The sequence below is a fragment of the Peromyscus eremicus genome, chromosome 11 (genome assembly GCF_949786415.1).
Source record: "Peromyscus eremicus chromosome 11, PerEre_H2_v1, whole genome shotgun sequence".
NCBI classification, from domain to species: domain Eukaryota; kingdom Metazoa; phylum Chordata; class Mammalia; order Rodentia; family Cricetidae; genus Peromyscus; species Peromyscus eremicus.
Genome location: NC_081427.1, coordinates 30387779 through 30459867, shown reverse-complemented (window position 1 = coordinate 30459867; position 72089 = coordinate 30387779). Strand labels below are relative to the sequence as shown.

The 72089-nt window shown below is 42.8% G+C and overlaps 1 protein-coding gene across 1 annotated transcript; it reads left to right on the top strand.

Moving 5' to 3' along the window:
* The first annotated feature begins 15558 nt into the window (after positions 1-15558).
* LOC131922017 (large ribosomal subunit protein eL38-like) lies at positions 15559-32605 on the top strand. The gene is made up of 2 exons (XM_059276749.1): positions 15559-15806; positions 32554-32605. Exons 1-2 carry the CDS (start codon positions 15559-15561, stop codon positions 32603-32605), a joined length of 300 nt encoding a protein of 99 aa, XP_059132732.1.
* Positions 32606-72089: the final 39484 nt, after the last annotated feature.

The window sequence follows — 72089 nt, the reverse complement described above, 5'->3', positions numbered from 1 at the left end:
GTCTTCATGTTCACCGTCTGCTTTACATAGTATTGTACTGTTTCACACGATAAATACATTTACTCACACCCTGTATCCTTTACACCACGGTTGCAAAGTGTGTTACATTGATAAACAAGATAAAACAACATGCCAAGTTTTTAAAGAAAATGAAGGAGGTAGACAAGATGGCTCAGTGGGTAGAGATGCTTGCTGTCAAGCCTTACCACCTGTGTTAGGTCTCTGCAGCCCGCAGAGACTCTCAGATAGCCTGCTGTTGCCCTGAGTTACGGGGATCCTGCAGCTATGGGTCTGAAGAGACAGCCCTTTCACGTGCTCTAGCAGCTCCCAAATGGGGAAGATGTTGGGTGAGCCAACTCAAAGCCCTGGATCTGGACCTGGGTGGTAGATGAGTTGGTCAGCCTGCCAGCTTTCCTGCACCCAGGCCACCAGAGCTGGCTCTCCCTCTGGCCAGGCAAGCAGAGGTTGGGCGTGTGGGGATCAGCTCTCTGGTCTCCCATGCTTGTGACTCTAGGGCCAACTCTCCTGCACTGAATGGTCAGTTTAACAGAGCTGTCCAGCTGTGACTGGAGTGCCTCTCCCTACACTGTAATTTGATTTATTAAGCATCTTTTAGTAGGAAGGTCTAGCTCTTTCCTCTTCTAGGTTAGATTTCCTCTAAGTCAGTTTTTTGACTTAGTCAGTTTCCTATTACTGGAACAAAAATCTGAGGTAGTCAACTTATAAAGAGAAATAATTTAGATGTTTTAGTCTAGTATCAGTGGGCTTAATTGATGACAGGCCTGTGTCAAAGCCACAGGTCCTGGTGGGAATGTGACTAAGCAAACCTCTCCCCTCTGGGAAGAGATTGAGGGGAGAGAGTCCCATGATCTCTTTCAAGGTCATGTTCCCAGTAAACTAAAGGCTTCCTATGAAGCACTAACTATTACAGAGCCCAGTACCCCCAATACTGTAGAAATCAAACCTTTAATGCATGGATTTCAAGGGGACACTTACTATCCAAACTATAGTAGGAAACAATAGCCTAGCTTTCTCTTTCTTTTTCAGACATTGGAATATATTTACCTTGTACTTAAATATGAAAGTAGATCAGAGCAAACCAAGCCAAAATCTGCTGAGATCACGTAAGGTTAAATCTATATGGCTAAACAACCCAATGAAATGGAGATTAGTAAACATTAAAAGCCCTGTATTATAAGGGAAGTACTTTAAACAAAAGAGGGGAGAATGAAGCATGTTCCCACTTTCTCCATTGAACTCTGTGTGAGTGCTGAACAGTGCTCCGGGAGTAATGAGCTACACCTGATCTTTGTGATTCTGTTTATGATTAGGTTCATTAGTCTGCGATGTAAACTTGCTGAAGTTGTTCCCCTCTCTACTGCATCTCATCAGCCTCTTTCATCCGATGTGAACACAATAGCAACTCTTGTCCACTGCAGAGTATTGCTATGTGGTGATGCTTTTAACTTTGATGTTACCTTGGGTAATTTGCATACTCTCAGGGGAAGTGTGTGGAAACGTACTGGGGAGAAGTGCTAGAATTTAGTGTGGTCCAGGCGAAAAAGGCACACCCAAGAAAGAGGAATGTCATGCCATCCATTTTCTTCGCTTTTGCAAAACAAAGTGATCCTAATGTTGGTTATATAAAAAGACAGCAGGAAGCTAGAGGTGGGGGCATGGAGGATGGACCTTTCCCTTGTAATCAACTTTGCCCATCCTTGAGATTTAAGATACCAAATGAAAAAGTGGAGACATTAGGGCTTTCTTGAGGTTCATTAAGGGAAAGCTACTTTTTGATCAAAAGAAAAAAAAATCTGAATTGGGTAGAGAAAGGACATTCTGAACTCTCAAGATTACTTAGTTTTATCCCCTCTCTTAAGAGTTAATCCAACTGAGGCCATCAATCACTTGACTATGAGACTACCCTTAAGGAAAGCTCATTCACCTAAAGACATGCGAAGGAGATGAAAGGAATACTTATCCCCTTAGTTTGATAATCTACTTTCACCCCTTTGGCTCCCCCTTCAATACAACTGCTTATGAATCTTCATTAAGGTTGCCTGCTCTGCGTTCTTATTCAAAGGGGGCAGGCAGGTCTTCCTTTTCCCCCTTTCTCCCTCTTCGTGGTCATGAGACAAAATCCTGAGCATTCTTGCCCTGACACTCAAGACTCTCACTCTTTCTCCAAAGCCCACCCACCTCCCTCCTCCAGCTGCTTGGTGACCTCCATTGCTGAACCTGCCTGTTATTCTTGGATCCTAGTTTAAAACAGCATTACTTTTTCTCTTCTTTCTCTTTTTTTTTTCTTATGCACTGAACATTTTTTGTTTTGTTTTTACCTCCCAACCAAAGTTTCCCCTCTGTTCCCTCCTCCCAGTTCCTCAACCCCCACATTCCAATTCACCCCTCCTCCACTGCTTCTTTTCAGATACAGGTAGGCCTCCCATGGATTGTAGGAGCCAGAGGGGTCAAGGATACCACAAGAAAAACCGCAGAGCCCACTAATCTCAGCTCACAGGGGCTCATAGAGACTGAACCGACAATAAGGGGGGCTGTATAGGACTGACCTAGGCCCTTTGCATATATATTACAGTTGTGTAACATGGTCTTCTTGTAGAACTCCTAACAGTCGGAGGAGGGCCTGTCTCTGACTCTGATGCCTGCTTTTGGGACCCATTCCTCCTACTAGATTGCCTCATCTAGCCCTAATAGAAGACGAGGAGCCTAGTCTCACTGCAACTTGATATACTTTAGCTGGCTGATATCCATGGGAGTTTTTCTCTTCTTATTCACACCCCTTCCAGCAGTTGCAGAGATCTATAGATTGCTTGTCCTGTGGTTTCTCTCTCAAATACCAATAAAATGGTCCTCAAGCTTCCTTCTGAGTCTGTTTTTAAACTCTTTGACTTACAAGATTATGAATCCACAAACTGGAACACTAATTCCCTGTTAACAGTAAGAACATGTCTTCCTAGAAATTACTGGACCATGAGCCTAAAGATCAAGACCTAAGTGTTTCCAAAAAGCATGATTTTCTTCTGAATACTTTCCTTGTTCTCAGAAACAAAACTGAAGAGTTGTTTAGTTGACTGGAGATTTAGGCTTACAGGAATTCATGCTTACCAAATCACAGCTTTTACATGCACACAGGTGCTTATCAGAATAACATTGTTTATAATAATAACTCAAAACAGAGTGTCTGAGCTTCGGGGAGAGCATAGCATCCCAGCACAGACAGTGCTATGGTCCCTAAGCCTGGAGGCAGATGGTACATCTCAGCTCAGCAGAAGTTGGTGTTAAATGGGCTCTTAAGAGCCAGAGAAGACCTGGAGAATTCTCTTCAACTCTTAGCTAGAAGGGCAGCCATTCCAGGCCCAGAGAAAGAGCCAAATTCTGGGAAATAGAATTTACTGGAGAGGCAAACCCAGGCCTGGCTGAACAGCCCAGGTTTTTGGAGAGAATGAATGCACTTTCATCACAAACAATGTTTTGGTTTTTTTACTGTTTTTTTTTAAGTCAACAATTATATTTTAAAGATTTGAACAGTTTTTTATTTATATGTACATATGTGTCTGTGTCCACGTGGGTGCTAGTACCTGTGGGCGCCAGAAGAGGACACTGGGTCCCCTGGAGCTGGAGTAACAGTCATTTGTGAGGCCGCAAAAGTGGGGACCAGAAGTCAGTTCTTCTACAACAGCAACAACCCTCTGAACTTCAGAACCATCTCTCCAGCCCCCAGAGATAGTAACTTTTCATTTGAGGGATTTCCTGGGTAATTCTGTCACTGCCCATGGACACCACCTCAGTCTCTCCAAAGAGGAAGTTCAAGATTTCTCTGCAAGATAGGCCATTTGAAGAGAACTGATGCTTAATCCATTGAGCTACGCTACCCATTGAGCAACACTATCAGCCTACACTTGTCTTGTTTGAGCTTCTTTATCTCTGCTTAGATTAAGGACTTATGGAGGGCAACTTTGAAGTGCAGAGGTGTCCAGGGTGGGTGGACTACCTCCTCAGGTGACTGGAGCTGCAGGTCATTGCCCACCCACACCTGTGAAATGAGGCTGCAGCCTTTGAAGCACGCCTGAGTTTCCCCACTCTAGCAAGTGAAGTCTTGGGTCCTTACTGGCAGAGAAATTGCTGGGCACCAGGTTCACCTGGGCCAAGCTGGTGGTGGAGAGTGTCAGTTCTAGGGTACCAAGAGCACTCGGCTTCTGGATGGATGGAGAGGAAAGCCTGCAGCATATACAGTAACCACCTCAATCTTCCCACCCCAGGGGCACCATCATCTAGCTTGTGCTCTCTAGGAAAGGACCCCCAGCGCACAGCGGCTCCAGGGAGACCCAAGCCATTCATTCCTCACCAAGGGCTACGTAGAAACTGCTGCCGATGTCCCGAATGATGCTCCATTTAATAAATATCAGGATGAGATGGTGATTGTGAAGAATAATAATACTTTTTCATGTGTGAACACTAACTCGTTCCATTTGCTGCACGGGTCCCTGCGATGGCTAATATCGTTTGTTAATTCGCTTAGATCTGGAGTCAACTAGAGACGTGCTCCAGCGCAGGTCTCTGAGGGCATTTCTAGGAAGGAGACCAAACCTCTCCCAGGGGTTACCTTCCTGAGGGTGGCTCAGATACAAAAAGGTCTGAGAGAAGGGAAGTGTTGCTTGATTGCCCTGCTGTGGCATCTGGTGGCTGAATGCTTCTACTCTGACGCTGCCGCCGCCAGCCTGCCGCCATCAGAATCTAGCTTCTTCCGCTTCCTTCACTCCATTTCGGTGTGAATGTGAACTTAATTCCTAGCCGTGGAGTCTGTTCAAACAAGCCAACTAAAAATAACTAGCCAAGGGGCGAGCCCTCTTGTCTTCTTGGCACATTTCAGTGGCAACATTAAAGTGAACTGCCGGCAGCATAAGAGATGAACACCCACAGCCACTAAGACGACCGAGGTCACTGGCAAGGAGTGACTGCCACCCTATGGTCATCAGTTTCATTAGCAGACGCGCATGAGGCGCTGCACTGTTTCCCCCCTGCAGCGGAAAGGGAGTAATGTTGTCGGTGTTAAAAAGGTCTGTGCAGTGTCAGCATTATTCTATGAATCCCAGGTCCCCCAGGCTGGGGTTGTTTATTAACCTCCAGTGACATTTTATTTTGATGTAGTTCAGTTCTCAACTCCTTTGCTGCGTTTTTAATTTTACTATGAGTGAATATATATATTCTCTTCATTTGTAAAAAAAAGAAAGAGATATATTTTTGTTTGCTTTTGTTTGTTTGTTTTTTGTTTTGTTTTTCGAGACAGGGTTTCTCCATGTAGTTTTGGTGCCTGGCCTGGATCTGGCTCTGTAGCCTAGGCTGGCCTCGAACTTACAGAGATCTGCCTGGCTCTGCCTCCTGAGTGCTGGGATCAAAGGTGTGTGCCACCACCGCCCAGCCTGTTGTTGGTTTTTAATGTGGGTTCTAGAGAGTGAGCTTAGGTCATCACTGAGTTCCCCCAGAGACTCTTCTACCTCCCCAGCACCCTCCATCTTTTAAAATCCGAGTAAGGGAGTCAGTTCTGAAATTGTTAATGAACTTCTCGTGTCAACATACAGGGAGGCGGCATCTGACCCTTGGTCAAACTGCCGCACCATTTTGAGTGTGCGTGCCTCAGCCTTTCTTAACACTGTTTTCCTAACACGAGACTCTTTACTGATGCTGCAAATAACTTAAGTTATTTCATTTTCCTTTCAGAAATTTCCTGGGACTTTGTGTGTTACATGAAAATGCCTCACATCATTTCTTTTTCTCATCTTAAAAAATAATTTTCTCAGCAGTTCCAGGAGCTTTTGAGGGCACCTGTCTCTTTCAGGTCTGCAGATCCCAGCTTCCAGGAGCCTGATGGAAGACAGTGTGAGCTGAGGTGGTTAGCATCAGGGTTGGGCCCACTGGTAGGGACAAGCTGGGCTGTAGGTTGTGTGTGAAAACGCACTAGGGTTTCATTTCCCGTCTGGTCCACATGGCTCTGTCTTCAGTCAACCCTGTGTAGATGGTGTAGACACTTCACTCCATACAGCTATTGTTTCATTACTGTTTATCTAAAAATCCCCTCCAGCGGCGTAGTGTGAGCTAAGTTAAAACGTAACAGTCCAACTCCTTGACGAAAGCAGATGATTATCCCACGGACTGTGTCACTCGGTTGACCCAGTGATCTTCACATGTGCTCCGAACTGTACAAAGGATTAACTGCCAGGCTTGCTCTAACTGTGCTTGTCCTGTTTCTACAGCTTGAATGCCAGTTATGATGCGGGAAGATGGCAGAGGTGGGTCCGTTGTCTCCGCTGTACTCCTCTTTGGCATTTTCACAGTTGGCATTTCTATGGTATTGTGGTGGTTCATTTGAAGCTCCTTTTAAAATGTAACCTGGCACGAACATTAATTAGCCCACTTCATATTCGGATGTTTTCCTGTAGAATCCTAAGCATCCAGCTTACGTTTAATATTTTCAAGTGAAGGCAATCACGACCATTCCATCAGAGGGTCAAAGGTATTGTGAGCTCTACACTCACGCTTTGAGACTATTTACAATCTGTTGGGACACCTCCCTGTCCTGTGCTGTCTAGAAATGATGGTCTTAAAATGTCTGATGTGTCCACAGGCTACAATCTCGTTGGTTCATGAAAGTAGCAATAGCACCCCCGTCCCCTGCTATTCTTAGCTACTGCTCCATATCTGTGAAATGGAGTCCATTTGGGAGAATTTTTAAGAATTCGATATACTTAAACACACAATTTAGTTACTTTTTTTGAACTTTGTGTGTGTTCTTGGGATCCATTCTGTTTTAATTACTGAAGTGTAGGGTTTTTTTGTTTTTGTTTTTGTTTTTGTTTTTGTTTTTGTTTTTAAGCCTGATGTCAGCCACACCAGCAGGTCCTGAATGCCATCTGAAGAGATGGCACTAAATTCTGCAGGAAATGTGACAAGCTTGCTGTGTCACAGAACATGCGACTGCTTTTAGAAAAAAAAAAAGGACAGCATGTATAATAGAATGTTGCTAAGTGAGTGAAGTAAGTTAGTTTTCTTTGGAGAGGATCGTGGATGACTAAAGAGCAAGGGGCAGTTTCAATTCTACCATTTTATCTACTGAATTTTGATTCACGTGAAAATAATTTTAAAATTATAATTCAGGCATGGTGTAGAGATGTAACTTGGTGTTAGCATGCACAAAGCCCTGTATTTGAATTCCCATTATCGCGTAAACCATATGTGTGCCACATGTTTGCAATCCCAGCCCTCAATACTCAGGAATTGAGGCAGGAGGATCTGATGCTCAAGGTCATTTTCCACTATGTAATGACTTTGAGGCCAACCTGAGATATTATACATGAGACTCTGCTTACAAAAATTATTACTCTGGTCCTAGATTCTTAGTTGGCTGAAGTGAGACAACTGTTAGTTTGAGGCCAGCATGGACTATAAAGTGAGATCCTGTCCCTAAAACCAATTAAATGAAGCAAAAGCAAATTTGATGATTGTCATAGGACAGGGCTGGCTTACAGTGCTAAATGCTGCATGTGTAGACTAAGTTTACCGACAAGTGGGTTCCATGTAACACAGGGAGATCTTGGGTGTCAGAGAGGCTAAGGTCACATCTGAGCTGTGCAGTAGCAGTCAGAAGATTCTGGCCCCAGGTCCTGGACACAGTTCTAGAAATAATATTCACAGAGAATGCTGTATGACAAGGGACCCACTGCCTGAAGTTTCAGAGGCCACTCAGTAGACATGCTTTCTTGTCTCTCTCCACTTCTATAACTGTTTTGTTTTTTTTAAAGAACATCTCTGTATGCCGGGCGGTGGTGGCGCACGCCTTTAATCCCAGCACTTGGGAGGCAGAGCCAGGCGGATCTCTGTGAGTTCGAGGCCAGCCTGGGCTAACAAGTGAGTTCCAGGAAAGGCACAAAGCTACACAGAGAAACCCTGTCTCAAAAAACAAAAAACAAAACAAACAAACAAAAAAAAGAACATCTCTGTAGAAAATGATAAAAGTTTATGAAAATGAAAGAAGAAAATAGTAATTTTTCACTCAAAATAGTGAAAAAAAACCCAATTACTTCTTATTTATCCTAGCACCATAAGTGGAAATAGACAATGCAGTACTATTCATTTATGACAAGGAAGAGTTGGGAATGGCTTACAGGGCTTCCATGAAGTAGATTCACATTACTGGGCTGGGTTAGCAGCACACAGACAATGTTACTTTCTCAGGTTGACGTCTGATGTCCTCTGGCAGGTGGCGGCTGAAGGAGCTAGTTGCTTTTATATTTATAGACACACCATCTAGAACAGGTGGCCTTCAGGGTCAGGAGCAGGAGGTGAGAAGATTAGAGGCTGGCAAGAGTCATCTGAAGGCTTCAGTCAGTCATTGTCACTCGTATCTCATTGACTGGAGCACAGACAGCTCCAACTGAGATGCAAGGGAGTCTGGGAAATGGAAACCTTCTGTGTACTCCAAAAGAACAAAAGTAAACAGAGTGAGTGAACACACTATCTAGGCAAAGACGGAGCTTTGCTAGAATTAGTGATACATTTTTAGTAGTACAATATAATTTATTCATAAAACTATGTTTTTGAAGTGTAGTTAATGACAGGAAAATGTCAACGAAAATTGAAAAGAGCAAGAAGTAGACTCCTGTCATTCTAATTTTGGGAAAGAATAGTATCTTGCCTGCATATGCATGCTTATTAATAAGAAATATGATAGAATATAAAGCATATAATTTATGCTTCTTTAGACAGTAAGGTTATATGCTAATTTACGTATTTTATGCTTGCAAAGAAATTGCTAAATTTTCATGAATAATCACATTTCTTTGAAGAAAACCAAGATTTTCTTTACTTACATTTATTATGATGTGTGTGTGTGTGTGTGTGTGTGTGTGTGTGTGTGTGTGGTGTGTGCATGTGTGTGATGTGTCATTTTGTATAGAGGCAATAGGACAAGTTGTAGATGTTCCACTGTGTGGGGTCATGAGATCGAACTGATGTTGCTATGCTTTATGTCACCTGTCCTTATCACTGAACCATCTTGCTGACCTCCAATTTTCGTTTGTTTATTTTGCTCTCCTTTTTTTTTTTCTTCTTTTCATCCACCACACACAGGAAAAATTGGCTAATGCAAAACAAACTCGATATTTTTGTGGACTTTTTGTTTCATTTTGCTTTGTCTTGTTTGGTTTTTCTAAGTGAGGAATAAATCCCCAGTGATCCTGGAAGCCGAGCTGAGCTGACTTCAAACTCCTCTAAGTAGGAGGTAGGCATTTAGCTAGATTGAGGAACTTTTCGGCATGCTGGAAGTGTTCCATCAGCAGAGGGCAGCACTCAGCTTCAGCGCTCCTCTTTCAGAATGTATCTGAATTAACTTGTACACTAACTGTGCTAAGAATCACAGATTAGACGCATTCCTCCAGAAATTGAAGCCAAAGCCTACGCAGGTCACCGTCAGGGGCAAGAGTCTGGATTGTGTACATTTTTTTCTGAACAAAGCAAGCAAGCAATCAGGTCTGGCCTTTAGGAGGCTTTAATTGAAAGCAGACAAGAACCAACCTCCACACTGGGAGCATACAGCGTAGGAGCACTGTTTTAGCAAGTAGACAGCCACGTTCTGATTGCAAGAGAACCAAGGACCAGGCAAAGGGGGTTGGATAGTCCAGTATGGAAGTGCTTTCCAGAAACCACGTTTATTTGCAAATTGAGACTGCTGATTAAAAAAACATTAAGTCAAAATTTCTATACCGGGCAAAGAATTGTGACAGATTCTCAGCAGGCAAACTATAGTCACCTGGTTAAAATTAAGAAAATTTGCTAAAATTGTCTTCATAATCCACCGTATTGGAACAATTTATAAAGATGACCATGTCTGATGTCGAAGAGATCCCGTGTTGGCAGTTAATTCTGCAAAGCAACAAGTAGGAATATGAATTAGTCAGTCTTTAATCAACTTATGCTTTTAGTGTGTACTTATTTTAATGGGGAAATTGTGCACTTCCGAAGCTCCTTTGCTCCCAAGGCAACTCATTCAGCAAAAATACTGTGGGCAGGCAAGAGAAGCCCCTGTTGCCCCCCCCCCCACCCCCCAGCCCCCCTGCACTTGACCCTGCACTTGACTTGACAGCCAGGCCGGGAACATCCAAAGCAATGAAGGAAACTCATCTCACCTTAGGGAGAGCAGGGGATGGAAGAGGAGAGAAGAGCCCCCTAGGGGCTTCTTTTTAGAAAGCAGGCTACTGAAGGAATTTGCTTTAAACCTGATTATAGAGAACAATGGTGCTTGGCCACCTGTCCCAAGCCCCTATTCCCAGGGACAGCCTCTGGCTTGACTTTGCCCCATAAAAAGCATTCCTGGGGGAGTATTGTTCCATTTCATTTTGATTAATTGTGACAGAACTACATACTAATTGATATTTCCTGATGAGTAAAGACAACAGTTCAGAATCATCAAGGAATAGGGAGCTGGGCAGTGGGACTGTGCCCTGCAGAGGAGAAAGCAGACTCAACACCTAACACAACATGGAGAAATGGAACTCCACAGCTCAGATGAAGAGTAGGGTCAGTGGATGGAAAACTACTGAGGAAATAGCATGGGGTCCTGCTAGACTGTCCTCACAGTGTTCTTGCTGATGACAAACCTGGGTGAGCACTGTTACCTGGCATGGAAGAGACAGGCACGCGATCAGATAGCCAGGCAGATCAGCTGCTAAGAGTGGGCTGTTGTGCTACAGTAACTCAGCAAGCTTCTTTGGTCAAACTGGGTTTTTGCAAAGAAGTACATACATGTGCCAGGGAGAAGGGTCACAGATTTGATTAAAGTTTGTCTAAGAGTCTCTATCACAGTGCATGGATACAGGTAGTCAAGGACCCAGGCACACTCCTCACAGACGGCGTGTTATGTGGAGCCTCTCCCCCATGAAAAATAGAAGGCACACCCAAAATTAACTTTTAAAATGACCTCAAGTTGTAAAAGATTGAGCAAGCATGGAGAGTCACACAGATAAGAGAGAACTGAGGTCCCCGAAGCAGCTTCTACATCTGTGAAGTGCTTATTGTGTGCTGGTGATGACTATTCCATATGCCAGTGGCAAATGCTGGGCCACTCAGTTCCAAGGTACTTTCATCAATGTTAGCAACTAGTGAGTGCCAGGCTCAGCGTGAAGACAGAGGCTTCATGGTCCAGAAATCCCGTTTTTCTATGTGTGCAGCTGTAGAGACACACTACATACTTACCTTGGTAGAGTGCACACAACCACAGGGCAACTTGGTGACTCTGAATTCTTGCAGCTTCTCAAGCACCTATTGAGGAGGATAGTATAGCAGAGGTCTAACCCTTGCTCCTCTGGCCGAGGCCTGAGCCTAGGCTGTTCTGGAAATAAGGTCTTGGTGTAAAAGACACAAAGGTACTTATGATGGTTAATTTCCAGTGTCAATTGGAGATCTGAAAGATGAGTCTCTGAGCATGCCTGTGAGGAATCATCTTGATGGAGTTAGTGGATGTTAGAGGACCCACTCGCTGTGAGTGGCACCAATCTCTGGGATGGAATTCGGGACTGCATCGAAAGAGAGCTGAGCATAAACACTCATCATTTTCTGCTTTTTAACTGTGGATGCAATGTAACTAGTGGCCTCAAGCTCCTGCTGCAGGACTTTCCCTCTGTGATTTCCCTCCATTGTTTAAGTTGGATATTTTATCACAACAGTAAGAAAACTAGCAATTATGATACTTCAAGTGCTGGTGGCCTTGTGTGTGTGGCGCATCACACCCTAATAGTGCTGTGAGGTAGGCACACCTCCATTTACTGTGAAACGAATGACAAAGACTACCCCGAGATCCAAGGACAGTCCCAAGTCTGTGTTCACATGGTTATATTTTGTCCTAAATTTGTGATACTATGGTAATTAAGATATAACATTATAATAATATGAATATTTCCACTTAAGCTTATTGTTATAGCAATGTACAGGGACAAGTGCAATTATTATTGCTACCTAGGGATGGAGACACAGCATGATTGGGAACAGTAGAACTTGGACCTGTTATAAACTCTCTGAAACTAATGGCAGATCATGGAGAATAGGTATGGTGGTTTGAAAGAAAATGGTACCCAAAGGGAGTGGCACTATAATGAGGTGTGACCTTGTTGGAGGAAGTGTGTCACTGTGGAGGTCTCCTGTGCTCAGGCTACACCTAATGAGATAGTTCATTTCCTGTTGCCTGCGGAGGATCAAGGTGTAGCTCTTTCTCCATGCTCAGCTCCTTCCCAGCACCATGTCTGTCTGCACATCACCATGTCCCGCCATGATGATAATGGACTAAACCTCCCAAATTGTAAGCCACCCAATTAAATGTTTTCCATCATAAGAGTTGCTGTGGTCATAGTGTCTCTTCACAGCAATAGAAACCCTGACTAAGACAATAGGCATATTTTTTTCTAAGGGGACAAAGATCTCAGGAACACTCCAAGGCACTGTGTAGTCTTGGTCCAGTGTCTCCAAATGTCAAGGGACACCAATAATAAATGTTTTTAGATGTGTTTCTAGTCAGAGGAGACTGATAACAGGCAGAGGACAAATTGTGGAGGCCATACTAGGGCACCATGGTTACAGTGAAGTCCCCCTGAGATGTGTGGAGCAGTCAAGGGCAGCAAGGTGTCTTGTGTCCATTGTGTTATTTAAGGTTTCATCTGTTGGGGAGAGAAAGCTTTTCCACTATATCCTCAGGTTCAGTGTATGGAGGACTACGAGTTAAACTAACAGAAGGGTGGACCAACAGGAGAAAAAACATACAGTTTTTAGATTGATATTTACAGACAAAGGAGTTGTTAGAAAAGAAGCAAAACTCAAAGACCTGGCTAGACCCGGGCATTGTTATACCACTTCACAAGGTCAGGTCATGAAGAAAAGACCAGGAAGTTCATGGTGGAAGCGGCTGGAAGATGAGGGCTATTTTTATAAGGTTTGTTTGTGTAGATTCCTGTCGGTTTCAACTCTCCATATCTGGCGGTAGAGAAAGGGGGCCCTTCACGAAAGGAACTTTATGCATCTATGCCTTGCCTTTAAGCAAAGAAAGGGAAGGCACAGACCTCTTCCTGCATTTGTAGATGTACTATTGGCTTCAGCTCAAAACACTTGCTTTATTAGCATGTGCAAGGTTCTATCCCCAATACCCCAAGGGAGAAAAAAAATAAACCTTATGTCAAAGTGGCATATCCTGATCCCCTTTAAGCCTATAACAAGATACTAGGGCTTACATAAAATCCAAATTAATTGAAGTATATGCATTATACATACACTGGGTTCACATAAAAACATTTTCATGTAAGTATATACTATACTTTGGCCATATTCTCCTTAATATGCCCATCCTCTCCCTTTTTTAAAATTTCCTCGTTCCTGCTAGCCCACTTCATTCCCCTCTTCAATTTGCTTTCATTTTTTTAATAGACATATACATGATTTATGTTTTATGTAAAATCTAGGATCCATAAATCATAGAAAATGTGTGATAGTTGTCTTCCTGAGTCTGACTTAATTTTCTTAATATGATAATCTCAGGTTCATCCATTTTTCTTTTATTTTAATAGTCCAGAGCAGAGAGGTGGGGCAGTTCCAACATGCTCAACATATGTTTCCCAATCTCTACAGCTGGCTTCTTTCTCCTCTAGAAGAAGGAAGGGGTAGAGTGAGAGCCTTCTGGTTCAGCCCTAACCACACAGTCCTAGCTACTTGCATGAGAAATTGCTCTATATAGATGTGTTTTGCATTTGTCCACCAGGACTTTTTATTTTTTGTTATGGAAACTTGGTAATATTGGGAAGTGGTAGAATCTATTAGGTATGTCCTGATCACACGATGCCTCCCCTAGAATGACTTAATGTATACTCAAAAGATACTTCTTGCAAGAGTAGATTGTTATAAAAAGTGCAAACTTGGCCCCCAAATCTCTCCCATGTCATTTCCTGCCATTTGATTGCCCCTTTATGATGTCATGGGCCATCCTGTGATGGAGCTAGATCACCCCCAGTAATGTCATAAGTCATCCTGTGATGGGGCTAGATAACCCCTGTGATGTCATAGGCCATCTTGTGATGGAGCTAGATAACTCCTGTGATGTCATAGGCCATCCTGTGATAGAGCTAGATTACCCCTTGTGATGTCATAGGCCATCCTGTGATAGAGCTAGATAATCCCTGTGATGTCATATAGGCCATCTTGTGATAGAGCTAGGTCACCCCCTATGATATCATAGGCCATCCTGTGATGAAGCTAGATCACCCCCTGTGATGTCATATGCTTCATTGTGATGGAGCTAGATCACCCATGTGATGTCATAAACTTCCTTGTGATGGAGCTAGATCACCCCCTGTGATGTCATAAGCTTCCTTGTGATGGAGTTAGATAACCACTGTGATGTCATAGGCCATCTTGTGATGGAGCTAGAAGTCTGTCATGAGTAGCTGGACAGGAGAAGTTTCTGGATCTTCAACTTTCAGTCTTTAAATAGCAAAGTAACTAAGTTTCTTTTTTTTTTTTATAGCCTCAGTGTTTTGTTACAGTGATGGGTGATATTGTTCCATATGCTGTGAATGTCTGTTGCTCTGATTGGTTGATAAATAAAGCCTTTGGCCAATGGTGAGGCAGAATAAGGTTAGGTGGGACATTCTAACTAGAGGGAGAGGAAAGAGAAAGAGCAAGGAGATGCTGCCAGCTGCAGCCAAAAGAAGCAAGATGTAAAGGCACCAGTAAGCCACAAGTCATTTGGCAAAGTATAGATTTATAGAAATGGGTTAATTTAAGATGTAGGAGCTAGCTAGCAAGAAGCTTGAGCCATTAGGCCATACAGTTCATAATCAATATAAGCCTCTGTGTGTTCATTTGGGTCTGAGTGGCTGCAGGATCGTGGGACCTCGGGTGCTGGGTAGGACCGGAAAAATTCATCTACATTACAGCAATAGAAAAATGAACCAATTCAGAAGTCATGTGTACTGGTTAGCTTTGTGTCAACGTGACACAAATTAGAGTCATCAGAGAGGAAGGAGCCCCAGCTGAGGAAATGCCTCCATGAGATCCAGTTGTAAGGCATTTTCTCAATTAGTGAACAACGGGGAAGGGCCCAGCCCATTGTGGGTGGTGCCATCCCTGGGCTGGTGGTCCTGGATTCTATAAGAAAGCAGGCTGAGCAAGCCATGAAGAGCAATCCAGTAAACAGCACTGTTCCACAGTCTCTGCATCAGCTGCTGCCTCCAGTCCTGTTTGAGTTCCTGTCCTGACTTCCTTCAATGCTTCATCCTCTCATTTTCATCTTTAAATATCTCTTCTGCTCATGCATCCATATGTTAGGAAGAGTAGGGTGATCCACTAAAATCTAAACTGAAGTCTGTGTGTGCTAATCTCCCTTATGACTAGAGTTGTGGTGCATTATTTTAAATCGTATTACTGTATGTTAGCCAATGACATACAAAATGTGTTTAATTAGCTCTTCGGTTCTCACCACTGTGCAGTCTCCAGCGCCGAGTGTCCGTTGCCATGCCTCGGAAAACTGAGGAAATCAAGGACTTTCCGCTCACAGCCTGGCGGAAGGATGCCAAATCTGTCAAGATCAAGAAGAACAAGGATAATGTGAAGTTCAAGGTTCGCTGCAGCAGGTACCTTTACACCCTGGTCATCACAGACAAGGAGAAGGCTGAGAAGCTGAAACAGTCCCTGCCTGCTGGTTTGGCAGTGAAGGAGCTTGAACCAGATCTCTCTGTTTTGACCATTAAAACCCCTGAAAGGTAAATATATATATATATGTTTAATTATATTCTCATACATAGATATACTGTAGTTTGGCCCTATTTATCGCCATTGTACTTTTTGGCTTCTCTTCCTTCTGTCTATTGCTCCCCTTCCTCTTCCATAAGGGTTCCCCTACCTTCATGTCTGTTTCCTTAAGCTGAATAGTATTTCTGAGTGTGTGTGCGTGTATGTGTGTGTGTGTATGTGTGTGTGTGTGTGTGTGTGTGTGTGTGTATGGTATCTGTGGTATGGTGTGGTGTGTATGTTCTCACAGAGAAAAGCCACTTCTACAGGCCCTTTCTGTAGGGGTGTTAATCCTAAACAAACCCCCCAAAGTGCCTGCCTCTGAAAGTCAAGGCTATTCTGGGATGGCAACACAAGGGATTGGGAGGGGATACATCATGACACTACCCCACTGTAGTCAGTGGCTGGCAACAGGATGAGTGTGTGTGTGTGTGTGTGTGTGTGTGTGTGTGTGTATGTGTGTGCGCGTGTGCACGTGTGCATGTACATTGTTTTCTTCAGGGCTCAGAGCTACCGAGGTAGCTCTGCCTTAGGCTATCAGTCACCTAGGCTTACTTCTAGCTGAAGACCAGGGTCAGGTCTGTCAGCGGGGCTTCCACACTCCTGAATCAAATGTTACCTTCGATCTTCCCGTAGCAGAGGAAAGAGCCAGAGAGAAGCCAAACCACAGACATCTTCTATCCTTCTCAAGTGTGCTTACCTTCTGTTGGTCAAAGTAAGCCATCTGGCCATGTCCAATCAATGCAGTGCGGAAGTATGAGCCAGGAGAAGAAGAAGGCGCTTCGTATTTTTTTAAACTAATAAAATCATGGTCTGAGAATGAAGCTCTATTGTTGGACAGCTTGCCCAGCATGCACAAGGCCCTGGGCTGGATCTTCATCACCACATAAGCCAGGTATGCTGACATATCTCTATAATACCAACACTTGGAAGGAAGAGGCAGAAACATCAGGAGTTCAAGGTCATCCTTGGTTACAGTGGATTTGGGCTATAGGAGACCTTGTCTCAAAAACTTAATATCATCAATGTTAACTTCTGCTGTAGATGTCAAGCTACGAATATTTCTCTGTCTGGGGGACACAGGAGTCTTCCTTGTGCTGATGCTGCTTTGCAGGCTGCCTGTGGAGATGACCTCTGACCTGTCTGCAGCAAGTGGTAGGGGTAACTAAGAATTATTAATTGCCAATTCACCAAATAAAGTGGGGAGGGTTATCACGGAGTGAATTGGAGCATTCTAGGAAGAGGCTGGACACCCATCTGTCTAGACAGCTGAGAAGTCCTTTCCAGATAGGTGGAAATGTGCTATTTAAAACTTCTAGTGTGCTGAAGTGCATGCAAGTGTGGTGAGGGAAGTTCCAGGCTGATAAGTGTGTTCCCATTTAACCAGAAGCATTGATGGTGCAACTATTGCTTACTACTAAGTCTTGCCATGTGAAACTTAGATTTTGTTTATCTCTGAAATGATTAGGCTTCTTAGGCTTCTTAGGCTTCTTAGGCTTCTTAGGCTTCTTCTTCTTCTTCTTCTTCTTCTTCTTCTTCTTCTTCTTCTTCTTCTTCTTCTTCTTCTTCTTCCTACCACCTTTGGAAATTGTTAACCAGTCAATTTGCATTTGGTAGTCTTAACATTATTATACTTACATTTAATGAGTTCTAATTGACAGCTAAACACTGTATATTTAGGATGTACAGTGTGGTGATAGTTGCATCTCCCTAGACATTATGAAAATTTCCTCTAAGGCCAATTAACCCATCAATTCATATGTTTATTTTTTCATTTATTTACTCTTGCAGCATATTTTGTTTCATTCTATTAGTTTTAACTAAAATCATCATGCCGAACATTGCTCTTCTAGAACGTATGCATTTTATTAAAAAGGTGAAAGATTATGATCTGAAAATTGTTCACACACACACACATACACACGCGTGTGTGCGCGCGCACACACACACACACACACACACACACACTGCCACAGTACTGGTGTAGAGGTCAGAGAACACCTTGGTGAAAAGTTTCTCTTCTACCTTTCCATGGGTCCTGAGGATGGACCTCAGGTTGTCAAGGTTACACAATAAGTGCTTCACCCACTGAGCCTTTTTGCTGGCCCAATCTCTTTTACTTTTGGATAACAAGCCCACCCCTAACCTCATGGTGACTTACATTTACATTTCTCTGATAGCTGGTGATATTGAGCATCTTTACATGCACCTTTGCCCATTTGTATGTTTTCTTTCAAAAGAAATGTCATTTTAGGTCACTGTATATAATCAGTGTATATAATCAATTTGCAGATAAGAGTGTTTTATTTTTCTCTTCTACCTGGAACGTCTTTATTTCTTTCTCTCAACTCTTGGTCCAGCTAAGATCTCTAGGATGTTTAGTTTTATTTATATATTTTTAAAACCCTATGTAGAATGTAAGTGGTGAGAGTGGACACTCATCTCCCCTCCTAATCATAGAGGAAAGGGTTCAGCTTTTCGCCATTGAATGATTTTCTATTTGGGCATGTCTTGCTTTTGCTATGCTGAGGTACATGCTTTCTATCTTGATTTGTGAGACTTCTGTTTCTATCATGAAAGGGTGTTCAGTTTTGTTGAATGCATTTTCTACATCTTTTGCAATGATCTAATTTTTATCCTCTGTTCTATTAATGTGGTATATTGCAATGATTAATTTGAGCACGAAGACTCCTATGTCCCAGAGACAATTCCCACTTGTTCATAGTATATGGTCATTTTAATGTGTTGCTGAATTCAAATTGCTTGGGTTTTTCAAGTAAGAATTTTTGTTTATTTTCATCATGGATATTGCTCTGTGGAATTCTTTTCTTGTTCTATCTTTTGGCTTTGGTGTCAGGGAAATTAAATAAGCTTGGAACATTCCCTTTTGCTTTTTTGGAAGAGCCTGAGAAGGACTGTTATAGGTTCTTTGAATACTTTTGGTAGACATCAATAGGAAGGTTGTGTGGTCCTGGGGTTTCTTTTCTTGGGAGATATTTGGCTGCTGATTCAAGCTCCCTGCTCATTACTAGTCTGTTTGGATTTTTCTTTTTCTTCAGGATTCAGTCCTGGTGGGTGTTCTATTTCTTGGTAGTAGAAACTGATGTGTTCAAAACCACCACTGCCACCCAGATCCCAATTTCTTAGTCCATGAAACAAAACATTTTCAGATTCTTGGTCCTTATTCTTTGTTAGATTTCTTTCTTTTTTTTCTTTTTTAAGAGAAAAGCTATTTTTGTAACTAAATTTTATGAGAAGGCCTAATGTGTGTGACAGGGAAATGCTCCTGTTTCTAATCTGGAGAACTATGAAGGCAGAAGGAGAAGCAAACAGGGTATCCACTGGGCAGATAGAGGTCTCAAGGAATAACAAAGGCCACTAGAGCTAAAGAGTCACAGAGCTGTGGTTGTTGACAGACAAGGAGAAATGCAATGAAAAGATCCTCTGAATTGTTCTCTAGGACAAATCTCTGCTCTCTTAAACAAGCAGATGAGGTGGGGTTCACACTGACCATAATTAAATCCTGAAAGCCAGCCCGGGGGTTCAGACAGAATGACTCTATACATCTGTGTGAGGCTGGTTCAGACAAGTCTTGCTGTTCATTGGTCAGAAAGTGTCTTCAGTCAAATCCTGTTGAGCTTCAGTTGGGTGGAGGTGTTCACATTCACACACAGCTTCAGTTGGGTAGAGGTGGTCCCATTCACACACAGCTTCAGTTGGGTAGAGGTGGTCCCACTCAGACACAGCTTCAGTTGGGTAGAGGTGGTCCCATTCACACACAGCTCCAGTTGGGTAGAGGTGGTCCCATTCAGACACAGCTTCAGTTGGGTAGAGGTGGTCCCATTCACACACAGCTCCAGTTGGGTAGAGGTGGTCCCATTCAGACACAGCTTCAGTTGGGTAGAGGTGGTCCCATTCACACACAGCTTCAGTTGGGTAGAGGTGGTCCCATTCAGACACAGCTTCAGTTGGGTAGAGGTGTTCACATTCACACACAGCTTCAGTTGGGTGGAGGTGTTCACATTCACACACAGCTTCAGTTGGGTAGAGGTGGTCACATTCACACACAGCTTCAGTTGGGTAGAGGTGTTTATATTCACACACAGCTTCAGCTGGGTAGAGGTGTTCACATTCACACACAGCTTCAGTTGGGTGGAGGTGTTCACATTCACACACAGCTTCAGTTGGGTAGAGGTGGTCACATTCACACACAGCTTCAGTTGGGTAGAGGTGGTCACATTCACACACAGCTTCAGTTGGGTAGAGGTGGTCACATTCACACACAGCTTCAGTTGGGTAGAGGTGGTCACATCCACACACAGCTTCAGTTGGGTGGAGGTGGTCCCATTCAGACACAGCTTCAGTTGGGTAGAGGTGGTCACATTCACACACAGCTTCAGTTGGGTAGAGGTGGTCACATTCACACACAGCTTCAGTTGGGTAGAGGTGGTCACATTCACACACAGCTTCAGTACTGACTCTCTTAGGCAAGCAATGTGACAGGTGGCTAGAGTCCCTATACAATGGGCATGTGGGCAGCAGGCCTCATCTTCCCAGGGAGAGCCGCTGAATGTGATGCAGGAGAGAAGGACATTTGGCTCAAACCCACTTGGAAGTACAAACAGACACAAACAACGTGCTCCCTGCCCTGGACACAGGAAGGATATGTGGGGAGCCCTGTTTCCCAGGAGAATTAAGACCCCACCACCCGACAGTGCTCTGAAGACACCTCCCATCACCCCACCTCTGGACCTGAGGTCAGGAGGAGCATTCTCATACTGCAGATTGGCAGTATAGAAGTCTGGGGAGGCGGGTTGGCTTCTGCTTTGTTCAGAAGAGACTGAGCAATCTGGTGGCAACAGAAGGCCCATTAGATTTTGCCTCCTGAGAGAGAAAGCTGGAATCCAAACAAGGGTCAACACTCAGATGATCATGGGCTACATTTTGTATTATATTTAACTTTACACATATTTTATTATGTATATTATTTTGTTTATATGAAAAATTAGAAACACTCCCTTTAATACTCTTAATAATTGTACATATTTATTGAGGGAAAGTCTGACATTATTTTCATTCTTTTGGGTAGTAAATATCCAAATAACTAAAAATTACTGAATATTTACTGTGTTAGAGGTAGTAAGCAATTTTCCTGCAAAAATTCTCTTAAAATCCCCTAAGATTTGGTCCCATAACCACTGCCTTTGCAGACATGTATTGCAAAATCTTTTGCTGTAAGATTTTTGTTGTTGTTTTTTCGAGACAGGGTTTGCCTGTGTAGACCTAGCTGTTCTGAAACTCACTCTGTAGATCAGGCTAGCCTCAAACTCAGTGATCTTCCTGCCTCTGCCTCTGCCTCCTAAGTGCTGGGATCAAAGTGTGAGCCATCACTACCTGGCTGCTGTAAGATTCTCAATGCAGCAAGTTCATGCTATGCTTCTTCTAATGTGACAATACCATGAAACACCATAACTTAGCCATCCAATTAGTAAAGACACAGAAGTTTAATATTGCATACACTATATTTCCTAAGACGTGGGGGTATAGGTGCTTTTGTGAGTTTTGGTTAGGCATGCAGATTGGTTGGACCCTCTGGGGTGGTGATTTGACAATACACACATGCTCAGTTCCTCAGCAACTATACTTTGGGGAATTCGCCATCTGTACATGGATGTAAATTCTCCTTGTTGAGTGGTGATCACTACAGCACCATTTGTTATCGCCTATGACTTGATAGAAGTTTAGATGTTTATAAGTAACGCACTGATTAAATAAATCATTGTCGAATAACCATTGCAGCCACAAAATGGGAAAGAGAATGACGGAGCCATCTACTAACGTGAGACTCTAGCTAAGACATAAAACATGAATAAAGCAAGTTATCAAATGTGCTGTATGCAGCTGGTAGGCTATAAAAGAAAAAGAGGAAAGGCTCAGTGGGTTTTTCAGCCTGCTGCTCTGGAGTCTTCTCACCATTCTTATCCACAACGGTCCATTCCAGGAGGACAAATTCTGTATACTGTATACAATAGCAATTGGCTAAGTCGTACACCAGCCTAGATGTTGCTGTGAAATTATTTAAATATATGATTCATATTTGCATCAATACACTTTGAGTAAAGAGAAATTACTCTTTATCCTGGGGGGGGGGGGCGTTGAAGGGCTTAAAATCATAATGAAGAAACTGTGTTTCCAGTTGGGTTCAGTAGAGAATGACCCCTTTGGAGCTCGGATAGGGTGTTTTATGTACTGATGACCTTCCTCCTGGCCCTGGGTTGGAGTGACTTTGGGTCACCAAGGGACATTGCTCGTATAGTTCATGCTGGACAGCTTTCACTAACATCTTGCTCTCTCTCTCTCTCTCTCTCTCTCTCTCTCTCTCTCTCTCTCTATCTCTCACTGTTCTTATTCTCAATTGAGATCTTGTGCTCTGACTTTCTACCCCGTTGCCTGTTCAGGCCTAGAAAATGCTTCCTGCTGCTGCCAGCTTTTAGATGTTACACTAGTTCATGGCTCTTCCATTTGTCCTGTCCACTCCACTTTGAATAATTTATTCATTACTTTCCTTTGAAATTACCAACAGATGTCCTAGTTGGATTAATAGGCATTAAATATCTAAAATGAAACACGATAGGGAACACTTTGATATTTCTTTAACCTACTTGCTCTTTATAGGCTTGCTGAGACCTTCAAAGACCTCTGAATGTCAAGAAGAAATTTAAGATTCTTTGCTAATATCTATATAATGTAATGTATTATTTTGAGGACTACCAATGAAATAAAACAGCTAAACTTAATCATGAAACAAGCATATAGTCAGCTCTAAAAAATTGCCTAGTCCTTTATCTTACCAATATTGGTGCATAACGGCGTATTGTGTGAAGACTGAGGATATGTTTAACACATGAAGTTAAGTCTATTAAGGGATTAGTTTCAATTATGGAGACCTAAGGAGATTGAAAGGGGATGAGATTTCGCCAAGGGACATGTGCTTGAAGGAGGAGGAAGTAAATGTCTACCACTCCCTTAGGATAACTTAAGTACTAAGATAGACTATGCTACTTGTCAAACAGGCAAGGCCTCCAAAAAACAAACATAATCTCCTATGCATTTTTTAAGAGGAAACTACTGAAAAGTATGAGACACCAAAATAAGAATATAGGAAGCAAGAGATCTCATGCAAGAAAGACAGACGGGAAGTCCTTAAATTATTGGGAAGGGAGGTTCCTTGCAAACAGGAAGTAGGCCAAGGAGTCAATCCCTCTAAACAATTCCTGTCCAGAAAGCTCGAAAAGAAACTCTTTCAAAGTAGTAAGATTGGCAGGACAATTAATTTGCTTGACTCTATCCAGAGAAGATTTATAGGGAGAGTAAGTAGAAATAGACTGATGATAAATATGTGAAATACTAAACAAATGGAAAAGCAAGACAAATATTAACTTCGAGGAAAGAAAATATGAGAGGAAGAAGGCAATTACATAGATTACGTTTCTGAGCTTTATAGTTTATGTGTGGGCATAATCATGTGTTTGCTAAATGACCTAGGTCTGCTGGCTGACAGGTAGATGGCAGGTATACTCATGCAAATACTGTCTCCAGTCTTCACAGAGAACAGGCAGTGGTTGATGTCTAAAACAGAATAATAGAAAGAAAGCAATAGGCACTCCCCACCCCAGAAACACGAGTAGAATATACGAAAGGAGCTTAAACTGATTCCTTCTAGAACACTGCAAGTTAGTGGACAAGGGTCTCTGCTCCTTCTCACCCAAGATCTGCGGAGTTATTTGACTCTCCTTGCAGGCTGTGTTCTATGGAAACTAGAAGCTCACATGGATGTAGGAAGTTTTTATGGTATCAACACTTGAAGAAGCACAAGGGGGCCGCCTGTGCCTAAAAATCCACAGTAAAGGTGGGGTGGAGATGTGGCAGAGATTTAAGTAGATCTAAGTGGATCTAAGAGCAAAACAGAAGTGTCTGCTTATGAGTGTATTTGTGTTTTGTTGTAGGAATTGGAGAATGATGCCTTTTGTGTGGTAAAATGGCACACTATTATCCCAGAATTGCTAGGAGTCATTGATTGCTCTGCCCAAGGTGGCTCCTTGTAGGAACTCTCTTCCCCAAAACAAGAGGAGAAAACCTGTGGGTTCTTGCAAAGGTAGGGTTTAAGGTTACCTGTTATATCCACGCAGATGCATTTGTCCAGAGAGCCTTTTCCAAGGCACATGAGTCTGTCCTAAAGTACACGTTAATAGGCTCAGCTAATCAAGGGTGGTTAAGCTTTCTTAGGAATGCAACCTCTAATTCTAGCATTGTTCTTCGGAGGAAATACCATATCCCTGTGAAGGAGATTTCAGGAACCAATTGATTAACCGTGACGAATTTGCCTCTACCAGCCTGCCTGTCACTGTCAAATGGAAGCAAAACTAACCTACACACTCCAGCTAGAAAAAGAGAAAGGTTGTGGGTAGAGAAGGTGAATTGAGCAAAGACGGGCTTGAGTCAGGTTTGAGAGACGGGAACAGCTTCAAAGGGCCTGCAAGGGAAACAGCTTTGTTTGTTTTTAGATAAAAAGGCCTAAGGAAGGAAAAGGCTTTATCCCCAAGAGGCTGGATGGAGGAAAAGGAGCTCATTAAAGACCAGATGGGGTGGACTCTGAATAAGGCAGGCACCAGGACTGGTGTTTAGGTAGACTGGATTGTTCTGTGCTGGGAGCCGCCAGATACCTAGGAGTCCTAGATCTTCCAGGGACTTTGCATGGTCATGAGCTGATAAGTCTGATGAGGAAGGGTGTAAAGGGCAAGGCGGGACTTACGTGTTTGGATTGGTTAGCCAAGATCTAGTGCCACTCTGTGAGTCTGTCATATTTCTACGCATGTCTACTTGTGATTTCTCATTATACTCAAAGATTAATGAATCACACAACCCTCATCAGAGAAGCGTCTATTTGCAGTAGATGGTGATTAACACGGAGTCCCACACCTGGTCAAGGTGCAGAGACTAAGAAACTATGGAATGCCCGGCTCTAAATGGGACATATCTCATACCCCCTCCTTTGGTCTCAGGGGTCATTGTGGAAGACGGGGTGGTAGGGGTGTAAGAGCAAGGGGAGTAGATAACTACAAGGGACCGTCTTCCAGACACAATTGGATAGGCACACATAAGAACTTAGAGCAGTTGTGACAGCATGTGCAAGACCCATTCCACACCAAGGTAAACCACATCCAAGCATGGAGAGGAGAGTGGGGTATAAAGTCCTACCCATAGCTATTGGTAACTATTGCTGTGAGAGGGGGAGCCAGCTTCTCCTAAAATTATAGCTCCTGGTAAGTTGAGGATGCTACAGTGGAAGGACCCACATCTGAGAATATTTGGACCGTACATGTTGGTCTTGATGGGTTTTTAAAAAAGGACACAAAGTTGGGTACATAGGGAAGGGGGCTGGATCTTGGGAGAGTTTGGCAATGAGGGTGAATATGATCAAAGAACTAATATATATATATATATATATATATTATTTTATATATATATATGACATTTAAAAATTTCAGTAGACATCTGTTATCAATGGCACTCAAAGAAAGAGAACATTATCTTTGTTTTTCAAACCTTTGAAATGTTTTTATTATCCCCTCCCCTGTCCCTCTTGCTAAGAGAGAATCACTATCTGGATTCTAATATTCACTGTCCCTTTTGTTCTGCCTTAGATGTTTACCCCAGCTGTTTCTGTTCCCAAGGAATCTGTTAATTAGTTTTGCACATTCTTGAATGTGATGCAAATTAAATCATTCTGACATACTCTTTCTGTGTGTATGTGTGGTGTATGTGCTCATTTATGTGTATAGGCAGGTGCGTGTGCAGGTGTGAATGCTTGGGGAGGCCCTAGGTCTCCTAGAACCTAGACTTCATTGTCTTCCTCAATAGCTCTTTACAGTATTTCTTGAGAATGGGTCTGCCTTAGTGTTCTGTTGCTGTGAAGAGACACCATGACCACAGCAACTCTTATAAAGGAAAGCATTTAACTGAGGCTTGCTCACAGTTCCAGAGGTTTGGTCCATTATCGTCACTGGCAGGAAGCATGGTGGCATGCACGCAGACACGGTGCTGGAGAGGAGCTGAGAGTCCTACATCTGGATCTGAAAGCAGCAGGAAGAGAGAGAGCCACTGGGCCTGGCTTGAGTTTCTGAAACCCCAGTGACACACTTCCTCCAACAAGGCCACAGTCCCTAATAGTGCCACTCCTTGGTGACCAAGCATGAAAGCCTATGAGCCTATGGGGGTCATTCTTATTAAAACCAGCACAGGTTCTCTTTCTGAACCTGGAGCTCGTAATTTGGCTAGGCTGGCTGATCAATCAGCTCTAGGGATCTAACCGCTCTGCCTGCCTTGTACTGGGATTCCACACACATGCCACTCATGCCTCAGGTCCCCACACTTGTGCACTTGGCAGTTTATCAGAGATGTTATCTCCCCAGCCCTCATTCTGGAATATTACACTGCTTGCTTTTCCACTCAACATGTCCTTTCTGAATTCCAACTGCATTGTGAGTAGCTTTGTGCTCATTCCACTGATGTACTTACTGTGAATATAGCACAACTTATCTATCCATTTTATTTATCGGCATTAAAAAAATTATAAACAGTGCTGCATAAACATTGTTTTCCATCTTTTTCTAGAAGCCTTTCTCCATGGAATATACATACCTAAGGGTAGACTTATTTGGTCACCTTTTACATCTTTTTCTAGAAGACAGTGCAAGCCTTTCTCTAGGGTAGACTCTTTTTCAGTTTGTTAGACAATAGGGTAGTATATCTCAAAACAGTGTAAGTTGTACATTCTCAACCATTTTTCTCCCTTTGGTTTTTCGAGACAGGGTTTCTCTGTGTAGCTTTGCACCCTCCCTGGAACTCACTCTGTAGCCCAAGCTGGTCTCAAACTCACAGAGATCAGCCTGCCTCTGCCTCCCAAGTGCTGGGATTAAAGACGTGTGCCACCACCAACCGGCTTTCTCAGCCATTCTTAATCCTGTGTATGGTAACTAAAAAGAGATACTTAGTTGTTGCAGCTCTACCATGGTCTTCTGAATTTTTAGTACGATCAAACATTTCCCATGTACTTAGGGCATTGCCTTTTCTACTTCTGTAAGTTTCAGTGTGTGTAAACCGCGCCCCCCTCCCCCTTTGACTTTTTCGAATGTTTGGTTCTCACTGGTATTGCTGTTTTGAGAGGATGTGGAACCTTTAGAAGGCGGGATCTATCTAGCTGGAGGAAGAGAGTTGCTAGGGGAGGGGGGATGGGCCTTATGGATCATAGCCTGTCCCTGGTCTGGCCTGAGATCTGTTTCCTGATCCACTCAGATGTAAGCAAGCAGGGCCATACTGTCACTGCCACAGTTACAAGTGGCCGTGAAGTCAGCTCTGTCTTCTCCACCATGACAATCTGGGCCATCTTAAACTGTGAGGCGACACAAACCCATCTTCCCTTCTTTTGTTTCTGCTGAGTAGAGTCACAGCAATGAGAAAAATGGTTACTACACCCACAACTGACATTTAACCCACATGTCATTGAGATTATTTTGTTTTTTCTTACTCATTGATAAAGTTTTTTTGTTTGGTTTAAACATGAATTCTTTATATTACAAGTAACTTTTTCTAAGATTTATCTTTCTTCTTTCCTTTTCTTTCTTTCTTTTATCTTTTTTTTTTTTTCAATATAGGATTTCCCTGTGTAACTGCCCTGGCTGTCCTGAACTCACTTGTAGATCCACTTGCCTCTGCTTCCTGAGTGCTGGGATTAAAGGCATGCACCACCACATCTGGCTTGATTTATCTTTTTACTTTCATTGTGGTGTCTTTTAAATAATATATAAAATTCAGAACTCTCCTTGATTTTCTTTCCCCTTTTCTTTAAATTTCTGTTATTAAGAATTAAACCTAGGGCTCTCATGTGGTAGACAAGTGTACTACCACAGAGCCGAGGAGCATAAAATTCTTATGTTTAAATAGATTGATCTCCTTTGAGAATCATTTCCTTTGTAGAATAATTTTATTTTTCAAAAAGTCCCTATTAACCGGACAGGCACAAAATTATTGCTGTATATTAAACTTGAATGTATTTTATAGTTATACATTTATATTTAACTGTTTTAATACATGAACATTTTGCTTTTCCTGTGGAGGGAGGGGTAGAATTTCCTTTTAAAAACTTACAGGTAACTGATTTTCCCCAAATTCATATACTGAAAAAAATCCACATTCCCTTCAAGCATCCCTAGTGCCAGTTCCAGAGAAGAGAGCATGTGCGTTTGGGTGTTTACTTCTGTGCTCTGTGTTCATTTTCATTGTTCTGTCTGGATATTTTCTATGACACACCACACCATCCTAAGTGTGGTAGCCTTTAGACAAATTTTAGTCTCTGGAAGAACAGTGTTCTCATGTTCTTCTTTTTCGGTGTCCATTCTTGGTCCTCTGATCTTTTATCACATGTTGGGATTAACTTAGGAGTTTCCCCCAAAGCCGACAGGAACTTTGGAATTTTACTGAATACTCAGATCGTATGTCTCCGGGCATATGTGCCCACAGAATTGATGATTGGTACAGCATTGTACTTCACAAGGTCTTTTTTGGCTCTTCACCAGCTCCAATCTGTCACAGTCTGATAACGCCATGGAAGGAGATGCTCTGCTCTGCTGTGGGATGTTCTGTATGTCACATGTGTTGCTAATTAGTCAATAAATAAAACACTGATTGGCCATTGGCTAGGCAGGAAGTATAGGCGGGGCAAGGAGGAGAATAAAGCTGGGAAGTGGAAGGCTGAGTCAGAGAGACACTGCCAGCTGCCACGATGAGAAACAGCATGTGAAGATGCCGGTAAGCCAGGAGCCATGTGGCAAGGTATAGACTAATGGAAATGGATTAATTTAAGCTATAAGAACAGTTAGCAAGAAGCCTGCCACGGCCATACAGTTTGAAAGCAATATAAGTCTCTGTGTTTACTTGGTCGGGTCTGAGAGGCTGTGGGACTGGCAGGTGACAGAGATTTGTCCTGACTGTGGGCCAGGCAGGAAAACTCAAGCTACACTGCTCAGCCAGCCATGAAAGGCTCCGTTTACAGGGAGCTGAGATAAAGTGAGAGTATCTTAGATCTGGATACTGTTTTCACCCGAGTATGTTAATATAAACCCATAAAAGCGGTACTCCCGTGTGTACCTAGGACAAAACATCCCAACTAGACTTGGAAGCAACTGCTGTGCCTTATAATAGTAAAAACACAGCAGCAGCAACAAAAGGCTCTTGGCATTTAGTACAATTTATCTGTGTCTTCTTATTGGACTTTGTAAGAGTCCCCCCCCCCCCATAAGGCCTGTAGATCAAATTCAGATAAGAATGATAAATATATGTGCCAATACAGATATGAACGAAGTTGAGCAGTTAGTAAAATGCCTGTGGGCCCGACTTCTATCTTCAGAAGCATGTTTCTAAAAGGGCTGGGTCTTGTGACACATGCTTATCATCCCAGCGTTGATAGGAGACATGTAGACCCTAGGGGCTCACCGGCTAGCCTAGCCTATTTGATGAGTTTGATAAGAGATCATATCTCAATCAATCAATCAGCCAACAAGGCACCTAAGGTTGATCTCTGGCTTCCTGTGTGCACACAAACACACACGTACAAAAAACATTTGTTTTATGTAGACTACTCTGCTCTTAAAGAAAATTAATCTTAATTATATGTTTCAAAGCTTAATTAGGTCTAACTGTAATTGTCATGGGAACGATGGTGACATTAGACCGAAGAAACGTGTTCTTTTTCCACAGCTATTACCCCAGCACAGACTCATTTATCTTGGTTATGGAAGCTCAAGGAAGGATTGCGCATTGGATTTTAGCTCTGTTTCACGCGTTGATGTGTGCCTGAGTCATCTAAAGGTAAAGCGGGCTCCCGCTGCTGTTATTCACGATGTGGACGTCTTTCTGGTAAATCTTTTGGGCATTTGCTACATGAGACAGGCATCGGTTTGGAACTTTGTTCCTGGTGTTGTATTATATTTTTGTGAGGTGTTGATTGCGGACACAGCATCACAGTCAATGGCAGTGGTCAGAGCAGACCTACATCTGCATGGAGAGAAGGTTGAGTTTTCTTTTGGCTGCACAGTCTGTTCAACAGACTGATGATGGCTGGCTCTTGATCATATTAGCATGGCTCAGAAAAAAAAAATGTCACTTTTCAAATTGGGTGTTAATTCAAACTTACATAACGGCTTTTAGTTGCTAGTATGCACGGAATGATAGGATCTTCGCACTCAAGTCTGACGAAAGAAATAATAGCTCCATTCCCATGGGACCATTCCAGAAAGTTCACGGAATCAACCAGGGGTGGGGGTGGGGGGCTTCAAAAATGATCACAATGGAAACAGCTTCGATTGTCAGTTGATTACCTATCCCTGATTGATTGCCAACTGGTTAGCTGTCCCTGCTTGTCAATTGTTCAGTCAGCTATGGCTGATTGTCAGTCAGCTTCATGAGCTGGGCATCAGAAACAGTAACTTTCACACACTTCTGTCTTTTTTCCTTTTTGTTGCTGTGACGAACACCCGAGAAGAACATCGTGAAGGGAGGGAGGGACTGCCTTAGCCTATGGTTTCAGTCCCTCGTGGACCCGCTTCACTGTTTCTGGATCTGTGACAGGCAGAGAGCATCACGGCATAAGGGTGTGGCGGAACACAACTGTTCACTTCACAGCAGCCAGAGATGGGCATGGGGGAATCGTTTCCCCATTTTCGTCCATCCAGGCTCCCAACTACAGACGGTACCGTGTATATTCAGCCTCAGGACCCTCGCCATGTGTCCGTCCTCTCTGAGGTCCCCTTCACAGACACCCTCAGAAGTGCATTACTAATCTGTCAGGTGCTTCAACCTAATCAAGTTAACCGTCAAGGTTAACCCATCTCCGTGAGCCTCGGAGACTTCCTTACATGACGTCGGCGTCATCACCCAGAGTTCAAACCTGTCCTGGGGAAGAAAAAGAAAACAAGAAAAGAGAAAAGGAAAGAAACGAGAGGGGGAAATAAAATGAAGAGCACCCTGGCTGTCTAACTGATTTCACAGCCTGTCACATAAGGCGGATGCACAAACTGCGCTGTCCCCGGGGATGACGGAACAAATGAGAACCAGGTTTGGAGAACCCAACACTTGTCCTCCTAAGTTTGGATTAGAATTGCCTTTGGGCCAAATCCCCTCATTAGCTCCGAATAAATGTTTTTCTATCCTGAGCAAAAAAAAAAAAAAAGGTTTTATACAAATTCCATTTCCCAGAACTCCGTGAATGAAATGGAAACTCCCTTTTCGGGTGTTCCAAAACAACTCCCCGCTAAACCTGCCTTCTCCTTATTCCCCAAGTTCACTCGGCGTCTGCTAGGGGGCGCTGCAGGCTAGTGCATGGGCCCCTTAGCTCCCGGCAGGCCTCTGCGTGGGAGGACAGGCGTGAGAGAAGGAAGCCACCGCTTCCATCCAGTGGGATATCAGCACCGTGGAAGGAAGGAGAGGCGCTCCTGCCAAGACTTGGCCTCTGTCAACTTAGGAATCACTACTCCCCTTCTTCTTGGATGGATCACAGCTGGCACTGAAGGGGCTTTCTGACCATGTGCTTTGATAGATAGTCTTTGGGGAAATTCTGGGGGACTTAAGCTTGGTGAGAATGCTGTGGTTTTCTCTTATCTGAACCTTCCAAAAGGTGTTCTGTAACTTTGGAAGGAAGGCCCAAGAGGGAAAGGAAGACACCCTGCTCTAAGTGAGCGCATATTGTGTAAGACAGTGGCTTTCAGACTATACTTTGCCCTGAATGATTGCATTGTATAAGGAGCATTCTGCTCCATTTGGAGAGCACTTCTCTCTCTGCCTCTCCCTGTGTACACAGATACCACCAATCCACTGCTGCCTACAAAGGACGCACCGACAAAACTTATTTTTTAAAGTAAAAAGAGATACCACTTACAGACTTATCACAGTAGATTGGCACATATGGGCACATGGGTACAAACCATACCAGACAACTCAGGCCCACCCAAGAACTTATCAAGAAGACTAGACAACGAAAGCATGCAACACCCTCACCTGGACCCCGTGAACAGGACACTAAACTCTGAAATAGCAATGGCCTCACCAACCTGCCCACCGACCTCTCCGTGTGGGGATGACTGACAGGCAGAAAGTTCCCACTGTCTCTGGGGGTTTAGCTTAGCTCAGTACCCACCGCACAATGCAGCCTCCTTGCTTTGCGGTCCATCTATCCTTACATCAGTCTGGACCAGGCCTGCACCTTGTTTCCATGACTTCTCTGGTGCCCTACATCTGACTCCACCCTTTAGCGCACGCTCAACCCTGCAGCGGCTATGTGAGCGCAGTTCTTTACCATTTTCCCTAACCACCTGCAGAGGCTCTCTACATCTGCACCAGCAGTCTGTCTCGGTAAGGCTTCTTTGAACTCCAAACCCTGCTTCGTCCTCGTTGACCCTTTTGTCGCCGTTCTGTAATCTGCATGTGTACAGATAACATGCAGTGACTGTGTAATCTGCATGTGTACAGATAACATGCAGTGACTGTGTAATCTACATGTGTACAGATAACATGCAGTGACTGTGTAATCTGCATGTGTACAGATAACATGCAGTGACTGCATGAGGCGTAATGTGTAATGTAATGATGTGTGATGTGTAATCCAAGAGTTAATGTAACGAAGATCGGAATGAAAGAAGCCGTGTTTGCTGATGGATAGCCATCAAAGGAGACAGGGATTACTCGGCAAATCGCAGCCAATCAAAGCAACACGACTTGTGAATTTATAGTTACTTGATAAACTGTGACATTTAGAAACACACACACACACACACATACACACACACACACACACACACACACACACACACGTCTGCCTGTGTTTCTGACTTAGTGCTGTCACAGCTGTACCTGGAGTGGGGAGATTCCCATGTCTGTCTTTTCCCGAGCTACCGACGCTGCTCTGCTGCAGCAGGGTCTGGGACGGCCTGTCTCACCCTTTGCAGCTTTCAGAGCCAGCCTAGTGTTGAGGTCCCAGGAGCCCTGTGTGGTCTGGAGGACCCCAGTGACTTACAAGAATCCCTTTCCCACCTTGATGAGGCCTGGAGCTTTGAGATTCATGACCTCTTTGCCTTAAAGAGTTGACTCCTTTAAATACAGATGTGGTGAGAAGGTATTAATTGGAGAAGCTGGAGGAAGAACCCATGGTGAGATGGCATTGGTCAGGAGGAACTCTGGGAGGAACCGGGTCTTGGCGGGGCTTGTGTAGGCAGGCTGCTGGCCCAAGAGGAGAACACGAGGACAGATTTGCTGTCTGGGCAGAACAAGAGAACCTTTGGAACCTCAGAGTCAGACCCATGTTGGCCACTGCCCAGGGGAATCCAAGGTTCAGATGCTGTCCAGTGTGCCCATAAGGGCTTATGTGTAGTCTGCGTGTGTGTCCATGTCTGTGTTCAGGCTCTTCTCATCTCCAGTCACGCCTGGGGGACATCATGAGGTCTGTGGGTTGGATTTGAAAATGCAAGCCTGAAGAGGAGCCTTAGGCAGAGGAAATATCAGCATACATTCCAGAAAGAGGACTTCCTTAAGACACAAAGGTATCCATCCAGAGGCAGAATACAAGTTCCTACACACTGTAGAGCAGAGAAAACACCCTGGGAGAGAGAGAAAAGGAAGAAAATACTACACAGCAGTGTACTAAATGTCAAAGCAAGGAGGGGGATAAAGGTTGGGAAACAATTGCCAACAGGAGCGGGGGGGGGGGGGGGGGGCGGGGATTTATCATCACAAGAAAGTAAAGAAAAATGCTAGAATTAGAGGCAGGAAAACTGGACAGACATAAAATGGACATGTGTGCGTTTCTGTGAGTTAGTATGTGCCTTTCTTCTGAAACTGCCCTAAAGATATTTGTTTGAGTCAGGGTAGGCATTGCTACAATGTCATATCCATCCCAATGATCTATCTATTTCAACCTTCAGGCATCTGCAGCCCTTCCTACATTTATCTCTGCCACAGCAATGGTACTTCTTTTGGCAGTAAACATCGGTAACCTTAAGTGCCATGAGTCATATTTTCAATTTTTAATTAAATTATGGTCTAGCTACAGTTTGATTTATTTCAGCCCAAATTAATTTAGAACTGAGTCCACATAAATTTACATGGCGTATTTAATACAGCTTGTGATTGTTCGGGTTGTAAAGTCTTGCAGATAGATACAGTCTTCCAGTAGGTAGAGCGGCAGTAATAAGGGTGAGGTTTACCTTACTCTTGAAACTACCACCATAGAGGAAATCTGCTGGATTCCTAGGAAAGATGGCAAGGAGAGCAAGCCTCCAAATGACCATGCTCTGTATGTCGACACTCTAAAAGTTGCAGCAATACGGTAAAGACCCATTAAAACAAACGGTGATGTCTCCCTTTCCCAGAATGTTAGAGATTGTAAATTTATACAGTAAGCATCCAGGAAAAGAAGCCCATCTGCCTCACGAACATGTACTAAATCCTATTTTAAACAGCAGGCATGTGACTCATGCTGATACGGCGTTCCTAGAATTCTGATAAAAAAAAAAAACAAAACCCATCACGTTAATTAATGTTCCTGAGAAAGGGTCACAGCTTACAGGAAATGAATTGGAAGGTGACAGGAAGAAAGGGTGGGGACACAGAGTGCTTTGGCTAAAGACAACTGATAGCAGCCATCAGAAAGATCTGACCAGATGGGAAAGGCAGGGGTGCAGGGGTAGGGCGGGAGGCGGCTAGGAGGCTACAGGAGGGAATGGTGAGGGGTGGTTGGAGGGTTGGAGTGAGCAGTGGGAGCTGGGTCGGGAGACAGGGCCTGGGGAAGAGTAGCAGAGTCCTTCCTTCTGCTTGCTCTCGATCCAGGTGACTTGTGCGGTGGAGTTTTCTCGAACTCCTGAATGTTAAAGGAGTCTCAAGAGCAGAGCTAGCGATTTGCTTAACTCATTTGACTCTGCCCACACAGGATCAATGTCTCCCAGGGGAGAGTTCTGCAAACGGCCGAAAGGAACAGGCTCCATGCAGTGAGCTGGAGTTTGGCTGTTGGCTCTTCTGTCGCCTAGAGGACGAGTGGATAGGCCTGCGGTGCGCCATTTGGGCTGATACACCTTCTTCCTCTTGTGGGTGATTTCATGCTGGGTTACAGACCCTTCATTTCCGCACAAACCAGGCACAAAGTGCCACATAGGATGATTTGTTTTCTCTTTTAAAAAAATAAAACACCACATTGACTTATTTGTGTGTCTGTGTGTGAGCATCAGTGCCGCAGTAGGCTAGTGTGAATCAGAGGACAGCTTGCAGAAGGTGTTTCTCCCCACCGTGTGGGCTCTGAGTGCTACACTTGGGTCCTCAGGCTTGGCACCAAGTGTCCTCAGCTGAGCAGTCTCTTGCCAGCTCACTTCTTTTTTTTCACAAATGGTTTGATAAATGGGAAACATTTGCAAAGCTCTACAACTCAACCAACCAACCAAACAAACAAACAAACAAAACCCCGTTATCTTCTGCCTAATGAATTTATTTGTCAGAAAGAAATCGGTGTTCTTCAAGGAAATCCGGAAGGAGTAGGTTCTTACTTCTAGCAATTCCTGAAAATCCTCACAGATTATTAGTGTTCCTGGGGGTGGGGAGAGCTGTGGGGACCCTTGTGGGTGGCAATATGGGGAGCGTCGGTAAATTCGTCTCCAGAAGGTAGAGCTGGCTGCTGCTTTTAGAGGGCTTTTGCTGTGCCTATTTCACTCTACTGGGGAACTGAGGAGCAGAGGAAATGACTAGTGTATAGCTCAGTCAGGGGTCAGGCATTGCAAACCCCTAAAGGTTGGCGCAGTATGTGCCGACCTGAAGGAATTGGACATATTAGCAGAATCCTCTTCCCTGCTTCATGCCTGGCAACTGAGGATGCCACGGTGGTGTATGGGATGAGGAGAAGTACAGGGTGTCTAAGCATTATCTACCAGCCCATCAGGAAACACTGGAAAGTCCCTTGTGCATGTGATACTGTTTTGGTAAGATGAATGGCTTGACCGGAGGAAAGGGAGGTGCCAAGAAAACTTGAGTAATGCTTAGGAGGTGTCATCATGGGAGTCAAGACCTTTGGAGCCACAACTAACTAGCTGTTGGGGCTTGGACTGTTCATGCTATTTCTCAGAGTCTTGGATTGGCAGAGAGACTGGGCTACTTTTATCTGTTTATATTCATAATCAGTGTAAGCCTGCTTGATTCCCAACTATCAGCCAAGACTTCTAAGTTTCATTTCTTATGTTTTTGGATCCACCCTAACAAGGAAATACACAAGTAAATGATTCCTGCCCCCCAAGTCTCCCATTACTATTTATAATTTCTTGATTGAGAACTCATGGTAACTTATTACCTCTATGCTCTCTAGTAAACTTCATATTGCCAATGATGTCATCTTGGTCCTGACATTTTCAAATCTAAGTAGGATGTAGAGTCATTGTTGGCACTAGTCAGTGTATGTTAAGAATAGACGTTGTAGTCTCTGTTCCCTGAGACCCAGTCCTCAGGGTTCTCCCTATCTCTGAAACAGCACACCAGCTGCAGCCTCCACCCATCCATGCCTTCTGGGATCTCACAGACCACACCCCCAGCCTCCCCCGCCATGGATGTGTCCTAATCCCCAAATGGGACGGACACTCTCTGCTCAGCCATACCTACCAGAAGACCAGGTAAGCTGCTCAAGGATCGGACCTTATCTACTCTCTGTCCCCCAGACCCAATCCTCAGGGTTGTCCCTAGAGCTGCAACAGAACGCCAGCTGTAACCTCCCCTCCCACCTCTCCATACCTCCTCTGGATCCCACAGACCATACCCCCATGGCCCCCCCTTCCCTTCCCCCAGCCTCCAACAATAGCAAAGCAAGTACTCCTCCTGAATACACCTACCCAGCAGGTCAGTAAAATAGGCAACACACAGCCAACATACTCTCTGAAAAACCAAAGAGGAAACAGAAACCAATGAACAAAACATCCACCTAACAAAGACAAACCCAGAAATCAGCACCTAGACTTTATTGTCATCCCAAACCCAGATGCCTAGATGCCAGCATAAAAACACAATAACAGCCAGGACAATATGTCTCCATCAGAGCCAGGTTCCCCACCACAGAAGGCCCTGCATATTCCAACATAGCTGAAGCACAAAAAGAAGACCTCAAAACGAATTACATGAAGATGGTAGAGGTCCTGAAAGAGGAAACGAATAAATCCCTTAAAGAAATTCAGGAAAACACAAACAATTGGAGGAAATGAAGAAATCCCTTAAAGTCAAGAAAAAACAAACAGTTGAAGGAAACAAATAAAACTTTTTAAGATCTGAAAATGGAAATAAAAGCAATAAAGAAAACACAAACTGGGGGAATTCTAGAAATAAAAATTTAGGAATATAAACAGGAACTAAATAGGCAAGCATCACCAACAGAATCCAGATGAGATGGAAGAGAGAATCTCAGGCATTGAATATATAGTAGAAGAGATGGTAAATCAGTCAAAGAAAATATTAAATCTAAAAAATTCCTGACAAATCATCTAAGAAATCTGGGACACTATGGAAAGACCAAACCTAAGAATAACAGGCATAAAGGAAAGAGAAGAATCCCAGTTCAAAGGCCGAGGAAATATTTTCAATAAAATCACAGAAGAAAATTTTCCTAAAGAGGGATATGCCTATAAAGAAGCAAACAGAACACCCAATAGATCAGGCCAGGAAAGAAAGTCCCCGCATAATGTAATAATCAAAACACTAAACATACAGAACAAAGAAAGAACATTAAAAGCTGCAGGGGAAAAAGACCAAGTAACAATTAAAGGAAGACCTATTAGAATTACACCTAATTTTGCAATGGAGACTCTAAAAGCCAGAAGGGCCTGGACAGATATGCTGCAGACTCTGAGACCACAGATACCAACCCAGATATCCAGCAAAATTTTTAATCACTATAGTTGGAGAAAAGAAAATATTTCACGATAAAGTCAAATTTAAACAATATCTATCTACAAATCCAACATTTTAGAGGGTGCTAGAAGAAAAATTCCAGCCCAAGGAGGTTAACTACACCCATGGAAATACAGGAAATAAATAATCTCACACCAGTAAAACCAAAAGAAGTGAAACACACACCCCTACCACCGTTGTGGTGGTTTGAAAGAAAATGGCCCCCAAAAGGAGTGGCACTATTAGGAGGTGTGGCTTTGTTGGAGTAGGTATGGCCTTGTTAGAGGAAGTGTGTCATTGTGGGGGTGGGGGAGGCTTTGAGGTTTCCTATGCTCAGGATACCACCCAGTGTCTCAGTCACTCAGTTGACTTTCTGTTGCCTGCAAAATGTATGAGTCTCAGCTACTACTTCAGCACCATGCCTGCCTGTATACTGCCATGCTCCCCATCATGATGATAATGGACTTAACCTCTGAAACTGTAAGCAAGCCATCCCAATTAAATGTTTCCTTTATAAGAGTTGCTGTGATCATGGTGTCTTTTCACAGCAATAGAAACCCAAACTAAGATAACCACCACCACTATTACCACCACCACCAAAATAACAGAGTTAACAATCACTGGTCATTGATATCTCTCAATATCAATGGTTTCAATTCCCCAATAAAAAGACACAGACTAACAGAATGGACAGGAAAAGAGGCTCCATCCTTCTGCTACATACAAGAAACATACCTCAACATCAAGAATAGACATAACCTCAGGGTAAAGGGTTGGAAAAAGATATTACAAGCAAATGGACTTAAGAAGCAAGCTGGTGTAGCCATTTTAATATCTAACAAAATAGACTTCAAATCAAAATTAATCAAAAGAGATGGGGAAGGATACTACATACTCATCAAAGAAAAAAATCCACCAAAATGATATTTTACTTCTTAACATCTATGTCCCAAACACAGGGGCTCCCACTTTTATAAGAGAAACACTGGTACATCTTAAATCACACACTGACCCTCACACACTGAGAGTGGGGGACTTTAATACCTCACTCTCATAAATGGACAGATCACCCAGACAAAAACTAAACAGAAATACTGAAGCTAACAGACGTTATAAACCAAATGTACCTAACGGGTATTATAGAACATTCCACACAAACATAAAAGAATATACTTTTTTCTCAGCACCTCACAGAACTTTCTCCAAAATTGACCAGATATTTGTTCACAAAACAAGTCTCAATAGATACAAGAAAACTTAAACAACTCCCTGCATCCTATCAGGCCACCATCCATTAAAGCTGGATATAAGGACCAGTAGAAACAACAGAAAGCCTACAAACTCATGGAAACTGACCAACTCCCTACTGAATGACTACCGGGCAAAGGCAGAAAGAAATTAAAGGAATTCAGTGAAAATGAATGTACAACATACCCAAACTTATGGGACACAATAAAAACTGTGCTAAGAGGAAAGTTTATAGCACCAGGTGCCTATAAAGTGCAATAAAAAGTTGGAGAGAGCTCATATTAGCAACTCAATAGTACATCTGAAAGCTCTAGAACAAAAAGAAGTAAGCATGCCTAAGAGGAGTAGATGGCAAGAAATAACCAAACTGAGGGCTGAAATCAATAAAGAAGAAGCAAAGAGAATAATACAAAGCATCAATGAAACAAACGGTTGGTTCTTGGAGGAAAATCAACAAGATAGACAAACCCTTATCCAAACTAGCTAAAAGGCAGAGAGAGAGAGAGAGAGAGAGAGAGAGAGAGAGAGAGAGAGAGAGAGAGAGAGAGAGAGAGAGAGATATTATCCAAATTAACACAATCAGAAACAAAAAGGGGAATATAACAACAGATACTGAGGAAATCCCAAGAATCATAAAGACATACTTTAAAAACCTGTACTCCATAAAACTGGAAAATCTAAAAGAAATGGATAATTTTCTTGATAGGTACCATTTACCAAAGTTTAATCAAGATCAGATAAACAATTTAAATAGACCTATATCCCCTAGTGAAATAGAAGTAGTCATTAAAAATCTCCCCCCCTACCCCCCCACCCCCCCCACCCCCCCCCACCCCCCCGCAACAAAGCCCAGGCCCAGGCAGTTTTAGGGCAGCATTATACCAGAATTTAAAAGAAGAGTTAACATCAATACTCCTCAAATTATTCTACAAAATAGAAACAGAAGGAATGTTGCCAAAGTCTTTTTTATGAGGTCACAGTCACCCTGATACCCAAACCACATATTACAGACCTATTTCTCTTATGAACATAGATGCCTAATATGCTCAATAAAATACTTGCAAACTGAATCAAAAAACACATCAAAAAAATCATCCACCACAATCAAGTAGGCTTTATCCCAGAGATGTAGGGATAGTTCAACATAAAAATCAGTCAATGCAATCCACTGTAAAAATAAAGGAGGAAGGGATTAGGGGTCTAAGGGGGAGTAGGGGAGAGGGACTGGGAGGGAAGGATGGGGGGGAGGCTGTGGCTGGGATGTAAAATAAATAGATAAATTAAAAAAAAAAGCCAGGTGGTGGTGATGCAGGCCTTTAATCCTAGCACTTGGGAGGCAGGGGCAGACAGATCTCTATGGGTTCAAGGCCTGGTCTACAGAGCTAGTTCTAGGACAGCCAGGGTTATACAAAGAAACCTTGTCTCAAATAAATAAATAAATAAATAAATAAATAAATAAATAAATAAATAAAAATAAAATAAACTGAAAGAAAAAAAAAGCATATGATCATTGCCTTAGATGCTGAAAAATCCTTTGACAAACTCTCACACCCCTTCATAATAAGAGTCCTGAAGAGATCAGGGATACAAGAGACATCCCTAAACATAAAAATAAAGACAATTTATAGCAAGTCTATGGCCAACATCTGATCCTGAGTCTGTGGTTCACACTGTGGATTAGAGACATGGCAGCTGCCTCACTCCTGTGAACCCAGTCCTTCAAACTTCTATGTCTCTGTGTGCCTGCACACTGCTGCCCATCCTTGGTTGTCCTTCTCTGTCTCTCTGTTTCTCATGGTCCTGTTTCTCTAAAGAACTCTATGAACTTTCCAGTTTCACTCCTCTCTCTCCACTCTTTACATCCTGCAGCTGCTTCCAAGTTTTTACCCCTTTTGGTATTGTCAGGGTTGTCCTTCACGAAGCTCAAGACTCCATCTTCTTCAGCGCTCAGCACAAATGAAGCGGATTTAGAGCTGTATCAAGTCTACTGCCAGCAGCAGCTCAGTGGAGGCACGGAGTCCTTCCTTGAGGTGGAAGCTGACTGGTAAATGTTCACATCCACTAAACCTGTCCACTAGAAGACATTTTACTTTATATCTTCAGTGTTAATCTAGATGCTTTACAGAAAGTAGGACAGCATCTCTCTGGTTCTCTTGCAGCTAGGTGTGGCTGTGTGATTCTGGTTCTTCCAAATAGGATGTTAGCACAAGTGTGTATGTAAATTCCACATTATGTTCTCAGATGGAAAGGCATGGGCTCCTCCCTCCCCACCCCCCACCGCGGTGAAAGTAGACATTGTGATTGGGTACTAACATCCCATCCACTCAGATCATGAATTATCCTTGGGAGTGGCTGGGCATAACAAAGACAGAAAAGTCTCCCTATTTGACAACCTTCAGCTGTTTACCTCCAGGCCTCTTAATTTTCTTGCTTGTTTATGTCACCCCCTATACAGAAATTATGTTTCCTACAGATGAAATGAATTCTGATAGCCTTTTTTTCTTTCCTAAGGTAAAACTCCTCACTGTATACACCCACACTCAAGCCCCATTCCATGCTGTTTCTCATCTTTTGAAGCCCCCAGGCATCCTCATAGCCTATTTTATTTTCCTTCTAAATAAAGGCACTTGATTAGCATGAAAAACTCATATTCCCCATCTTACTCACATACATTTGATTATTTCATGCAAATTAGTGTTGGAACCCTTTTAAGGGGATTCAGTCCTTGCTTGTCCTGGGAAATACTGCCAAACATTAACTGACAGATGCTGGACTTCTGTCCAGTTGCCTTTCCCAAACCTACGAGCACACACTGGGGCTAGCCTAAATTTCACTTCCCTTTATATTTCAAATTCTAGACAACCAGAACAAAGGCTGAAAAGTGGTGAGTGTAGGTTGGGAGAAAAAGAAACAGTGGGGAGTGGCAGTAGCAAGGCTTCTTCAGGACAAGCTGTAAGGTAACCTTGTGGTGGTATTGTGTTCCCCGAAATATTGTGCACCCTAATAAACTTATCTGGGGTCAGAGAACAGAAAAGCCACTAGATACTTAGGATAGGCAGTGGTAGCACACACCTTTAATCCTAGCATTCCAGAGGCAGAAATCCATGTGTTCAAGGATACAGCCAAGCATGGTGACGCATGCCTTTAATCCCAGAAAGCGAGCCTTTAATCCCAGGGAGTAGTGGTAGAAAGCAGAAAGGTATATAAGGCGTGAGGACCAGAAACTAGAAGCATTTTGGCTGGTTAAGCTTTCAGGCTTCTAGCAGCACAGTTCAGCTGAGAGCCATTCGGATATGAAGACACAGAGGCTTCCAGTCTGAGGAAACAAGATCAGCTGAGAAGTTGGCCAGGTGAGGTGAGCTTTGGCCTGTTCTGTCTCTCTGATCTTCCAGTGTTCACCCCAATACTTGGCTCTGGGTTTGTTTTATTAATAAGACCCTCTAAGACTCATGCTACATAACCTTACACTCTTTGCTTCCTGAACTTGATGCCCAGATCTTCTTCCCTGAGAAGGTGGCAGTCATGTATTGGCAGGACTTTAGGGGACATGCTGCCCTCAGAGTGTGGGTGGATGATGGGAAGGACATTACTGAGACAGGCTGACAGAATGATGACATGAGTTCACAGTTTGGTTCTGCTGGACTGTGTTTGACTCTGAAGTCTCACAGACATTAACTGTGTCACCTTGAAGAGGTGACTTCATCTCTTCAGGACTTAGATTACATATTTATAAAATGCGGCCCATTATAATACTGGCTAATGGTTCTATTATGTTGGGTCAATGAGTTAATAGGTGAAAAGTGGCCAGTCTGGCACACAATAAACACTTAATCAATGACAGCTTTGAAAACAAAACATCATAACAAACAAACAAAGAAACAAACTCGACTTAATAAAGAAGCAGAAAATTTATCAAGCTTTGGTTTACCAAAGTACTTGTGATGCTTAAGAGAAAATCTGCTCACCTGTTTAGAGTCGAAATTTCCCATTAAAGTGGACAATCTTGGGTTGACATAGAGTTGTATTGATAGATATCAACTTGAGTTGATAGAATGCATGAAATCTTGGGTTTGACCTCTAGTATCCCATAAAACTGAGTATGCTAGTACATGCCTACTATATACTCTCAGAACTTGGGGGCCGGAGAGTAGAGATAATAAACTCAAAAGTTCAAGGCTAGCTTTCACTACTAGGATACAGGAGACCCTGAATCAAAACAAAATAAAGCCCCCAAACCAATCAACCAATCAAACAAAAATGGGGGTAAATCTCACAAGGTTTCAAAGCTACACAAAGACAGGTAACTAAGGGTTGCTGAGAGTGGGATAGTCTTCTCAAGGGAAGAGCACACCGGTTGGTTATCCAATTCCAAATGTATAGCCCTGAAAACATATACACACAAGTTAGAGGTAACATTATATAGACTAAGCAATAGTATTTGTGTGTTTAGGAACACATACACAGGTAGCAATAATTAATAAAAAAAAGGCCATGAATTTGAAAGAGAACAAAGAGGGATATATTGGAGGCCTTGAGGGAGAAAAGGAAAGAGAGGAATGATGTAATTATATTATAATGTCAAAAATTTTAAAAACAATATTATGAAATGTGGGTGATATTATTCGAGCCAATGACTTTCTTCTTTTGCTGATAATGGAATTCCCTCCAGAAGATTGAATCTGCACTGCTGTTTGGGTCCCACCTTCATAGGTGGACACTTAGGCATTCAGCTGGTCTGATGAAGTATGACCTAGCCACTAGGATTTTGAAATACCCTCTAGGAGAAGCTAATGTATTTATTTCCAAGCTTGAGAATCCTGGCTTTGTTCTTTTACCTTATTTATTTATTCATTCATTCATTTATTATTTGCATCCTTGAAGAGTATGGGGCACAGGGAATCAAAGCTGCTAGACTTGACCTCTCTGTTTGCTTTTGCCTAAAGGCCTTGAGACGCTGGGCCATCACAAGACTGAGCATTCACTATGCACTGTTGCAACTACTTTGTATGCATTAGTTATTTCATTCTTCTATCCTAGGGAAACAGGGCCCATGATTCTCCTCAGAGCTAATATCACAGAGAAGTCAAGTAATGGGGCTAAGGTCATTCTACTGTGCTTCTAGCTGAGAACCCAGGAGATCTGTGCTTCAGCCATGAGCCAGTCGATTCTCCTGGCTAATATAAGGCTGGTCTTAATTTTATTCATCAGTAAGTGGAGCTTGGCTGGTCTCCAATTCTGCTGGCTGGGCAGCATCTAGCAGAGACATTACATGGTGTGTGGTATCAATATGAATTTGATTGTAAAAACTGAAATCAAGGAACATATCAGAGTAGATTGGAAGCACCAAGACAAAGAGAACAGGCAGGCAGCAGCTGTGAGGAGCATGGCTCTGCTTTCAAAGGTGACCGTGTTAAAGGGACAATGTAATCATCATCATCAACCCATCCCCCTCTGTTCTATTGGTCTTCTGTTTGGCCAAGCAAAGGAGCACATGGATGTGTTAAAGTCAGCCAGAAAAAGGTAGCTCAGCCTTGGCACTGAAGAGCTGAATTTCTGACACAGACTTTGGTGAAGCAGAATGGCTGTTGCCACAGATTGAAATAATAATAATTTCATCTTACTGGAATCTTCAATGGCTGCTGAATTTCAGGAGGGTGATGTCTAGTTTCGATCTGAACTTGATGCCTGTGTTGGCCAATAATTCTCAAGTAACAAAACCATCCATCAAAATCTATGATATGTACAAACACGAGGTAGACGCTCCCAGGACACCAGAAGACGGAGAAAAATGACTTTGTGTTACACACACTTGCAAATGAACAGATGTCTCACTAACAAGTGCCTCGAGCCGTCACCCTCCCAGCCACCTGGAGCTGGGAGGAAGCCCCCAGAGGCTGGTCCCCAGTGACTCAATCCCATTACCAAGAAGCACTTGCTGTTGCTGTTTCATCCAAAAAGGTTTTCAGTTACCTTCAGATCAACAGGAAATTAATCACCAAGCACAAAATTGAAAGAGTATCTGCATCTCACTGTAGGAGTCATTATAATAAAAGCAGATTTGGCAAAATGGCTGTTATTTTAATCTTTCTCCTATCCGTTATTTAATAAGTTGAGGATTCCAAAGCTAAAAGCCCTGTGAACAGAAGTTCCTTGGGGGATCAAGTACATAGTGTACCAAGACCTGTACCCCTTTTACCATCCAAACAGCTCCCCATTTGCTTGGTTGAAAAGCCCCTGGCAACCCCCGCATGCTCTGACACTGTCTATTTACAATTTTCTGAATTCATCTCAAACCACAACATCTCTGTATTGAATTGTTTCAGGTGCCCCCACACTGGTTTTAAAATGGTGTTATGTATCGCTATAAGGCCGGGTAGAGAATGCACTTCCTTATCACACAACGATGTAGAAATAGTAAATTGTAAAACCTGGATAGAGCAGAGAACATAAAACCCCTCATCTTGTAACCTTTGCCCTGCCATGGTCAGTATCGGGGGAAGCAGCTTCTCACTGTCTTCCTTATTATAGGAACTGACAACCAGAGAGCTGAATTAGAGACGAGATATGTGGAATGAGAGTGAGCAATGTTTCCTCATTCTCTATCCACAGCTTCGGGCTGTGTGTGTGTGTGTGTGTGTGTGTGTGTGTGTGTGTGTGCACGTGCGCCACGTGCGTGTGTTGTAGGAAAGTGTGTACATACATGCATGTGGGTGCACTTGCCTGTATGTGCTTATGTGGAGGCCACAGGTCAGCACTGAGTGTCTCCCTCTATGAACCTCCACCTTAAATTTTGAGACAGGGTCTCTTTACTGACCCCAAAGCTCACTATTTCAGCAAGACTGACTAGCCAGTAGATTCTTGTCTCCTGCAGCCAGCACTGAGGTTGCTGGCGCTGGTTTGCGTGGGTGTTGGGCATCCAGACTCCTGGCTTCATGCTTGTAGAGCAAGCAGTTTACCCACAGAGCCGTCTCCCTAGCTCTGGCTTCTTGTTCTCAAAAAGAATTCTCCTTTCTTGTCTCCAAGTGATGATGAGGGGCCAGTGCATCTCCTACAGAATTGTGCTTCGGACCCTTAGAGGTGCAAGTGATGGAGAGTGACCACAGCAGGCGTTACCAAGGCAGGGGTTGATGGAAGAAGCATGGGAGTTTTCACTGACCCTAAGAGGCTCTCTCTTCCTCTCTCTCCTCTCTCTTCTCTCTCTCCCCCGCCCCTCCTTACTGTTTCCACCTGGCCCTTGTTTAACATTAGGTTTCTATATTCAGGGCTCTTGTGTGTTTTGTTTCCTGATGGCTCACCCATGCTTAGAACTGTGACTGGCACAGAGATGTTTAAATTATATTTGTTACGTGTCCTAGTTTGCGTCTATGTTGCCCTGATAACACACTGACCAAAAGCAGCTAAGAGAAGGAAAGCGTCTGCTTTAGCTTATGGTTTATAGTCCATCCCTGACAGAAGTCATGGCAGGTCCTTGAGGCAATAGCCTTGTAGGAGACACAGAGGTCTTTGTGCTCACAGAAAAGCACCAGGGGAAGTGGAATGTTAAGCACACAGGGTTGTTCCATCAAGAGAAGGAATGCAATACCTGTGATCTGCCCAGAAGGCTGGGAGAGGACGTGCTTTCTAGCCTAGTGACATTTGTGCTTTCTGTGTGGCCAGAGACCACACTGGGCCCTCCCCTGGACCTTTACGGTAAGCTTGTCTTACCAGTCAATCTATAGAACCCATCTTTCAGGAAGGTGTCACATGCACTTCACCAAGAGTTTCAACGTAGTCACATCTGATCGTTATTTAGTTTACTTTGTTCCTTAAGGAGATTTTTGTATGCTTTATTGCGCACCAGGACGGTTTTCACCAAGTTGTGCTGGGCTTCAATAAGCCTAAAATAAACCACTCGGGGTCAGATTCCTGAAGTTTGAACCAACACCAGCTACTAAGTCGTATTGAACAGAACTCCTTCTTGCCTTCTTCAGATCATTTCTCTACATCTTGTGAATGTCATAGAGAGCCCCCCCCCACCTGCCCCCAAACAGGAAGGACAGAACTGAAGCAGAGATGGGGGCGGGGGTGACGGTGGGAGAAGGGACACTGCTTACTGGCTTGCTTCCCCTGGCTTGTTCAATTTCCTTTCTTATACAGCCCAAGCCCATATGCCCACGGAAGGAACCACCCACAGTAGATTAGGTATTCCCACATCAATCAGTGATCAAGAAAGTGCCCCATAAACATGCCCACAAATCAACCTGATGGAGGCAAGGAGCTGAAGTGTACCAGTTGGTTACTCTGAACCAATTGGCGAGGTCAATTTGGCAGCCTGTGGCTTGTTTGCCACCTCAACAAAGTGTCAGATTTTTCAAAATTAAGCACATTGTTATTTTAGAGACATTGAACTTACATCACTTCAAAACATTTGGAGAGCACAGGCTACTGTAAGGAATTGTGTGTGTTACTGCGATAACAGAAGACTGAGATTTCTACTATCAAAGCATGCATAACGAACTCATAGCCGTGTGAGCACATGAACGTGACACAGGGTAAGTGCCATCTGAATACTGAGACGGTTGAGGTCCTTCTGCCTACTCAGGTGGAGATACTTAAGCACAGGGTGGCAAGAACCTGGAGCCATGCTATCAGGCAGTGGTTGAGATGAGTCTTGAAGGGTGCACAGGAATCAGCCAGATGGAGGGCCGTGAGTGATAGAGGGCTGAGAGTGGAGTCTGCAGGGGTTTTGCATTTTTGAAGCTATGCAGGATTGACCTATGATTTGTTCAAAGCCTAGCCTCGTGTGGAACAGGAGCACCAGAATGGCGAGACAAAAGGTGTCTGGACAGTTGTGCGTGTGGCTATAACAATGGCTTTTTGCTCTATAGCAAAGCATCTCCAAAACTCAGTCACCTCAGACAGAAGTTCTTTGTTAATGTGCATGAGTCAATCGGTCATCTGCAGGATTCTGGCCCAGGCCTGCCTGATCACTACTGGGCTTGCTTATGTATCAAATGTAGGACTAGTCTTGGATAGTCTTACTCACAGGCTGACAGTTGGCTGGCTAGTAGTTAGGTGTGGAGGGAATGCGTCTCTCATCACATGGTGGGGCTAGCCTGAGTTTGTTCATATAATACTGTCAGGGAGAGGGAATTGAGAGCTACACACGTTAAGACCAAGTTCTGTAGCCACCATGCTATCACTTCTGTCATAGCAGGTTGATCATAATAAGTCACATGACCACTTAATATGTAAACGACAGAGATGTAGGCCATGTTGTGACGGGAGATGTTGGTGAGGTCTTGGTTCAAAGATGTGTGTGCAGGAAGGGATGGCTGATTGCAGCTCTTCCTGCAATCAATCTTGCACAGGGGCCTTAGATAATTTTATTTTGACAAGGATGGGGACAGATCAACAATCTACCACATTTTAGAAGTTATTTTCAGCTTACACATTAGGCTAAAGTCTCCCCCCAGAAGGCATGTATCGTTAAGTGGGATGAGATAAATAATGTCTCCTGGGACACCCTATGCAAATCTCACTACAAATTGCTGTCGGCCATTTCTCAACATGCTGAGCCTCTCCTGGCTCAGCAAACAGAAAGGTGCACAAATCTCTGCCTCTTGGACCCCATCTTCCTCTTCTTCAAAGGGAGGTCAAAAATAGCATTGCCAATGACTTCATGAAACCTAGATGCACACACATTATTGACTTTAGCCTTAGAAAGCCTGTCAGAAAAGATGATGAAATTAGGCCAGTTCAACTGGTTCTCTCCATCCCCCTTTCCCATCACTCACATCTTCTTTACTAACCTAATCCAGAAACGTCTTGTAGCTTCACTCTATAGTGAATTTTTGGACCATTCACATCAACTCCCTTTTGAAAGCTGGAATTCACTTCCCTTCCATCACCAAAGTTCCTTAAATACAATGAGCAGCATTTGGGTAGTTTCATCCCTGAGCCCTCTTCTCCAAGTTCTCAGAGAGAAAAGGTAGCATGGCTTCAACATGATTTTATTCAGGTCTGCCAGATGCCTATACCAGCTCTTCCCTTGACTGAATCTTCAATCAATGCTTTCAGGCTGTGAGACTTGGCTTTCCTTCTTGATAGGAAGGGAGAAGGGAGGGAGGGAGAGAAGGAGGGGAAAGGAACAGAGGAAGACAGGGAATGATAGATGATAGATAGGTAAATAGATAAATAGATGATAGGTAGATGGTGATAGATAGATGATGATAGATGATAGGATAGGTAGATAAGAGATATAGATAGATAGATGATAGATCATGATAGATACATAGATAGATGATAGATGATAGAATAGGTAGATAAGAGATATAAATAAGTAGATAGATAGATGGATAGATAGATAATAGATGATGATAGATACATAATTGATAGGTTATAGATGATGGACAGATACACAATAGATAGATACACGGTTGATGATTGGTGATAGATAGATAGATAGATAGATAGATAGATAGATAGATGATAGATACATGATAGATGATAGACAGACAGACAGATAGATAGGTAGATGATAGAGGAAGTCAGAAGACAACCTCAGCTGTTGGCCCTCACCTCCTACCTTGTTTGGGATAAGGTCCTTCTTGTTGTTTACTGCTGTGTGTGATAGGGTAACTGTCCCATGAACTTCTGGCAATTCCTCTGTCTCTAATTCCCGTCTCCCCAGAGGGGCATACTGGAATTGCAGTGTGCGCTGTGTCTGGGAATCTGAACTCAGGTTCTGCAAGAACTTTGCCAGTAGAGACATCTTTCCAGCCCCCTCCCCCACTATAAGTAATTTGAAGATGAAATAATTGTGCAGAGAAGTTGTGCTGGTTAGTTTTTGGCCAACTTGACACAAGCTAGGGTCATCTGGGAAGAAGAAACCTCAATTGAGAATATGCCTCTGTAAGACTGGCCTATGAGCAAGTGTATGGTGGGTGGGGGTTCTTATTTAGTGATTGATGGGGGAATGCCAACAATCAATGCAAATGGATCTGGAAAGTGAAATGTAACTAAATGAGAGCCGGTGGAGCACATCAGTAAGCAGCATCCTTCCATGGTCTCTCGGCTTCAGTTTCTGCTCCAGGAGTTATTGCTTTGGCTTCTCCTCACAGTGGACCATAAGGTCTAAAATGAAATAAAATCTTTTTCTTTCCCAAGTTGCTTTTTGTTCTGGTGTTTATCACAGCAACCTAAAGCAAACTAAGACAGAAATTATGCAATGCATGTAAAGCCGCACGACTGTAGTTCCCCTGGATCTACCACCATTTTTTTTCTGACCCTACAGCCCAACTTTTCACCTTGAAATGATGACTTCTCCATTTTTTATGACCCTCTTATAAAATTTAGGGCCATGGCAGAGCATCTTGAACTACCACCTAGCTCTCTGGACACCTCTTACAGTGTTGGGTCACAGTATACAGTGAAAGTTCATACGTAATACAGATACTTCTCAAAAATCTTAAGGGAGCATCTTCCCAGTTGCTAGTTTCTTAACCAACTAACTTGTGCTAGCTAACAGGCTAAACACTGGTGTCCTTATGACTTTTTCAAACTTCTATGTGATGAAGTAGCTGTGAGCTGCACGGATTTATGGCGTGTGTTGCTCTCGGCTGACCTTACCCCTTTCTTACCACATAATAAAGTGCTCCCAGCCCTGCGCTCTGCTGGTCTCTTTCAGTCCTGTTTGTTTGTTCACTGTTAACCACAACTAAACTCGAAGTCTGGGAACGGTTTCCAAGTTTCTGGAAATAGCAAGTAAGTGGCTCCCCATCTTTCTGTTGTTACCGTCCATCGATTTAGAAAAGAAATTCCACCTCAAAGTCTTTGGTTCCTCCCTTTTACCCAGTTTCTGTCCTCCATATTCAACTAATGACTGTTGTCCCCTCAAAATACCTCTTACATCCTACTTTTAGAACTATTTTTGCCGTGGTCAAGACAAGTTCATGCTTTGAAACCTCTTGGTCTAACTTCTAATGTGGACTGACCTCCAGACAGATTCTGCTTCGGGTAGCCACTCTACTGGTCAAGCGCATCTGCTTCTCTTGCCGGGGACTGGCTCAGCAGTGGGCATGTCACCCTATTGTGTATGAAGGCTAGTGATGAGGCATTTCCTCTGTGCCAGACTCTGAGAATTATCTCCTCGATCCCGAAAGCCAGAACTTGTCTCCCTGCTACAGTGAGTGTGCGACATCTGCATATGAGAGCGTTGGATGTGAGAGGAGTAGCAGGGGGGAGAGCTCAGGGCGTGAGAGCCAGCTGTGCGAGCTGTGGGTGTGAGGGCTGTAGGTGTGAGGGCTCCGGGCATGAGAACTGTGTGGATTTGTGGGTGGGAGAGGCGCAGCTGTGTGGCTCAGGGCATGAGAGCTGTGTGAGCTGGGGGTGTGATGGGTGTAAGACGTGCTAGTTCAGAAAGTGAGGACTCAGTGTGTGAGTTGTGGGTATGAGGGGTGAAGGTTGTAGGGGTGAGGCCTCCGGACATGAGAGCTGTGTGAGCTGGGGGTGTGAGAGGTGTAGATGAGTGCTAGGGTTACAGGTGTATGGTACCATACTTAGCTAATATTATTTATTTTTATGCTCAAATTATCCCAAATTTGGCAGCGTGAAACCCTTCACACTTCCTCATGTGCCTCTATTCCTTGAGAATCTCCTTAAATTACTGCACAAAAAGACATCCTAGGTTCCTTTACTTTTCCTGCTCTAGTCATGAAATTAGTCATTTTCTAAGTGATCCTGGTTTCTTAGGTAAAGAATGGTGGGTATTTAGAAGCCAAGCCCTGGGCACCAGATTTGTTTTTGCTACTGGGAATCATAGCGTCTAAGCCTTCTCATTGGCTGATACACATACAGAGCATCTAGATAGCCATAGATATATAGAAATGAAAGTAAATGTATGTCTAGTTCTACTTTCTGTTCTTAGAAAACCCAAGTATCTATTAAGTAGACTTAAGGTATCATTTTATGTAAGTGTGGTGTTAACTATGAGTTCATACAGATGCCTCCAATTCTAATGCAACATTCCTTTCTTTGACTGAGAAATCAAGTGCTGTTATCCTCAGTGGGCATACTCATCTAATCCCAGGATATATCTAATCTTAGGATAACAGATTCATAGTTATGCTCCATGTGACTGCAACATAACTAAGCATATATATTTATGCATAGCTTTTGCTATCTTCAATAGTAAACGATCACTTTACCATAGTACTTTTCAGCAATTGCTTGTTTGCAGATGTGTCCAGGCTAGAATATAAATGTATTAATGGCAAGGACACATTCTTATTGTTCTTCAATTTCCAAAACCCTAGCAATGGGCCAGACACATAAGGTACTTCTTCAGCATTGTTAAATTAAGTGATGAATGAATGAATGAATGAATGAAGCAGAGGGTAGACTTCTATTGGCCATTGAAATCTTTTAAGTATTTTAACAGAGAGGCAGTTTTCATCTGCTGTGGGTTGAAGAGATAAATATGGTCCACCCTGTCATCTGGTGTCTGTAATGTCACCAGGCAGTCTCTTCTATAGTGTTATTTCTGCTCACACCTATTTGGCTTACAGAATTCTCCTTTGACCCATCTTACCTGAAAGGTATTTGAAACACCAAGTAAATGCTACCTATCTTGGGAGTAAGAGGTCAACTCAAGCACCATTTTCACTTTCCCAGGCTCCTTTGAAACTCCCCTCATGATTTAACAAGATGTAAAAGCTGAACTTTTATGAGTTTTATCAGAAGCCTCGCCTTCAAGGCTAATCTACACCTACCAAAATATTATAAATTCCAGACCTCAGATCTGAAGACAACACTCCTGGGACACTTTTAGTGTCCCCCTGCCCCCCCCCCCCACAAAGACAATGTTAATTGTAAATTTCCCAGAAGGACAAACATTCCCTTCCTCAATGTGTTTTCTCTTTTAAGCTGCCAGTTTTCAATCTACAACACTCAGGCACATCTGTTCAATGTAAACAACCTCCCCTTCAGGGAGAGGGGAATGGTTTACTCTACAATGACTTTCAGCTCATCCCTCTGTCAATAGAACTAATCTGTCCCGGGTCCAGTAACAAGGAACACATAGCATGCTTCGGAACACATCCCCTGCTAGACAAGGAACAAGATCTCTTCCTGGATGCAAGATCCATTTTACAGAGAAGTGTAAATTTTAACTGCAGCCAAAATGGAGACAGAGATAAAAATACTCATCTGTCCACTTATCGGGGAGAAGCATCTCTCTGCCCTTTAGAGAATATTCTTGCCAACCTGAATGAACTCTCCTTGCATCTTGTGGGTCTAACTTTTGCCAGACATGGTCCACAGTGAAAAGAAAAAAAAAAAACATTGAAAAACAAAAAACTCAGTCATGAGCATCATTCTCCTGTGCCCTGTGAAAAGGCAGCTCAATTGCACCACAAATGATTCTCAGCCTAACCTCACATCTTACCAAATTTTCCAGCTGGATGGACAAGCCTCATGAAGTTAAGCAATGTACCCCTAGGTTAGCACAATGAGTCAGTTGCTCAGCTATGCTGTAAAATACGGGCCTAGTCCCCGTCCGGGACTTTTCTCTAGGCAGCAGACCGCACGGTCCCCCTCCTGCAACAGAATCAGCTTGTCTGCAGAGAAATGGAATTAAGCTATTAGCAAGTGGTTTCTGACTTGTGGGAGCACCAGCAACAATAGCCACCTCTCCATAAAGTTTTAAGAGAGCCGTTGGTTTTGGCAGGACTTCACTCTATTACACATTCCTGCCACTTAATTTTCCTTGCAAAGATAAACAATGGCCTTCTGAAGCAGAGCAGGGAGCTGTCTGACAGCCAACCAAATGTTTGTGAAGTGGGGTGGGAAATGAGGTTTGCTCCGTATATATGGCTGTGCTCTGAAATGACTCCATCTTGTTCATGCAGCCAGCCATTTACTGAACTTCCATGGACCTCACCTACTACTGCCTTCTGTCCTGAAAGAATGTTTATTTATTTTTTAATTCTTGATTCCCTTATTATCAAACTGACCTTCAGATTCGTTTGGCAAATTCAAACCTAATGAACAGCACAGCATCCACAAGTTTGTGGTTTTTTTTTTTTTAACTGTAACTCATATCATTATAATGTTGCTGATAAAGACAGTGAATAAACGCCTTCAGATATCTTATTGGATATTGACAGAACACCCTCATCACCTAGGAGCCGTATTGGACACGGGCCCAAACACCTGCTGTGGCATCTATTTTGGCCATGCCTCATCTTTCCACCAGCGTGTGTGTGCGTGTGTGTGTGTGTGTGTGTGTGTGTGTGTGTGTGTGTGTGGCATGTGTGTTATATCTCATATGCTCAAGGGAAGAAGCTCATGAACTGCAGAGCAGGTATTTTATGAATGGGAGCTTGTTGGAAGAGGCATGGGAACATGATTTCCTGTCCCCAGTTCTCAACTGCTGGTCTTCTACTAAAAAAATACTGACCAGACAAAAGTAGGAAAATTCACACTAACGTAAGTACCACCAGAGTATTACCACACAGACAGTGCAGAGGAAAAGAAAGAAAGATGCTGGATAGTGCAAAGGTCCCCTAGAGGAGCTGAGCAGGTCTTTGTACCACTCATCCCCTCCACTAGCAATACCATTCTTTATTTGACTCACTCTGACAACCCTTTCAACTTCTCCCAGATTCTTCCACCTGATTTTCCTCTCAACTTTGCAAAGTTTTTAAACCACTGAGTCCAGCTCTTGTTTCTTGTATGTGCATGGATGGAGGGCCATCTACTAGAGTATGGACAATGTATTTGGGAGAAGGGAATGGATGCTCCCTCCCCCAGCAACTATCAGTTGCCAATAGCTCCTCAGCTAGGGGTGGGACTTCATGAGGATTTCCCCCTCCATATTGGAATTTGGTGTGCCCTGATTTATACAGGTCTGTGTATGCAGCCACAGCCACTGTGGGTGGCTCCTCCACCACCTCTCCCTCTTACCATCATGCTGACCTCTGCAATAATCCCTGGGCCTTCAGTGGAGGGAGATGTAATGTAGATGTCTCATTTAGGTGGAACATTCCAGTCTCTTCTTTTCTGCACTTTGACCAGTTGTAGGTCTCAGAATTAAGCTATTATTTTTTTAAAATTAAAATATGATCCGCCTATTGCTTAAAAAACTGGTACAAAGTTCCCGCCAGGGGCTACATTTGTTTGGGAGTGCTCAGATGCCTAACTAAGTACTGTGTTTAGCATTCTGTTGAAGACAGTCCCGGATTTTTGATACTAGTTTAACAGGGAGTGATAGAGATACAGACTCAGTCTCTGGAAATAGAACCCAAGGCGTCTGCAAAAGTCATGAGTGGCTGAGAGGTCCAGCATTCATTGGTGGGTCAGAGATCATGGAGTGTGAATGGCAGGAATTCTGACAGGAGGTGGGCAATGGTGAAGCTGAGGGGCACCGTTCTGGAGAGCAAGCACGTGGGTTAAATGCACGGCCTGGGGGCAAACACCCGCCAGGACCTAGTTCCATGTAGAATTCTCCCAGAACTCTCTGATGGGCACCACTTGAGTCCACGCTGAGCCGGGAGTTACCCTCAAGATAAAAACCTTTTCTTTCCGTTTCCATTTCTCCCTGTTCCATCTAAATGTGCCTGCCCTGCCTCAACATTGCAACCACCCTCCTGTGATTTTTGAAGTGGATTCATCTGACAGGCTGTTTACTTATTAATATGAGCTGGGCGTATTTATAAAATTCAAGTCCCTACTACCCAAAACACCAACAAGAAACGTCTCAGGAAGCTTTCCTAGAGGATTCTAGAGCACAGCACTCAAAGCAAGCTCAATTTGTGAATAAAACACCTTTAACTGAAATTTTTACTATCTAAAAAGTGAGCTAAGTCATGAAAACAATGGTAAAATTTGTTGCCCGTATTTTATGAAGAACATTAATTCAGTTGTATATAATCTGAAATTCTATCAACATTTACATTGATAACCAAATACCTGCCTGGAGAAATCTCACCATTGAAGACATAGTGATTTTACTCTATGGAGTCAGATGATATACAACAATCAAATGAGAGCAGCTTTACTGGAGGCCAGGCTGGTCCTAGGAACCCCAGGGAAGAGACTGCCCACTGCCAATAAACCCCTTTAGGCTTGTCCAACAACCCTAGACTGCATCCCTACCCCTGGGCTCCATATCCTGGCCTACTACTTTGGAAGAAGTCTTTGGCTTTACCAGAGGCCAGGCAGGATCTAGGAACCCCAGATGTCTAAATGCCAGTATAAGAGCACAATCAGCAAGAGAGAGAGAGATGTGGTGTCACCAGAGCCCAGCTATCCTACAACAGCATGACCTGAACAATCCAACACAGCTAAAGCCCAAGGAAACGATCTTAAAAATGACTTTATAAAGATGATGGAGGTTATTAAGGAGGATATGAAAAAAATCCCTTAGAGAAATTGAGGAAAAGATGAGCAAAAAATTGGAAGGAAACAATCAAATGCGAAAAAACAGTTACAGATTAGAAGCTATGCTCCAATGCCGTGCATAAAGGCGACAACGCTCTCCAAAAGTGACTGTGACTATTTCTTTTTTTTATGAGTTCCCTTTTTGTTCATTTATTTGTTTGTTTATACATCCCAACCAATGTTTTCCCTCCCTCCCTTCCTCCCAGTCCTTCCTCCCCCATTCCCATCTATTCCTCCTCCTCTGCTTCTCTTCAGAAAAGCAGCCAGCTGGTTATCAGCCAGCCACGGTATATCAAATTACAGTGAGACTAGGCACCTCCTCTTCTATTAAGGCTGGATGAGGAAGTTTGGTAGGAGGAAAGGGTCCCAAAAGCAGGCAACAGAGTCAGAGACAAACCCTGCTCCCATTGTTAGGAGTCCCACAAGAAAACCAAGCTACACAACTGTAACATATATGCAGAGGGCCTAGGTCAGTTCCATGCAGGCTCCCTGTTTGTCAGTTCAGTCTCTGTGAGCCCCTATCAGCCCAGGATAGTTGGTTCTGTGGGTTTTCTTGTGATGTCTTTGACCCCTCTGGCTTCTACAGTTCTTCTTCCTCCTCTTCCACAGGATTCCCTGAGGTCCACATAATGTTTAGCTGTGGGTGTCTGTATCTGTTTCCATCAGTTTCTGTATGAAGCCTCTCTGATGATAGTTGGGTTAGGCACCAACCTATGAGTATAGCAGAATATCATTAGGAACCATTCATTAACTTTTATTTATTTATTTATTTGCCAGTCCTGTTTGGTTCTATCCTATGTCTTGGTGCTATCTTACCTTTGGGTCCTGGCCCTCAGGGATGAGCTCCCTCTCATGGATGGATCTCAAGCTGGGCCAGTCATTGGTTGGTCACTCCCAGAATTTCTGTACCACCTTTACCCCAGTACATCTTATAGGTAAGACAAACTGTAGCTCAAAGGTTTTGTGCTTGGGTTGGTAGGCATCCCAATCCTTCCACTGGAAGTCTTGACTGGTTACAGGAGATGGCTGCTTTGGGCTTCATATCTCCTATTGCTAGGAGTCTTAGCTAGGGTCACCCTCATAGATTTCTGGGAGTTTCCATTGCACTAGATTTCTAGCACATCCCAGAGATGCCCCTGATTCCAGTTGTCTCTCCCAATACTCTTTTCCTCCATTCCCATTCCTTCTGTTCCCATCCCCATGCAGACCTCTTCCCCTATCCAAAAGTGGTATCTATTCTTTTTCCTATTAATAGTGAGATCCATGTGCCCCCCCCCCTTGGGCCCTCCATGTTGACATAGCCTCTCTTGGTCTGTGGATTGTAGAATGGTTATCCTTTACTTTATGGCTAATATCCACTTATAAGTTAGCACATGCCATGTTTGTTTTGCCGGGTTTGGGTTACTCACTCAGGATGATCTTTTCTAGTTCTATCCTTTTGCCAGCAAATTTCATGATGTCATTGTTTTAATAGCTGAGTAATACTCCATTGAGTAAATGTATCACATTTTCTTTACCCATTCTTTGGTTGAGGGACATCTAGGTTGTTTACAGTTTCTGGATACTATGAATAAAGCTGCTATGAACATAGTTGAGCAAATGTCCTTGTAGAATGATTGAGCATTCCTTGGGTATGTGCCCAAGACTGGAATAGCTGGGTCTTGAGGTAAATTTAGTCTCAATTTTCTGAGAAACTGCCATATTGATTTCCATAGTGGCTGTACAAGTTTGCACTCCCACCAGCAATGGATGAGTGTTCCCGTTGCTCCACATCCTCATCATCGGCATAAGCTGTCACTTGTGTTTTTGATCTTAGCCATTCTGACAGGTAAAAGATGGAATCCTAGTGTTGTTTTGCATTCCCCTGATGGCAAAGGATGTTGAACATTTCTTTAAGTGTTTCTCAGCCATTTGAGATTCCTCTATTGAGAATTCTCTGTTTAGATTGTACCCCATTTTTTAATTGGATTATTTGGCTTTTGATGTCCAGCTTCTCAAGTTCTTTATATATTTTGAATGTCAGCCCTCTGCCAGATGTGGGGTTGGTGATGAGCTGGGAAGGTGTGGACTGTGGATAGGGTCTTTGAGAACAGAATCTAGGGAGTGGGGCAGTTCAGGTGGCTGGTGGAGTCACTTACCTGTTCTTTTTTGTTTTGTTTTGTTTTGTTTTTAAGATCTAGTATATATAGTGTTCTGCCTGCATGTTTGCCTGCACACCAGAAGAGGGCACCAGATCTCATTATTGGTGGTTGTAATGCACTGTGTGATTGCTGGGAATTGAACTCAGGACCTCTGGAAGAGCGATCAGTGCTCTTAACTGCCGAGCTATACTTCCAGCCAGGTTTGCTGAGGGAGGCTGAGGCAGGAGGATCACAAGTTCAAGGCCAGACTGGGGTCACCTATTCTTCTGACTGGTGTGGCCTGTGCCTGAGTGGAGGAAGTCTGCTGGGGATGGGGGCAGGGCCCAGCAGAGGGAGGCAATGAGCCAGAAAGGCGTGGCATGGTGGGGGCTGTGTTGGCTGGTGTGGCCAGCACGTAAGTGGCGAAAGACCGCTGAGGATGGTGCAGGACCTCAGCGGGGCTGGTGATACGCTGGGATGGTGTGGTACGGACTGTGGAAAGGGTCTTTGAGGACCGAATCTAGAGAGGAGGGCAGTTCAGGTGGCAGGCAGTCACTCACCTATTCTGGCTCTAAGCTATTATTTTTAAGGCAAAAAAAAAAAAAAAAAAAAAAAAGGAAAGGAAGATTTTAAAAAGGAGTATACATTTTGAAAAGACCTCAAAAAGGACAAATGTGCAAATGATGTATATTGATAAGGAAAAGGGGTCTTTAAGAGGATTGTCAAGAAGTTAAAAAAAAATGAGTGCATAAATGAAATAAGATGAAGATATTTTGCACTAAATTAAAAGCATTTACAAGCACAAGTTGGAAGAGGGAATAGAACACATACATTGTGTATCAAAGGAAGACCAAGACTGTCATGTAGGACATGAGGCAGGGAGAGGAACAGAGTCTTTGAAAAGTGACAGCTGTTAATGTGGCAGTGAGTTGTATTCCTCTATGTCTTTGCTGGTTTTTCTTCCTAGTTGTTGTATTAATTGCTAAAATCACAGTCACGATGGTATTTTGTGGACTTCCTAGGTTCTGAAAGGATCTAAATACACATTTAGATTTTTTTCCCCTCCACGCTAAAGAGCTATTAGCCTTCATTTCAGTGTCCAGTCTGCTGCCGATGGATTTGTCTGGTTCTCTTCTATTTGAAATGGTTTTTTAATTAATTTTTCATCTCACATTTCTCTGACACTCAAATTTTCTGATGATGATTCAGCTTTTACTTACATTCCTTTCCCTGGTATATAATGGGGAACTTTTTCCCCCATGGCGGTCATGCTGGGGATTGACACAAAGCCCCGGATGTACTGGGCAAGTACTCTACCACTGAGCTACTTCAGCCCTGTCTCCTCCTCCTGCCCCCTCTTTCAAGAATGCTAATGTGTTTTAATGTCAGAGTCTTTGGGTTTATTATAATTGGTGTTGACAGGGAATGTTGAATCTTTAAATTTCCGTCTTTCAACAAATTTAAGAAATGTTTGGCCACTATTTTTCTTCTCTCCTCTCTGGAACTGCGTGCATGTGGAACCAGATGACATGATCTGACAATTTCCTTGTTCATTTTTCCCAACCCCTTGTCTCTCAGCTCCTTTCCTTAGACGATCTTATTGATTTATTTTTGAGTACTTTCTTCCAAAATCTCCATATGATAGCTAAGATCTTCTAGTAATTTGGCAGTTTGGAGATTCTTGTGTTTTTCATTTCTAGAATTTCCATTTGATTATTTTGATTGTTTAAATCTCTCTCACCTGAGTTTTCTTCCATAGCCATCCATCAAGAACTTATTTTGCTTTACTTTATCAGACATACTCAAAATTGCTGCTTTGAGATCCTTTTCAGACAGTTCTCATTGGGATCATCTCAGAGTCAGCCATGGTGGACATTCTTTCCTCTTGAAAATGTGCCTCGTCTTGATTCTTCCTATATCCAGTTATTTTGGATTATCTCTTTCCTTGTATGGACGTGAAATATGAAGACTGATATCTGCTAGCTTCTTTGCTTAAACAAGTAATTTGCCTGGATGAGCTTGAAGTATAAGTTCTGCTTCTCTGGGCAGCAGCCCTTGACTTGATTCAAATCATTTGCTCAACTGGGCACTTTTGCTCTGTTTCATGCTTATAATTCAGAAATCAGTCTGAGAGTGCATGACTTAGAGATCTGTTTTCTGTCTCTTTCCTTTTCCTCTCCAGGACTGTTCTGCATACTTTAGTAGTTGTTTCCCAGCTTCACTTTTCTGATTTTACTAACCAGAAAGCCTGTGGATTTTTTTCCCATTAGTGCCCTTATTCCTGGGTTGCTAAATGCCAAATGGAACTGTGCTGCAGAAATGGGGAACTTACATTATAGCACTGCCCTTTGTCATACATTCAGTCTCCATAGTCCAGGGACTTCGGGCAGTGGCTTTTATCTTGTGTCTCTTATCACTGCTTCTGGGTAGGGTAGGGATGGAGAGAAAGGGGCATTCTATGAGAGGAATTTATTCCACCACTACCAGAAAGTAGGCTTCTGTTTGCCTGTAGCATTGTTTGTAACTCTAAAATGTTGGAAACAATGTGAAGGTATCTCATGAAGGATATGACCAAAAACACTGCGCCATGTTACCCTTGGGATTCTATGAAGCGGATGAGAGAAATAAGACTATCCTAGCTCCCACTTTAAATTTAATGCAACTTTCAGAACTCTGTGTCCAGCCGGGAAGGGTACTGTACTGAGCTTGCCAGAGCCTCCCTTCAAGATTACCATACTCATTTCTCCAGTTGTCAGGAGCCTAGTCTCCTAAAGGATCAAAGCAAAGTCTCTTTCTGGGAATTGTCTCTGGCTAAAGGCAGACATGTTTTCTAGGGTATGCTTCCCCCTCCAGCCAATGACTGGTTAATGAATACGATGGGCTGGGCTCTTACCTCAGTTTGAGTCAACTCAGGAGACCTATCCTAGCTTTGTTGCCTATGAGAGTAACTGAGACATTGGCTGGATTTATGTCATACGTGAACTTGTTCTGCCCAACCCTACTTCTCCCTGTCTCTCCCAGGTCTAATACCAGAAATATTCCCCTACCTCCCACTAAATCTGCACATATCTCTCCATCTCAGAGTCTGTTTCCCAGGTAATATGCCCAAAGGCAGCCCAATACTCTTCAAGAAAACAAGCAAGCAAGCAACTCATAAACCAACAGAACAAGGATATGCAGATATATGTGCTTTAAGGGTAGACCAAGCTTTGCAAGAGTGCAGGTGAAAGCAATAATAATAGTTATTATTATGGAAAAAATACAAGGCATGAGTTCATCAACTGTGACAAAGTACTTGGGAAAAAATAGCCTAAAGAAGAAAAATTTTGTCTGGGCATATGGTTTCAGAAGGTTTAGTCTGTAGTCTTCTGACTCCATTGTTTTTTTCCCCATGGTGAAACAGAAACATCACAATGGAAGGTCATGATGAAAAGCCATGGCAGAAAGAGGAAGAAAGGGAGGGGCCAGGAACAAGATCTAAACCTCCAGTTTGTGCTTCCAAGGATCCATTGATCCATTGATGAGGTCAGAGCCTTCACAATTGAATCACCTTCCTAAAGCTCTACCTCCAAACATCACTGCATTGAGGGATCAAGCCTTTAACACATGAGCTTTGGGGGCACCTTTCAGGTTTAAACTGTAATGATGGAGGAAGTTATTCAAGAGATATGTCCATTTGTATGTACTGGTGAAACTTCTCACAACTCAAGTATATTTGCCTTTCTGGAACCGAAAGCAAATTAAACATAAAAGTCGAAGTACAACTCCCAAGCTACATCTTTATTCCAGATCTTGAAAAGTTGGGGCACAAGGGCTACATGTCCAATTGCATAATGCTAGACTTCAGAATGCACACCAAAGCATCCCCAACACAACCTAGCATCTACTCCCTCAAGGTTTTCTTTTGTATTTGCTGTCTCCGTGAATAAGAGCATCACCCACCCAGATGATAATACAAATGGGGGAGGTGAGAGTCATCTTTCAACTTGCTTTCTCTCTCCTTGCTACACTCCCAACATGTTAAAATCCTGTTGATTTTTACCACCTTATCTCTCAGGCTCCTTCTAATTCTTTGCCATCATGTTATTTTAGTTTCCCATCTCCGTTTACCTTGCCTATTGTTTACAGTCTTGACTCTTTCCCCAGGACCCACTCTTGTTCCTCTTTAATCTATTTACATTCCAGCCAATCACTCTTTCCAAAACATTAAGTTGTCTAATCTACTACTTTTCTGTGGAGATATATAGCCTTCGGGAGATTCCAAAGTTCCTAGCATGGCATGTAAGGCCCCACGAATCTGTAATTATTTGCCACATTATTCCTCTGATTCATATATCCTTTACTCTTTTCTTGTCTACATCATACTGACTAGTACCTCTTAAGTATTCTTTTAACTCTGGAGTCTTCCTTCATTTGTACCTTCCCTGAATTAACACTCTACCCAATTTATCTCTCCGTCATTGCTCCCATTAAACTTCCAGGATCAGTTAGGTGTCGCCTCTTTCCACGACCACATTAGGGCCCTTCTTCTGTGCAACCAAGTCAGCCTGTGCCCATCCTACCGCACCACTCATGACACTGCACAGCCATTGCCTATTTGAATGTGAACCTCACTTTGAGTTCCTTGTTGCTTTATTCTCTGACCAACCCTTTTATTCTCAACATCTGATACATAAGGTTGTCTGGTTTAGTAAAAAAAAAATAAAAAATACCTGGCTGAATATCAATTTTAGGTAAACAATAAATACTCATTTTTATTACATGTATCACAAAGTTATTGTGTAGAGGTATACTTGTTCAAGCAAATTATTTGTTATTTCCCTGATATTTGAACTTAACTGGCTATCTTAAATTTTGTCTTACAGTTTTTATAGCATCATCTCCAGACAAGAGCAACCGCTACACCTTCCTCTCCTTTTCCCACTCATGCATCATGCCACTTCCTCTCCAGATAGCTCAGCATGTGTCTTCAATTTCTATCAGTTTTCAAAAACTTTACATGGCCACCCATGCATTAACAAACCTAACAAAATTAATAGCAACTCCTTAATGCATTTAATCATTAGTCTAAGCCTGGCTCTCTCTCTCTCTCTCTCTCTCTCTCTCTCTCTCTCTCTCTCTCTCTCTCTCTCTTCCTCCCAGGGCTTCTGAAGCCATTATGTACATCACAGATGCTCTTCAGATTTAAGAAGAGATGTGGTGATAGAGGGCTGGAGAGATGGCTCAGAGGTTAAGAGCGCTGGCTGTTCTTTCAGAGGTCCTGAGTTCAATTCCCCAAAATATTGTGCACCCTAATAAACTTATCTGGGGTGAGAGAACAGAACAGCCACTAGATACAGAGGCCAGAAAATGGTGGCACACACGCCTTTAATCCTAGCATTTCAGAGGCAGAGATCCATCTGGATCTCTGTGAGTTCAAAGCCACACTGGAAATAGCCAGACATGGTGACACACACCTTTAATCCCAGGAAATGATGGCAGAAAGCAGAAAGGTATATAAGGCATGAGGACCAGGAACTAGAGCTGGTTAAGCTTTCAGGCTTTCGAGAAACAGTACAGCTGAGATCCATTTGGATGAGGACACAGAGGCTTCCAGTCTGAGGAAACAGGATCAGCTGAGGAATTGTGAGGTGAGGTAGCTGTGGCTTGTTCTGCTTCTCTGATCTTCCAGCTTTAACTCAATACCTGGTTTGATTTTATTAATAAGACCCTTCAGAATTTCTGGTACAAAGAGACTAGGAACAAGGGTCAAAGAAAGGCAGTTACTGCCCAAGGAAAGAATTTTAAAAATCAGAAGGTCTCCAAAATTTTCACTCACACTAAGGCTGTTCTTAAGGTAGAAAGGAGTCTTATGAATGCAAGGGTGAACTGCCCAGGGTGTGTGAATGGCCCTGGGCACCAGGCAGCTGATTTGTATGAGTTGGCTGCCTTCTCACTAAATGACTGCCTTAAGAACATGAAGGAAGGAAGGAAGCATCTTTGGTTCCCATCCAAATCCAGAAAACCAAAACAAAGCGGACAATGTGGCAGGGACAGGAAGAGCCATGACATGCACAGAGAACATTGAATTGGACCTTCATCCAGTTAATTCCGTGACTTCAGTGCTCCTCTGGCAGGGTATGATCAACTAGTTGTACCCTTCTCTCCAACATAAATCTTCATCGCTTTCCCAGGAGGAAAGTCTCCACTGCCAAATGCTGGTTTTCATAATGAAAGTCTCAGTGATTTATTTATCCTCCCAAGATTCTCCAAACATGAGAAACTTAATTGGACTTGTCTAAACCCTGTCAGTCACCCATAGCCTTGAAGACCTCCTTACTCTGTGCTCGGACCATAACGGAAATTAATGACACGATAAAGATGCCAAAACTCTAGTCTAGTGGAGGCAAGAGGAGAAAATGAAAGGTGATCATACCACTTCCTAGTTGTGCCAAATTGTAGATTAGTTTCAGTGGAATGGAGAACGGAGTTTCATGGAGAATGGGAAAACTTGATAACTTTGATCATTGACTTATGACACTTATCTTCTGCATGAGTCCCCAGGCCATCCTGGAAGCAGACTAGGGCAATTTGAGTCACAAAACAGTTGAAGTGTTTGGGAATATTAAACTCTGAACCATTGACAACCATTCTGTATTTGCAAATTGTTTTACCTCACCCATCAAATTATCAGAAACTGCCACAGCTTGGCTGAAAACAGCCCTGAATATTTCTTTTTACCTGGAAGTCTGGACTACTCCAGAATGTGTTTCTTGATTATTTTCCATGAATCGTGAGTTTCTCAGTGCCTCTATGTGATGGTTAATCTACATTTTCAGCTAGACTGGGTCTGAGTTAGTTAGGAGATGTGCCCCTGGAATATTTGTAAGACTGTTTTCAGAGAGGTTTAATCAAGGAAGAAAGACCAACCCTGAATATGGATGGCACCATCCATGGGTTGAAGTCTTAGACAGAATGAAAAGGGAAAAGAAGGAAGCCACTTGAGTGCCCACGTCTCCCACTCTCTCTTTCTTGATCCACTGAGATGTCAAGATGTGGTTGGTCTGCGTGCTCCCATCAACATAAACCACGCCATGATGAACTATATTCTTTAAACTGTGTGCCAAAATAAATTCCTTTTCCCTTTAGTTGCGTCTTGTCAAGTATTTGCTCACAATTATAAGAACGATTACTAACACAGAAAACTGGTATCAAAGAGGGTTTGTTGCTGTGATAAATCTGACCATGTGGTTCATAGTCTTTTGGAAATAGTTTGTAGGAGGAATGTGGAAGAATTTGGAAATACAGGCTAGAGAAACTTTAGAATACTGTACTCAATACTCAATTTATCATTTTGATGGGAGTGTGGAAAACCAGAACACAGACAGAAAGGTGGATGGTGGACTCCAGGTTCAGCAAGCTTCAGAACGACGAGAGAACTGTCTCAGTAACTGGTCTACAGATCATTCATGTTCCATTCTGGAAACATTTCTTCCTGTGTCCTAATCATTTGAGGTATGCTTAATTTAAAAGTAATGGTTAAGGTTCTTGTGGAGGAAATTACAGGGCATCCTAATATGCAGATTGTGGTACATGATTATTGCTCACTGAATTTATTGAGTCTTAGAATGTGAATTCAAAGCAGGAAGATATGAAAAAATGCATAGTTCTGTGAGTAAAGGAGACAAATGCAGTTAAAACTGTGATCAGAGCAGACAGAGAGAGTGTTGACAGTGTGGCTATAACTGTTGAAGAGATGGAAATATTAAGAGGAGAGCTGGAGAGCTGGAGAGATGGCTTAGAAGTTAAGAACACTTGATGTTCTTCCAGAGAACCCAAATGCAGCTCACAACCATCTGTAACTCAAGCTCCAGGGAACCCAGTGACCTCTGGCCTCTGAAGGTACCCTACCCCCTACAGATACACATAGGCACAGACATATTATAAATGAAGAGGAGAGGGGAGGAAGAAGAGGAGGGAGGAAAAAGAGGAAGGGAGGGAGGGAGGGAGGAAGGGAGAAGGAAGGAAGGAAAGAAGAAGGAGAAAGAGGAGAAGGAGAAGAAGAGGAAGAAATCATTCATGTTGTCTCCTTGTACTGGGACAATAAGAAATATTCCTTGAGGGCAAGACCAACCATTCTAGGCTTTAGGTTGTAAAAATGCAAATTATTTGAAAAGAGAGAGTCTGAGCAGAGAATGCAACCACAGAAGTTTCCTGCTTCAAAGCACAGTATTGTCCCAGGTGAGCAGCAAACACACCCATATGTCACCACAGTTGTGGTCCAAGGAGGCTAGGAAAGACTTTATCAGCCAGCAGAGCTTCATATCTTTCACACTGTTCTGTTTCTTTTCAGGCATTCAACATGCAAAAGTTATTAGGTCCTGGAAATGTGTATTCAGGTTCCAGAAAGCAGACAAAGCGAGACAATGTATAGTTGGCTTCCCTGTATGAACTCTTGAGCAAGCTGTGGATGAAGCTATGAAGGTAAGGCCCATGTTTCAGTACAGACGCTAAGATACTGGAGATGGCAGAATGGCATGTTCATCAAAAGCTACTTAGGCACTGATTCAAGCAAGCCTAAGAAAGAAACTACATGTGTCATAGGCAACTGAACCGGATGAACACGGCTGCGTAAGATGTTGGAGCATAGATATCATTATGGACCTGTAAGATCTGGTGTTTACTTCATTGTGTTTTTATCCTATCTTTCCTTGCTATGTCCTTATTCTTTCCAGTTGAAATGGTACTGTTTACTCTGTACCATTGTGTTAATGTGTTAAAAGAATGTACTGTGGTGGTATTGGTATTGTGTTCCCCAAAATATTGTGTACCCTAATAAACTTAGGTGGGGTCAGAGAACAGAAAAGCCACTAGATAGGATAGGCAGTGGTAGCACACACCTTTAATCCTAGCATTCCAGAGGCAGAAATCTATGTGTTCAAGGATACAGCCAAGCATGGTGACTCACACCTTTAATCCCAGAAAACAAGCCTTTAATCCCAGGGAGTGGTGGTAGAAATCAGAAAGGTATATGAGGCGTGAAGACCAGAAACTAGAAGCATTTGGCTGGTTAAGCTTTTAGGTTTTAAGCAGCACAGTTCAGCTGAGAGCCATTCAGATATGAGGACACAGAGGCTTCCAGTCTGAGGAAACAAGATCCACTGAGAAGTTAGGTGGGGTTAACTGTGGCTTGTTCTGGTTTTCTGATCTTCCAGTTCACCCCAATAACTGGCCTCAGGTTTAATTTTATTAATAAGACTCTCTAAGATTCATGCTACAATGTACCTTTAAAATTTTGTTTTACAAAGGCTAACAGGGGATTGCATTGAATCTCAAAAGAGACTTTGGGCTTTTGAACAATGTTAGAACTGTTAAAGATTTTGGAGACTTACAGACAAACATGTTTCATTATGAGATGACCATGAAAGCCAGGGTAGAATATTCTTTTTTTTTTGGTTTTTTTGAGACAGGGTTTCTCTGTGTAGCTTTGCGCCTTTCCTAGATCTCGCTCTGTAGACCAGGCTGGCCTTGAACTCATAGAGATCCGCCTGCCTCTGCCTCCCGAGTGCTGGGATTAAAGGCGTGCACCACCACCGCCCGGCCAGGGTAGAATATTCTTATTTAAAGTGCTGTTTGGCTATCAAGTTGGCAAGGGGTAGACTTGTGAAGGTTAATCTTCACTGTCTGTTAGACTAGATTTTGAAAGACAATTTAGCTGAAGAAGAAATGAGGATTATTAACTCCTTTTGCCTGACTCCCTCTGATTTGGAACAGACATGAAATGAGGATATTTCCAGAGTTGTTCAATTTCAGCTGGAAGACTTTCTTTGAATGTAAGTAGAATCGTCTCCCAGACTGGGGCTCCAAACTGAATACAGGGAGTAAAAGGAGGGAACAGAGGGCCTGTCTGTCTCGGCTCCTTGGCTGCAGACACAGTGTGAGCATTGGCCTCATGCTTCTACTCCTGCAGCTTTGCCATCACGATGGGCCGTATCACTCGGATCTGAGTCAGATTAAACCTCTCCTTCTTTACATTGCTTTTATACTGGTATTTGGTTACAGCAATGAGAAAAGTAACATATATGCCATTTAAGCTTATACCTCCAAAGATGATGCGGTGGTCTCCTTAATCTTATCAGTTTCCTACTACTTATTTGAATCCATGAAGAGACCAAGAGAAAAGACCAGGGTTCCACCTCTGCTCTATTGCTTCCAATGGCCTGAATTGGTTAAGCCACACTGGGCCAAGACTCAATTTCCTTATCTTTAATACGGAAGTGGAAGTGGACACTTGCCTTTTTTTGTTTATAAGGCATAGGAATAATTAAAGGAAATAAGGGTCATTTAAAACTAAATAATTATAGCCACGTGCCATATCACAATAGCTCGATCAAAACTAGTAGCCCAGAAAGACTAAAGTAGAGGTGACTGGTTCCGATCACCTAACGATGTGGGACTACTGTAACATGTGTGCGACATACTGCTCGGGTGTTTGTGTGATGCTGGCTATAAACTGCTCCATATATAAGTTTAACACATGAAATTAAGTGTAGCACATAATCCTTGATAACAAAAATGACTATGTTCCAAGCTTATGTATTTACTATTCTTCACCTTTCATCATTTCTGTAGTATATATTCATTTACTTATAAAATGTTTACCTTGAGACAGTAGTGTACCATGATGGCATCAGCCTCACACCTCTCATGTCTTATATCTCAATTGCATCAAGAGGACACATGATATAATTGACTTATACCATCTAGGTGATGGGTAAATACACTCTGTGATGATGACACGGTGACAAAATCTAGCAACCAACTTCCCAGAAAGTAACTTCACAATCAGACAACACATAACTGAATTGGGGAGGTACTGTCGGGATTATTTGTGTTAACTGAGGTTGCTTCTAATTATGACCTTCAGAAAGTCTTTATCCTTGTCTTGTCACAATTTAGCTGAAGAAGAAATGAGGATCGTTAACTCCTTTCCCCAACTCCGTGTTTTGGAGCAGACATTATATGGAAAGTAATGTAAATTCCAGATGTTACTGCATCCCTGTCACCAATTACAGCAACAGGAAAGCCGGGTACTAGTCAGAAATAACTTTCCTCACAAGGAAGCATCGACCTTTATCTCTCAGAAGCAATTGCTGCATTCTGGGTACAGTAGCATCTTAGCTCTCTGCCTGACAACTTGACTGCCCAGAAAAAGTCAGCTCAATCTTCCTGCTAGTCTCTCACAAGCACCTCTCTAGCATCCCCACTATGCCATGCCCTAGTACATAATGTAAAGCTCAGTTTCTGTGTGTCTATTCTTCAAGAATACCTTTTCTTCATCTATCTTCTCCTCTAGATTTCAGCTCTCCAAAAGATGAATCAGTTAAACAGACTGATGTGTTTTATGATTTAACAACATCTTATTTGAAATTAATGTATATGACACTATAGTATTCATGTTGCACATACAGATCTAAAAACTCCAACTTAGAAATTGTTGTTATGTTAAATGTGTGGTATATGTTTTAAAGTTTTTTTTTTTTCTCTTTATTTTTTTAGAAGTCCTAACTGGGCTTTTGATGTCCTCTTCTATCAAATGTATTCTCTAGAGGTAGAAATGAATTGCTACGTTCATAAATGTGCTGTCAGAGAACAAGGAAATAGCAAAAGGCTCTGGGAAGATTTTTTAATTTAACTTTCCAAGGTTCAAGGAAGCACATCTAACTGGTAAATTTTCATTCAAAGTCAAACTCTAGCTGCAAGGGAGTCTGAATTGGGAACTTGAGTTTTTCAATTATTTTAAAGTAGCTTTATTCCATTCCCTTGTCATCTCATCAACTTGGCACAACTCAACCACACCCTCTATCCTGAGGCCCCTTTCCTGTGTGTTCTGAGATTGAGAGATCTACTGAGTTTCTGTCTTTCTTGACGCCTTCTTCTCCACTTCTTCTTTTCTCCTTCTTCCTCTGATTTTCCTATAATGATGATGATCCTTGTTTGTTTGCCCCTTGTATACTTTATTTCTCTGCCTGGTATTTTTCTTACATAATTTCACTTGTGTCCATGTCTCCAATTACCATTCACTTGGTCTTGAGTGTATTACTCTTCTGTGTCTTATAATATGTATAGCCACCCTCTACACACACACACACACACACACACACACCTAAAACTGTGTCCCAAAGATAAAGAAAACTCAACATGTTCTGTAGTAAGTCCACTCTATTTTCTATCAAAACTTATATTTTTATATGATTGAACACCCACCCATCCATCCTGCTAACTAAGACTTTGATATCTGGTGGCAAAAAAAAATCTGTGTTTTACCTGGTAGCTGGCTCCCAAGAAGCAGGAAGCAGAAGTTTCCTGGTTAGTCAAGGGCTATGCCTGTAACTGATGTATTATCACTTCTGTGGAATCATATTGCTCAAACTAAACGCAAGGCTCACCTAGATGCAACAATGTGGTAAAATTGACTATATATACCTTGATGGAAGAGTAGTAAGTTCATATTGTGAAAGAAGATGTGGAATGGGATAGATTATGAACATCTTTGGAAAAAAATGAAATTTGCAATGACAGCAACATCAGAAATCAAATCCAGACTCTAATAACTCCAGGGCAAAGTGCTTAATCATGAAATGGTACTGATTTATATGTTCAGAAGAATGCTTCTTTCACTTTTGGAAAAGAGCCAAAAGAAAGACATACTTGTGCTTCTCCATCATTAGCTACTTGTTCACTGATTTACTTACTCACTATCTACAGACACTGTAGTTTCCAGTAAATGGAACAAACCAAGGTGCTGTTTTCATGCACATAATAGTAAGCCACTAGTCTCAGGCATCTACAGTCTGTTCTTCCACTTTCATTTTGAATAATGGAATCATAATTAGTTGTCATGAATGGTAGAGAATGATTGACTTCTGACCATATAGAATGGTGGACTGAAGCTCTTGAGGTCTGCACAGAGTTTAAAATTAATACTTGACCCACAGTTTATAGTTTTACAAAGTATGTAGCTACTTGGTGTAGCATGTATACAAAGAAATTTTTAAATATTTACAGCTGATAATTATGCTTCATTATATGACAGCACTTGACACATAACCACTTACAGGAAAAAAGTCTTGAATTTAGTAATCAGACCAATTAATTTCACATCCTGTCCTGAGGTCAAACTGTGGCTATGTGACCAACAGTTGGTAGGACAATGGCCAAGGCAATCAGTTGGATCACTGTGCAATTGAATTCCCTCATCAAATCCACTGAAACAATAGCAACCAAATCAGACTGACTCTGCGGTAACCTAAGGGCTTGCTTCACAACCAGATCTTGCTAATCAAATTAATTTAATTTTATATATGCTTTGGGTACGTGACAAGGGCACAGCCTGCACAGTGACCTGCTGTCTCCTCTTGGCATAACATGACATCAACATTTGAAACCATCCTCCCTAGGGAATATTGGGTG

Excerpts from the sequence above, each read along its gene's own strand:
- LOC131922017 (XM_059276749.1), top strand. The coding sequence starts at position 15,559 with ATGCCTCGGAAAACTGAGGAAATCAAGGACTTTCCGCTCACAGCCTGG. Across the intron at positions 15,807-32,553 it reads ACCATTAAAACCCCTGAAAG|AGTTAATGTAACGAAGATCG; the intron begins GTAAATATATAT and ends GTGTAATCCAAG.